Source organism: Lactuca sativa, chromosome 4 (assembly GCF_002870075.4).
Source record: "Lactuca sativa cultivar Salinas chromosome 4, Lsat_Salinas_v11, whole genome shotgun sequence".
Taxonomy (NCBI): domain Eukaryota; kingdom Viridiplantae; phylum Streptophyta; class Magnoliopsida; order Asterales; family Asteraceae; genus Lactuca; species Lactuca sativa.
Genome location: NC_056626.2, coordinates 117,227,048 through 117,299,136, shown reverse-complemented (window position 1 = coordinate 117,299,136; position 72,089 = coordinate 117,227,048). Strand labels below are relative to the sequence as shown.

The window sequence follows — 72,089 nt, the reverse complement described above, 5'->3', positions numbered from 1 at the left end:
TGTAAAGTGTGAACAAAGGGGAAGAAGATTCTCTGTTGTAACTTGTTTCTTGGAGGAGATTCTCTGTTGCTAACTTGTCTCTTTTTAGACTCTCCACCTTGTTCTCTTAAACCAAAATGAAGACTTCAATGAGGATTCACACAACATCCATTGATAGCAGCAAATCAGGAAGCACAATGGTTCAATCCCATTCAAGTTTCTTTGGACCTATCAGCAAGATAAGAATAAAAAATTCTTTTCATGATGGAAAGATTAAAAGCTAGTAAGATTTAAATCTTTGCATAATGGAAGAAAATGATGGGGGAAGAACAGGAGCAGGAGAAGGAGCCACATATAATACTAGCCCAAATAGGTTGATCATATGTTTGATGATCCTTTCTGTTTCACCTACAATAAAAAAAAAAACAATTTATAGACCCACATTTCACTTTGTTTCTCATAAAGTGGTAAAAAATTTTAAAAGAAAAAAGATATCGGGAATGGAAATAAGATTTGGACTTCCAACCATTGATCTAAGCCACATGATTTTACTCTTACCCTCTTTTCCTCCACTATAATTACAACGAACTGCATATAAATTTGTATGGAAAGCTTTCTCTTCAATTTCTAGCTTCTCTATTTTAGGAATTCCTGAAAAAAAAATCCAAGAAACCTGTTTATATATTAATTGAAATTACAAAGTAACAAAAATGATAGATAAGAAGAGAAATAAGGTCAAGTCTAGAAGACAAGACCAGGGGAAACAGGGCAGTTTCAGATATGCAGTTTCACTCGATCTTCCAAATGTATCTGTTACAATGAATTCACATCTGAAGAAATTACCAATGTTATCAAATCACAGCTTATATGGGCAAGAACATTATGATTGTAATGGCTTAAAGGATTTGTTCTCTTCTGAACAAATGTACCTATCTTTTTTATTTTTTAATACGGTATGATAAAATAAGTATTTAATATTTGAAAATATGAAACAAAGTAAGTTTTATAATGTAGAAGGATTAAAGTTCTTACCAGTAACCGCAAGCATCTCAATTCTTGTAATCTCTTAAATGTAACATAATATTTAACAAATTTGCATTTTAAGAAAAGTATATAAAATAAATCTTGAAAAATACAAAAGTAATACCTAGGAGAATTACATCAGTTGGCTCTGACAACTTCAGCTCACCAACAACCGAATCGCTACGAACAGGTGCATACCTTCAAAATATAGAAAAAAAGGTTTTTTTTATATAGATGTATATGTATAGATTAGTGAACTAAATAAAAAAAGGTAGAGATATTAATTACCCGAATAATAAAAAAGCAATTGAATACTCACTCGGGGCTTGCGAATCTCATTACATGTTCCATTATTAAGCATGTTAAAAGCTCTCGTGTAATGTATTGAACTAAAGGGCATTGAGCTTCACTGCATACCTGCATGCTAGCATGTCCAATGTCAATGAAGGCTACATTGAGCTGCTCATTTTCAGGTAAGTCAGTTTTGTATATTCCATAAGCTAAAGCAGTGGCTATTGTCTCATGCATCAACCGTAGAGGATGCAAACCGGCAATAGTAGCTGCATCCATTACAGCTATTCTTTGAAGATCAGTGAAGTAGATAGGTACCCAAATACAGCAATCCACAACTGCTGCATTCAAATTCTTTTCAGCTATTGTCTTCATGTTTGAGAAAACTATTCCCATAACTTGTGTTGGGGTGAATGACTTTGTTTCCCCAAGATACCTTGCATTGATCAATGGGAAACCATCGGGTCCCTCAGTAACTGAAAAAGGCAAAGCCTTGAGATCTTGTTGCAATTCAGGATCAGAAAAAGGACACCCTATTAACCGCTTAATTTGGGAAATGGTGTTTTTTGGGTTCATCATACTGGTTGCAGCACCAGCTGTTCCAAGAAAACGCTGTTTATCACCAAAACACACAAGAGCAGGAGTCTCACGTTTTGACTCATCATTAAGAACAACATCAATTCCCCTTTGTCTGGCAACTGCCACAACACAACTCTCATTCCCAAGATCAAATCCAACTACGCTCATCTTTGCTGAGTAAAGTAACTCGTTTAATTAATGAGAAGTTACTCTGCCTCACAGGAATCAATCTGCACAGATGAAAGGTAATTAGATTTATCAACAACTGTTCGATTACTCATAATATGCTTAACAAACCACAAGATAAGAACCATTAATGAAAGTATTCACAAAACATCAATGAAGATTGTGATAATCTTCATCAGAACTCTCATCTTACACCTTATATTCACTCTGGGCAGATATTAAGGATGGATGAAGCTCCTTTGAAGCCATGAGATGGTGTATCAATCTTTCATCTCTTTCTTTAGAAAATAATTTTAACATGACCTCCCTCCCAAGAACTCCGTCAGCCCAAGCGCCCAACCCACTCCAGTAAATTTGCTGGAATGCATATCCAACACGTTGCAATACCAAAAATAAAAAATAAAAAAAATTATGTAAGCAAAATAAGCATATCAAATAATATAAAAAATTAATTTTATTCTAATGTTATATCAAGAGGAAATATATTAGGAGCCATTCGTATGGCAAGTTTATACGATATAATTGAAACTTCTATGTAAAACCAGATAAACATAAAAGCAAAAAAAAAAAGGAACAATTTTGTTGTAAACTTAATTTCTATCTTTTTTTTTACATAATGAATCATCTGAAATTGAGAGAGAAAATACAAAGCTAAAACATTCATATTTTTTTATAAAATCAAACATTCATATAAATTGAGTTCATTCTTCTAAATTCTAACCCTTTCTAACATTATAATAGATCAACTCAAGAAGGCCCATCTTTCTCAATCCCAAAAGGTGCCTCTAAATGCCAAATCATTGATAAGGACTTTTCACAAACACTTAGCGTGCAAATTTAAAGGCCACATTTTGAAGCTGATCCATGAAACTAAAAATAGACATACATGTGTGGATTGTTAATGCTTCTGATGTTGAAACAGCTAGTTCCACTGCATCTATGATGTCAACTCTATGAGATTTGGGGTTTATCCCATTTTACCCTTTTAAAATTCCAAAATTGCCCCTTTCAAAATTAAAGTTAACCCAGCAGCCATGACAAGAATCAAACTCAACAGCAACATTTTCAAAAGGAAAAAAAATATATTTTGATCAACCGCAAACCAAACAAGAAGATTCCAGTATTGCCCTTTGTATATGACATAACAATGAACCCAATAGTCTTGACTAGGATCAAAATCAGCGAAGAACAAGAAACCCTTCCATAAATTTGTCAATCATGGACCAATAACAAAAAAAAACTTTTGATCAAGCAGCCCCTGCTTCTCAAACCAAGGAGATTAGAAGAAAAAAAATATCAAAGAAGAGGCTACTGCGATAAAAAGGAACAGGGGTGCACCCATTTTTTTCCCAGTAATACCGAATTCTATCAAAATTAACAAGCTGACCAAAATGCCCCTTAATAAGTAACCACTATTTTCGAAAGCAATACAATCCAGAATAGATGAGCAAAAATAAAATCAGATAGAAGGTGCGTGAGAGAGAGAGAGAGAGAGATGGTACCGTGTGCTTGAGATATGTGGCGGCTCTTCTGAATTTTCTACGGATCTGTAAGGAGGGTCAAGGGAAATCAAATTCAGGAATCAAGAACTTGGATTCCATAAATACGAAATCCTAAGTCATCAGTTAAAACTCTAAGTCATCAGTTAATAGAGAACAACATTACATGCTTCCTTCTGCGGACATTTACCCCAATTTCCTCTTTCGTCTCTCACTCTAGAAACCCTAATCCCTCCGCCACAATGAACACCATTACAGTTTCCACAGCGCCTTGAAAGCCCTAACCTGAATCTCTCGATCAGAAGCGTATCTAGAAGGAAGCAGGTCAAGGAATAGTGCAAGAAAACTATTGGCGAGTATTCTCAATAACAGCAGAGAGATGAAGAAGGTGAAATTACAGCAACGATGAAGTAGATGAATGGAAATCAGAAGCCCTTTTTCTTGATTGAGATGATGAAGTCGAGAGATGGAGATGAAATCGTAACCTTCGATCTTTGATTGAGAAGTTGCACAACAGTGTGAGGAGAATGAAAGATGCGTGATAATGCTTAGGGTAGGGAGGGTAGCGGGCTTTTCTAATTTTTTGGCTTTTCTTTTCCCGCTTGTAACTAAGGAACGCGCGTTCATTAAAATTATAAAGCGACACATATAGAGGGCGCGCATTTAAGGTACAGCGCCCTCCGTGTTTTTAATTTTTTTTCTTTTGACACTAATTTAAAGGCACGCAATAATGCGTGACCTAAATCCTTAAATTTTCTGAAGAGATGACACTCTTTTAATGTCACTCTCGTTTGCGTAACATAAATTAATGAGTATCGTAATTTGCGCGTCGTAAAAGGCCTTTTTTCTTGTAGTGTTTGGTGAATGGTTGTTTCCAAATTGGAGACATAAATGGTAACCCGAGGACACTAAGGTCATCCACAATGCATTGAACTATATAGAGTTCAATGGATTGACACATCATCATTTTACATTCCATATAACTCTATTGGTTTTTTCCTACAATGCATTAAACTCTGCAAAGGTCAATAGAATGTTACAAAATGTAACTTATAGTAAATATTTAAGAATTAAAAAATTTCTTTTTTCCCATTGAAGAGTTGAACTCCAAATCCATTGAATGCAAAGGTGGCATTTTACTAGGGTAGAGTTTCATCCATTAAAGGACGCATAGGTTTGCCACCTCATTCTAACTCTCTCATTAAACACACCATTGTGGATGCTCTAAGTAATAATGTAAAGATTGGTTGACAAATAATCTATATCTCCAAGATCCTACTTTGGTGGTGAAACCTCATTTTAAGGTGTTGCATCACTTTCATGAAAGACAAAAAAAAATTATTAGTTGGTTTTTTGGCCGAAGAAAACGTTTTGGAGTATTTAGGATTTTTTAGGCAGATTTATCTTCCTTTTGACCACAATCACATTTATCTTTTAGGTCAAATTGTAAATAAATCTCCATATATAATTGTAACTCTAAGTAGAAATCATAAGTAGAAAGTGTGTGTTTCACTGTTACCGTTGTTTAGTGATTAGGGTTTAAGCCCAAGCCCTTTAAGATTTAGATTAGGTATTTTATGTATCCCTATTTATATGTGGTTTAACTTCACTATTAATGAATGAAACATCTATATCTATGTATCTATATTTATATCTATCTATATCTATATCTCTTACAAAACTAGCATTTTTCCTTGAACCACATGCATTTGAAACTCCCATGCATTTTTCTTTTCACCACATTCATTTGAAACTCACATGACTTTTCAAATTCTTTCTAATAATAATTATAATTGGTTAATTCGGTTAAATAAATTTCAAACCTAAAGTGTAATCATATATAAACTAAATTTCAATATTAAAATAATATCTTTACTTCTACTTATAAAGTTATGTTTTTTAACTTGTAACATATTATACTTAATTTATTAGTATTAATATATTGTTGGATGTAAACGATTATAATTTTAAAGATACGATTTTGGAACAATTTGTATAAAATGCTTAAAATATTAATTTAAATATAAAATTACAGGGTCAGCTTAAATATAAATTTTAGTTTACCTTAAAAAACTTAAAAAATAGTTTGTAAATAGTTAAAAGTGATAAATTGTAATGTCTTTATAATAATGATTGTAAGTTGATTAATAAGGTTAAATAAATATCAAACCTAAAGTATAATTATAAATAAACTAAATTTTAATTTTAAAATAATATCTTTACTTCTACTTATAAAGTTATGTCTTTAACTTTTTTAATATATTATACGTAGTTTATTAGATTTCAAATGTTGTTGTATGTAAACCATTATCCGTTTAAAGCTACAACTTTTGAACAGTTTGGACAAAAATACTTAAATTGTTAATCTAACATTACAATATCAAATTAAATATAAATTTCATTTCCACTTAAAAAACCAAAGAATATTTTGTAAATAATTAAAAGTGATAAATACAAAAAGTAAATTGTAATCTCAATTTAACTAAAATATTTCCTAAAGATATTTTTATAATCGTTAAAAGTTTTCAAATAAGTAGCTTAAAAAACCTTACAGTAACAATAGTTAAAAATAGCTCTATATAAATGATTATATTGTTACATTAAAAATCAAAAAACAATGTTTGATTTTTAAATAATTATAATGATAGAAATTAAAACATTAAACAAATAACTTTTAAAAAATTAATTAACAATAATAACAACTATAAGTAACATTAAATCATATATTATATATAACTTTATTCACGTGTAATTCGCGGGTAGAAGTCATTCAAACTTGGGATGAGATTTAGAACCGAAAAACCGGACTGGAACCAGAATCGGACCGGAACCGGAACCGTTAGAACTGGAAACCGGGTCCGGTTCCGGGTTAAAAAATTGGCTTTATCCGAGTTCCGGGTAATCCGGGTTGGGGTCCATCGGGTCCGGGTAAACCGGGTCTAAAAATTGGAACCGGTTTTTGGAACCGGAACCACTTTTAAGGCCGGAACCGGTTTTTGTAAAACGTTTAAAAGATGCATATCTTATTCGTTTCAACTCCAATTGACATACTGTTTTTTCCAACATGTAGTTTAGAGTCTCTACATGATTTTAGACTATAAATTTGTCATTTTTAGTTTTATATTCATTGACTTACTGTCCTCCAAAGTCGAGATATCAAAGCTGGAAGTTTTTAGTTTTTCAGTTTTTTTATTTTCGGTGAATGTTTTAAAACATACATCTCTAATTCATTTGAAGTCGGATTGTCATGTGGTTTTTTCCAACTTCTAGTTTACAGTTTGTACATGTGTTTAGACTATAATTTTGTCATTTTTGGTTTAACATTCAATGATTTACAGTCCTCCAAAGTCGAGATATTAAAACTGAAAATTTTCAACTTTTCAGCTATTTGTTTTTGTACTTTATATTATCTTAAAATATTAAAACAAGCATATCTCATTCGTTTAAACTCGGATTGACATGCGGGTTTTTCCAGAGTGTATTTTAGAGTTTGTACATGATTTTAAACTCTAATTTTGTTAATTTTGGTTTCGTATTCAATGAGTTACAGTCCCCCAAAGTTGGGATATCAATATGAAAATTTTCAAAGTTCAACCCACTAAGTAGTAAGTAATTACCAAAAAATTCCGGTTTTTTCGGGTTTTCCAGTTCTAAACCCACTTTATCCGGTTCCAACCTATCCACTTTGATGTTTCCGGGTTTTCCGGTTCTAAACCCACTTTACCCGGAACCATACCCAGAACCGAACCGGAACCGGTTCCTATATACCGGTCTGGTTTCCGGTTCTATAAATCCCGTTAACCGGTTCTAGGTTTTCCGGGTCCTGGTCCATCCGGTCCGGATTTGGACCCACTTTCATACCTAAATCAAACTATTGAGATAATGCAGTTATAATAGATGTATATATATATATATATATATATATATATATATATATATATATATATATATATATATATATATATTATCATATAATTCAAAATAATCAATATATTATACCAATTTAGTATGCGAATTATGATATCAAATTTAACAACAACATTATTGTTATATTTAAAAAAACATATATTTGTAAAGACTTCAACTATATACATGTTTTCCGTGCAACGCGCGGGCATTCGCCTAGTTCTATTATATAACATGGTATATAATAGAAAGTGTGTATATAGAGAACTAGGTTAAAATCCCACTGCTGACCACAAACCGCTATCTCCGCCCTCTAACTTCGACGACCTTCTCTCATAGTCGTCGGAGCTGCCTTCATTATGCTTCATATTCCCTTCGTTTGTTTTTTTTTCCTCCTAAATTAGAAAACAGTCGCTCACACCAAACTAGAGCTTTTACATCGGCTTCGTCTATTGCCTCGATTGCTTATGTATCATCGTCTGATAGCTCTTGCCTCTAAGCTTTTTGCCTTCTCTTTAACCTGCCGCTTCTTCAGATCTATTTTCCGAGTTAATCAGAATACGCTCCGTCCAACACAGCTCAATCCCTCTTTTTTTCGTTGATTTTCTCTTGACTCCTCTACCGCCGACTCGATGATCATCGTTGCCGCCACTCCTCTCTTCTGATACAAAGGAACCGCCGCTCACCACCACTTCTTCTTTCTACTTCTCCAACAAGCAGTGTTGTTAGACTCATCGTTAGAGCTCTGCCACCGTCATTGCCGATGTGTTCATTTATGTTATGTTTTATGTTTTTATTTTTCTAGTTTAATCATCCTCTCCCAATCAAACTGCGGAGGGATGTTTGTCGTCCTCCACTCATTTTATGTTTTATGTTTGTCGTCCCCATAGGTTCAAAATCTTCTAGTGAATGTTAGTGATTATAGTTTAGGCCCAAACCATATAGGGTTTAGATTAGGTATTTTACATACACCTATTTATATGACATTTAACCTCACTATTTATCAATCAAACATTCTATTATATAATGGTAAATTGATAAACCTGACATGACTATGCTGCTTTATATTTGAAGAAATAGAAACCACCTGTTTCTATGAACTAAAATCTGCGAATACAATTTCAGTTTGTTATCTTTCCTCTGATTACAAACATGGTATAAATACTTGGAGTTTGGTGTTCAATATTAATGTGATCATGAATTAAGTTTGATTTTGTGGCCACGTATGCATCGTCTCCCTTCCTTCCATAATTACAGCTCATTTCATTATTCTATTCCCTATACTCCAGCATTCACATGCCTTAATTAATTACAACACGAGTGACATTAAATTGTTTCTTTCATTGCATGATCTGAGTTTTGATTTACCAAATTATCTAAATATAATACTCCGATACAAATCACAAGTAGCATCGCAATGTATCATCCCTAAATATTTCTATACACCCAATGCACGAGTGTTACTACATAAATAAATGACCTTTGGTGGATGGTAGAGTTGGGATTTGGGAGACATGGTAACCTGTGGACACTCTGTATAGATTTTTGTAAGAGAATCTAGATCTGCCTTGATTCATGTTTTGTGCTGACACCTAACTTAAGGTGTGCATCATTTTCAACGAAAAAAAAATAGCATTAAGCTGTTTTATGGGGCGAAAAAAAGGTAGCCTGACACAAGTGGTATCTGCATTATGCAATTATATAAATATAAGCAACGTTGAGTGATTACATAAATATATGACATTTGGTGAATAACGTTATAACCCTACTTGTGGGTTGGACAGAAGGTAACCTGTGAACATTTTGTGAATGACTATTTAGCAGAATTTAGATCCGCCAACATCCTAGTATTATTCTGAAACCTAATTTAAGGTGTTGCAAGGCATTCAAGGAAAAAATAATTGTTTTCTGGAGTAATTGCAGGTAGACACTACTACAATAGACACTGATTTGCTTCGGACACCCTGTGCCTCAATCCATCCGAGCATTCCTCCGGTATGTCTATGAATGCCAAGTTGCCTCTCCACCCATCAGGCCGGCTTTCAATCCCATGTTAATTGTATGGGCTCAGGTGAGTCCAATTCCTGATTTTAAAACCAGGCTGGACTGGCTTCAAAACCAAATCGTATACTAGTCAACTTTATTCGGGGCAAAATTGGACATAATAATTCTCAAATGTCAAATTGTATCCATACCGAAATAGGTAAAGCTAATAGTTTAAAAACCGGTTTGTTAGTTGAGCCGGTATCGTGTCTGGTTCCCGGTTCAACCGGTTTAACCTATTCGACCATAGGTTCAACGGGTTTTTTCCTACTTTCCTACACACATATACATCCACAAGTTTCAATATTAAAAATACATATAAATATAAATTGAAGATCAATCCAAATAAATTAAAAACACATAACCATAAGTTTTATATCAATCCACGTATAACAAAAATAAAATAAAGTATACTACAGAAACAAAACATAGTTTTAGATTAATACAAACGAATTAAAAACAACTTTATAACATTTACCATGTGTTTTTATTTTAAGAAATCAGAATAGATATAAAAAAATCAAAAGTTTGTTTTGAAAATAATTCATTTTCATGTTTTTTTATTTAATTTAACCGGTTCAATTGGATTTTCGTTAAAACTGGTCGGTTCATTCTGGTTTAGAAAATAATAATAAAATCAATTGTAGTTGAACCGCTCCCCTCTACAGTTTTCTGTCCAACCGGTTTGACCGTCCAGTTCAAACCGATTTTTAAACCACTACAAGAAATGTTTGCATTACCGACAACGTCTTTAGCGGCAACATGTTTATTCTTCTTCTGCACCTCTTCAGTTGCCTCAAATTCTTGCTCAACTATGATCTCTTCTTCCTCATCTTCTTCCTGATCTTGCCCTTTGTAGTTTTTACCACTTCCGAGAGTAATAACATAGACATTGTGCTTCGAGTTTTTCTCAGCGTGAGATGAGATTTTTCTCAACGTGAGATCTCAAAAGGAGTTTTGTTTTTTATAACCTTGGATAGAAGGCAATTAATCATATATGTTGCGGTTAGAATATATTCTCCCCAAAATCTTTTTGGGAGATTTGCACTGATTCTTAAGGCACGAGCGGTTTCCAGTAGGTGCTATGTTTCGTTTCAACAATGCCATTTTCTTGAGGAGTGGGGGGACATTTGGTGTCTAGTAAGATACCCTTTTCATTTTAAAATTCAAGCATATTCGTGGAGGTGAATTCACCAACATTTTCAGTCCTGACCCTTTTTATTTGTTTCTCAAATTGTACCTCAATCATTTTGTGAAAATTTTTAAGGCATTGGCTTGCCTCATTTTTTTGTTTGAGAAGAAAAATCCATACTGGTCCACTAAAATCATCAGATATTAGAAGAAAATAGTTGGCTTTTGCATATGAAAACACTTAATAACCTTCCCAAATATCATAATGAATTAATTCAAAAGGAGCACTAGTTTTAATAAAACGAGAAGGAAAAGGTAATCTGGTATGTTTTGCCTTAACACAAGAATCACGAAAATTACGCAAATTAGAAATATTAGTCTTGCGGAAATCCATTTTTGCAAGCTTTCCTTTTGACGCGTGTCCAAGTATTCTATGCCACATGTCAATGGTAGTAGCCATGACCTTTCTTTCCTGAAGTGTAACGTCCCAAAAATCATAAGGTAAAAATTTTAATTTTTAATTCAACCAAAACACCAATTATCTTTTATTCAAACAGTCAGAGTTTATCATAATAATACAATCAACATAGTACAATCCCAAAATCATCATAATGCGCAAACATGGGTAGATGCGTTGCGATCTAGTCGGGTCCTTCTTTTTCGAACAGGAAGTATCTGGAATCATAACCATAAGAACCGTAAGCACAAAGCTTAATGAGTTCCCCTAAAATAATTCATACCATACATACCATTAGACCTAGCCCGCATATTGGGCGCAACCCACCATAGTGGGCCTAGCCCTGCCAAAGTATCGGGCCTAACCCAAAATAAAAATGTAAGAGTCACAGAGACAGCTACCACCCTAAATAACATATAATTGGCCTAGCCTGATATAAAAATGGGACTAACCCATCATACAAATGGGCCTAGCCCAACATACCATGCAAGATTCACAAAGACTGTTGGATTAGTGTCTAAGTCCATAACTATTTTGGTATGTACTTGACCTGATGATGCATGGTCCTTTTGGGTTGCCTTCACCAAAGCAACTTGATAGGATGAATTATGGAGAGAAAGGATTAAATATGATTTATTAATATATTATGAGAATAATATATTAAAGGAGAAATCATATTGTTTAAATGATATTAGTCAAGAATTAAGTTTGTGGCTAAAAGAGATTAATTAAACTTAAGGGACTAGAATTATAATTATAAGATAATTGCAATTGGGCTATGGATTGCCTTATATTATAAGGTTGGACGAATTCTATGGGGAAACCCATTCGAAATCTTCCAAGGCCTTTAAGAAAAGGAGTTCATGGATTGCTTAGGGCTTAAGCATCCAAATTAGGGTTTCCTTGTTAGATAACCCTAATAGCCTCACTATATATAGAACCCTTATGCTCCAAAAACGTGGTGAACTAATGGTCTAGGGTTTCCACACGTTTTTAAGAGCCTCCTTCTCTTCTCTTCTTCATCCTCTTGCTCTTGGTGTTTGTGAACCATTAGAGGAGTGACATTTTTTGAATAGGAAAAAGAGTGGATCTGCAGGGTCCCAAATGAATTGGCTTATTCGAAAGTTGTGACTCTAAGCTTTCTAAAGTCAATACAAGAAAGATTTGGGATTGTTATTGCTACATAACAATCAAGGTATGATCTAAACCCTTATTTATCTGTTATCTTGATTATTATATGCTAGATCTAGGGTTTATAGTCTTGGATGAATTGCATGTACAATAGACAAACCTAGATCCAAGCATTAGGGTTTGTATGAGCACATAGGATGTTCTTATGGCCAAAACCCATCAGTGGTATTAGAGCCTTGATTGGTTTCTATTGTATTGATGCATTATGTAGCTGAAAATCGTATTCTGGCTTACTGTTCGACCTGACTCGGCAAGTCACTACTTGGACTCGGCGAGTCAGCCCTACTCGGCGAGTTCCAGAGTGTGACTCGGCGAGTCGAAGCGTCAGACAAAGGAAACTTGTTGCTGTTTTGCTTAGGGATTATTACCATATTCATTTTAAACCTATAAAATACGAATTTTATTGTTTCTTAATGAATACCCTTGCCAAAACACAAGATAATTACCAATTGATTAGATAATAGCTTCCTTATATGATAAAGATCGGATTATTTGTATTAATTGGGTAACTTATTTTGCAAGAAATTGAAAATTAAGTCAAATATAGATAATGATGAAATTAATTGTTTAATTTATATTACTTGTTATTTGATCCGTGTGATATGAAAAGTTTTAATTTTTCCCCTTTACGTTTTATAGTTTAAATTTAAACTCAAAAGTTTAATTTTGAAATTTAAATATTTGAAACCCTAATGTTTTGAAAAGGTTTCAAAACTTGCCCTCAAGTTTTGGAATTTAAATTTTGATTAAAAGTTTAATTTTGATGTATATTTAAATTCTAAACCTAAATGTTTTGAAATGTTTCAAAACTTGCCCTCAAGTTGGAATTTAAAAGTTGATTAAAAGGTTTAATTAAGAATGTTAAATTCTAAAACCCTAGTATTGTTTTGAAAAGTTCAAATCACACCCTTATGGTTTTATTAATTAATTAAGGTGTATAATTAAAAGAGGTTTAATGAATCCATAAAAGTTTAGGTTTACAATTTAATTGAATTAAAAGTATAATTGTTAAATTTGACCTCCTAGTCTTTTAAAAGTGTAAAATACACCCTATAATATATATAACATTAAAAGTCTAACATTATATATATGTATGAGTAAAAGTCAGTCTTACCGTTAGTAGGCCTCATTCACGAAGCTAGTCTATAAGGGGTGTTTAAGGAAATTGCGTATAAAATGGCGATTGAATGGGTATCCACTCTTACCCACCGCACTCTTGACTAGTGGAGGGTCATTAGCCGAACGGGTAGGATAGAAAAAAACCTTCCTTTATAAGTATAATGAAGTACAAAAGTAACTAAATGTTATACAAATTCCCAATCTTAGTTACTTTAGCAAAAGTGAATTGATGCAATTCCATGAAATTACACATTGTGCCCTTGCGAAGACGCTAGTGGAGCGTGTGTGGTTAACCGGCACACTAAATGGTTCTAAGCAAAGGTAGCAAAGGGTGGCTCAATGTTTGTCATAGTTCGGTGGAGCGTGTGTGGTTTACCGGCACATCGAATAGGTGATTGTAACATGTGAGGGCACCATGTAAGTTTGCATGGTTATTCACACCCGCTTTGTGATCCTCGGCATCCCAGTCACAAACTAGAGGGGCATATCGAGATTTAAACATGCCATTGAAATGTTCAATGAATCTCAAAGGATCTAGGAGTTTTCATAGATTTAAAACTTAAATTTTTTTTGCGTTTTTCATGGTGGAAATTAGTGAATCGTCATTCACTTACCTTCAAATATTCTGCAACTAGATTACGGCATCCCTTTTCTAGGTTGTAGCGTATTGTGTTGGGTCTTAGCCTTAGTATCTCATTTGGGTGATTTACTAAGGACTCAATCAATCAACTAACTTGAATTCGTTTTCTCCCGTTTTGTAGATGTCAAAGTTCGACAACTATGGTCTTCCCAAATCCCGTGGAACAAGCATTCCACATGAAGATGATATTCCACGATTCGATCGAGGAACAAGAAATCATACTTCACTTCCTCCACCTCCTTCAATTATTCTCCCTAACCCACTAGTTCGAAGGCTTGAAAAGTTCAAGCTCACTCCAGCCCTTTTGGCAAGTAAACATAAAGAAGGAAAGTCGGTGTGTGCACACGTCCTAGAGATGAAGTCACACATTGATAGGTTAAGAATGTTGGGATCCGTTGTCTGTAAGGAGATGGTTGTTGACTGGGTTCTTCAGTCACTTCCTAATTCATATAGTGAGTTCGTAAGAGAGTACTATATGATGAACTGCGACATGACCCTTATAGATCTCACCTATATGCTTATTGCTGCTGAATTAGCAATGGTTTGGCGCAATAGAAAAGCAAAGTTGATTGGTGAATCTGCCTTCAAGAGTTCTGTGGAGATAGACAATGGCAACGAAAGACATGCTATGATCGAAAAGTTTGATCATAAGAGAAAGGCAATATCTGAAGTAGTTCCATGTTCTGTTCCAAAAGATTCAATTTGGTTTTATTGCCAAGAGAAGGGGCATTGGAGACGAAGCTACCCTATTTACCTAAGAAATCTAAGATATGGGAGAGTCAAAACATATGGCTATGCTTTAGGTAAAATCCATTGACTAACTCTTTAAGCTTCTATTCTAGATTCTTAATACATAATGTGATAACATTACAATCGATGTTTTGTAGGATCGAAGAAAAGAAAGGAAGCTTAAGGGAAGAAATGAGCAGAATCTAACCATGAAGAAATGGATTTCGATTGCATTACTTGAAGATTAGATTCTTGAGCTACTACTTAGAGTTAGAATTAGAAATATGTATTAGCATAGTTTTTCAATGAATTGCATGGTAAGGACAAATTTTTTTCCGCAATAAAATAAATTTTGATTTTATATTATTTATTTATCCTTGCAATGGCATGCATGGTCCTTTTGGGTTGCCTTCACCAAAGCAAGTTGATAGGATGAATTATGGAGAGAAAGGATTAAATATGATTTATTAATATATTATGAGAATAATATATTAAAGGAGAAATCATATTGTTTAAATGATATTAGTCAAGAATTAAGTTTGTGGCTAAAAGAGATTAATTAAACTTAAGGGACTAGAATTATAATTATAAGATAATTGCAATTGGGCTATGGATTGCCTTATATTATAAGGTTGGACGAATTTTATGGGGAAACCCATTAGAAATCATCCAAGGCCTTTAAGGAAAGGAGTCCATGGGTTGCTTAGGGCTTAAGCATCCAAATTAGGGTTTCCTTATTAGATAACCCTAATAGCCTCACTATATATAGAACCCTTATGCTCCAAAAACGTGGTGAACTAATGGTCTAGGGTTTCCACACGTTTTTGAGAGCCTCATTCTCTTCTCTTCTTCATCCTCTTGATCTTGGTGTTTGTGAACCATTAGAGGAGTGACATTTGTGACTCTAAGCTTTCTAAAGTCAATACAAGAAAGATTTGGGATTGTTATTGCTACATAACAATCAAGGTATGATCTAAACCCTTATTTATATGTTATCTTGATTATCATATGCTAGATCTAGGGTTTATAGTCTTGGATGAATTGCATGTACAATAGAGAAACCTAGATCCAAGCATTAGGGTTTGTATGAGCACATAGGATGTTCTTATGGACAAAACCCATCAAAGACTACTAGTGTAACAGATCCTAAAGGGCCGACATTGGTGCCTTTGACCACACCTACACTGAGGAGACTCACCTTAATCAGAATATAGCAAATCCCACGCCTAAACCTACTGCACAACTACTCCTCACACTGAACACAATCAATACCAATCCTTATTACATTCTTAAGGTCAAACTCATAAGACATGAGGCCTAATAACGAACCAAGCCCAAACTAGGCCCACTAATGGCCCAATCCAATTAGAGAGTCCTAAGGCCCAAATAATAATCGATCTTCCTAAAAGGTAAAAGACCATTTTACCCTTACAATAACTTGTCCAACGTCTCAAAGTCCACATCCCAAAAGGATCAAGGCCCAAAAAATCCCAAAATGAACATACTAGGGAGTACGCCCCGCGTACCAGAAACGTATGCCCCGCGTACTCACCCTCTAAGCGCAATGAACAAGCTAACGATGCATGAACCACACATTACGCTGAACGTACTCCTACATATCCCCGACATACTTATCAAAGACCCAAAAGCCATAACAAACTCTTATTGGGTTAGGTCTAGAACGTCCAAACATATATCTAACCCTTAATGGCTGTCTTAAATCATAAAGTTCTTGAGTTATGACTTTGCATGGCTAAATGGAGACCAAACCATAATCTAAGCTTCCTAATATTCATAAAAGGCCACTATTACTTGCATTAACGAGTAAAACCCCTACAAAATGACATTTTTATGCACCCATAACCTCGGAAATGCTAAAATCCAACATTCTAAGCTCTTGGAGTAGCTCATACTCACAAGTATGACTCAACGGACCAAAATGAACCCAAAACATACCCTATAGTAGATTTAGCACATACAGTAATTGATTTAGAAACTTTATACCTCTTTTAAGTTCATGAAGTTGATTAGAGCTTGGATCCACAAGCTCCAAGCCAAGCAATGCTCCCAACAAGATCTCCTTCTTCTCTAAGGCACACCAAAATCACACCAAAAAACTCAAGAATACTCAAATGAAGGCTAAGGTTCCGAATCGAGGGTTTAAAGAGATTGAGGCTGAGGATAAGAGGGTTTGGAGTTGAGTTAGTTACGGTCATTAAACCTCCAAACTTCCGAAAGTCGTCGTTTGCTTCTAGATGGAGTACGCCTAGCATACTCCCAGTATGCCCAACGTACTCCATAAGGTAACCACGATTGTCTTCCCTAGTACTTGGCTTAGGCCTTAAACCTCCAAACTTCTGAAAGCCATAACTTCTTCGTTCTAAGTCTGATTTCAACGATCCTTATATCCACATGATGGTAATGAGACGCTCCACACTATTATCAACTCACTTTTACTTAAAACTTTCTAAACATAAATCCAAAATCAATAAAAGGCCCGAACTATTACTTTTCCGATATACTTGTAGGCTCAAATCACAAACCGAACACTCATACCATCCAACATACATCTTCCACACCTAAAGGGGTATAATTCTCTCTTTTCCAATGGCCCTAAACTTTATGATAACCGATCTTTGGGTCATAACCCCGAATTAGGAAATTATACGGAAGAGGGTGTTACAAATTTCCCCCACTTAAATTAGATTTCGTCCTCGAAATCATTCCTTACCACCCTCCTAGAAACAAAACGCTCTGACCAAAACCTACTAATGAAGAACAAATCATTGTTTCGTTAACTAACGAACCCACATCTTACCGCTATAATTTCGAAGCCCCATAACTTGCTTGACCTCCATGTCAGTAGAACCATTTTGAAATACAATCACGAGGACCTTTTACTACAATATGCATTGAGAAACAACCTTTTGATCCTGAACCATCCAACTGATATCGTTGGCATTTAGATTCCTTAACCGTTAGTTGATGATAAAAGGTCGCCCTATATATATATATATATATATATATATATATATATATATATATATATATATATATATATATATATATATATATATATATACAAGGTTCTAAAAGGCGTGAGGCATGGCGTGGCGGCAAGGCCAAGCCTCAAGCTTAACGAGTTATGGCGAGCCATGGCGTTTTTCAAGGCGTGATGTAAGACGGCAATTTTGTATTAATTTATAATTATACTACCGCATAAATATAAATTTATATCAAATATACCAGGTTTTTAGAAGTGTTATATCAACAACTAATAACAGAAAGTTAATAAAAAACACAATACTTGTATGTTCGATTAGAAAATGTATAAAAAAGAGCAAAAAAAAACGTGTCTCAAACGAAAAACACGCGCCATAACATGCCATAACGCGCCATGGCACGCCATATCACGCCTTGTCACGCGTCACGCCTAACAGGAACGTTATGAAGCTTTTCGTAACGGCGACACCGCGCCTCACGCCATGGCGCGCCTTTTAGAACACTATATATATATATATATATATATATATATATATATATATATATATATATATATATATATATATATATATATATATATATATATATAACGACTCCCACTGCGATTCTCACCCCAATGCCAACCTCGTACATAACCCATATCCTGAGATCCAAAGATTTCACTTGTATTTCATCCGAAATTTTCTGATTCCGTGGCAAGCTTCGACAAAATTGTGATACAAAATCCTTAATCCACCGCTGAGACTGACAGCCTCATTCCTGGTTCAAGCAACGAGTTCCTACTGAGAGTCAATCTGATAATGGCTACCCTAGCCTAGGGATCACATGCACGCCAGTCACTGGTCATAGAGTCATCCCACTTTAACCGTAATCCAATACCTTGATCCAGCCAATCTCTATTGGGTCTCACCTATACTATCATAATCATACGTGCCTCGCCCATGAGTCTGAACCAGTTTGTACAAACGAATAGGCCCTGGCGACGGGTCTCACCCAATCAAGTGCTACACAGGCCTAACCTTACCTCAGACCCCAATGGTTCTCCTCCCATAAAATGGATAGATTATCTGACAATATTTCCTGGCTCATTCCTACACATGTGTTGATCCCCTTTCAGCCAAACGACCACTCCTACCATGGCCTACCTCAATGTGGTGAATGTTGTGACTACATCATAGAATTATAACACTTCCTTCATAGCCCAGCATCCTTTTGTATGCTACGGTACCCCGTAGTATTACAAAACTCCCATATTGCCACAGATCCAACCCATGGTTTACCCTTCATCTACCATACTAATAATAGTCATCAGGTGTTCGGGTGATGTTTCGAACCCCAAAGCGTTCATCAAACAAGAACATGAAGAGAATCTCTAACACGACCCTCAACATGGATCTAATTACTCATTTTCCATGCATCACAATGAATGTGCCAACTAGATGTTGGAAATTTCCTGAACTCCCAACCTTACACATCCTCTAACCGGACTGCCACTAAAGTTGTCTTTCCTACCAACGGATGGGGTACTTTTCTTGGTTTTCAACTGATCTAAATTCCTTGAAATCTGAACGATTCTCCCCCACTTGGATTCAACCGCGTTTTGCCAATCCACAAAATTTGATGGATTTCCATCCCATCTCACATCCTTATAATTCAAACTGTCAGCCACTTGAGCTTACAGTAACCAACGCTCCGATACTTGCAAATCTTAACGATCATACACACATACCAAATCCATAGCAATATTTCGTGAAATCTCAGCAAGTTCAATAATCTTAAGCACTTCCCATGATACAACTCTAATTCTTTATGTCACTATAGCTCGACAAGAACTATAGCCCTTGACCGGAACGAATGAATCACCGATCCAGCTACCCACACTGAAGAATCTCTTCATTCTAACTATCTCCAACCAATACAGTTTCAGAATTTCCTTTAAAATTCCAATGGTTCAACAAGATCAGGCGACCGCCGTCATCATCCTCTTGCCACTGTTCCTTTCCTATAAACAGTAGCGATTTGACCCAAAAGTCCTTCCATAAACGATCTTCGTCCCTATTCCAAGGCACAACACATCTAAGATCCGAATTCATTGCTGAACCAATCATGTTAATTCGTCTGCTGATCTTCCAAGTGATATCTATGAATTTTTTCCACCAATGACCCAAAGCAACATTTGAACAAACTACACCCTGCTCAACAAGATGTGCCCCACTCATAACTCTCAACATACAAAAATGGCATATAACGATCCTTGATAACATAAACCAGACAATAATGGAGAAGAAACTATAGAAAATACTTATACATACCAACACACGATTCCAAGAGACAATATATGAATACTGATGATAAGGCATGAAAAATACAAAATATGTCATACCCACGATAACATCTGATGAAACTCTGACCTCCCCTGACTGGCATTGCTCATTGTTGGGGTGCTAGCCCCACCCTCAGGACCATAATTGATCTTCAAAGTAACTGGAGTAGGTGCACTCACTGCTCCACCCCTCAACATCGTACAATCGGCCCTCTTGTGGCCCACCTGATTGCAGCGAAAACACATCGATATCGATCCAGGGGAAATCCCTACTATAATGACCCATTTAACCACAACTAAAACTTCCTCGCCTTATCTCCCGATATCCTCCCTCATGGGTCCTCCCACACTTGTCACAACATTCCCCACCCTTATGGCCTCCCAAATGTGAATCTTGAGTCTTGGGCCTCTTCGCCTGGCCCACTGCGATCTGAGTCTGCTTTGACTTCCTCTTCCTGAGGTGCTTCAAATCTATCTCCCTCTCTAGGGATTTGGTGATCATATAATTTACGGTCTCACACCCTGAAAAACTCACAAACTCCCTAATGTCATCCCTCAGCATGTCATGATACATTACCTTCTTCATCTCCTCGTTCGCTGTATACTGCGGAATCAACAAAGCCCTCTCTCGGAACTTGGCAGTGATCTATGTCATAGTCTCAGTCATCTGGAGAAGGTCCTAAAACTCCCTCACCAACTGCTACACCTCAATAGCTAGTGCAAACTCGGGCCTAAACCAGGTCACAAAATCATCCCATGTCATCCTCTCTAGGGCTTTGCCTCCCAAAGTGAAGTCTACATCCTCCCACCAATCTCGAATTCTATCTTTCAGAAGACAGAAAGCAAATCTAACTTTCAAACCCTTGGGTCAGAAACTCATCCGAAAGGTGTTCACCATATCCGGTAACCATCTCCTACTAGAAATGGTGTCCTTCTCCCCAAAGAACTCAGGAGCGGGTAATCTCCGACGAGATGAACTCCCGCATCCGCTCATCAATCGGATCAATACCTACACATGAGCCAGAACCAGAACCTAAACGTCCTCCATGTGTGCTCATCACCATTCTAAAAAACTCTCCTGGATTATCCAAAACTCTCCTCGATTCAAGTATAGATCATGTGCTTTCAGTAGTACGAGCCCAATACTATCTTCCACACCTATCCATACTTTCCCCAAGAATCATTCTGAATACTCCAGGTCACCTTCTCCAAATGGTTATCCAAGTACTTGCTAAAAAGCGCAAATAATCCCACTGAAGCACTTCCTATGCTTTCCTAGGTTTCCAACCTCACCTTGTCATCAGCTGCTAAAAACTCCCACTAATACTAGTTAATTACCACATGAATATAATCACATGCCATAGAGCTTAGATAATCCTTCGAGTAACAGACTCAACCCTACATTGGTTAGACTCAAATGAGAGCTGCACAATAGAGTCAAACCCATCACTTTGAGATTATTTAACCTTTGCAACATGTGACTTGAGGTATACACTTAATGTTTAACTCATATCACTAAGATTTCCATAAAGCACAAAGCAACCTGAGTTCAAGTAGTAACACCCCAAGCGATAGAATAACCAAAGAACATCCAAGCTCACTTACTACTATCCATGCTAGGAACCTCCACTCTCACTAACGGTTGCCTTATGCACGAAAGTTATACACAATACATACTCAAATAGATTGTCGAATAAAAGACTCTACCCTAGGACTACAACCAAACGAGGAACATGAAATAATGTCAAATCAATCATTCTAGGGCTATGTGATCCTAACCGTATACAACTTTTAAAGCGTACACTTAGAAATTATTGATACCAATACATATTCCCAATCATAAGATACAATGCTTCCTAGGCTACAAGGAATCACATATCAGGACAATCTATCATGCATTTCTTGAAAGTATCCCTAGCCTTATCCTAGCATGTAAACGTTAATATCATATAACATATCAACATGTATGGGTATTCTAGGAATCACTTACTTGAGCTCGACCGATTGCACACATCACACCCCTTTCTTCTTTGCAAAAATCTTTTTAGAATATCGTTTTCTTTGAAAATATTATCAATTCCTAGGTTTGAGTTTAGTCACATTTGAGAGTGCTCCAGAATCCCTCAAACCAAGGCTTTGATATCAACTTGTAACGTCCAAAAAATTATAAAGTAAAAGTTTCAATTTTCAATTCAACCAAAACACCAATTATCTTTTATTAAAACAGTCAAAGTGTATCATAATAAAACAATCATCAAAGTACAATCCCAAAATCATCAAAATGCATAAACATGGGCGAAAGCGCTATAATCAAGTTGGGCCCTTCCCTTTCGAACCGGAAGTACATGAAATCATAACCATAAAAACCTTAAGCACAAAGCTTACTGAGTTCCCCCAAAATACCACATACCATACATACCATTGGTCTTAACTCTCACATTGGGCACAACCTGCATATTTGGCCCAACCCACCATAATGGGCCTAGCCCGAAATACAAATACAAGAGTCACAGAGACAGCTAGCACCCTAAATAACATGCAATGGCCCTAGCCCTTCCTCATCCATGTGCCTAGCCCGATATACAAATGGGCCTATCCCATCATAGAAATGGACCTCGCCTAACATACCATGCAAGAGTCACAAAGACAACTAGCATAACAAATCCTAAAGGGTCGACATTTGTGCCTTCGACCCACGGATACAGCGAGGAGACTCACGTCATTCAAAAGATAGCAAATCCCATGCCTAAACTTGTTGCACAACAGCTCCTCACATTAAACACAATCAATACCAATCCTTATTACATTCTTAAGCTCAAAGTCAAAAGACATGAGGCCCAATAATGGCCCAAGCCCAAACTAGGCCTACTAATGGCCCAACCCAATTTGAGAGCCCTAAGGCTCATACAATAATCTATCTTCCTAAAGGGTAAAAGAACATTTTACCCTTCCCAGACCTAGTCTAACATCTCAAAGTTCACATCCCAAAAGGCTCAAGGCCCCAAAGCCCAAAATGAACCTTCTGAGGAGTACGCCCCATGTACCATAAATGTACGATGCGCGTACTTGCCCTTAAAGCACAACGTACAAGCTACCGATGCATGAACCACATATTACGTTGAGCATACTGCTACGTATGCTCAACGTACTCATCAGAGACCCAAAATCCATAATAAGCTTTTATTAGGTTAATTCTATAACATCCAAACATAGATCTGACACTTAAGGGGTGTCATCAGTCATAAAGTTCTCGAGTTTATGACTTTGCATGGCTAAATGGAGACGAAAGCATAATCTAAGCTTCTTAATCTTCATAAAAGGCCACTATTACTGGCATGAAGGAGTAAAACCCTTACAAAATGAAATTTTTATGCACCCATAACCTCAAAAATGCTAAGATCCAACATTTTAAGCTCTTGGAGTAGCTCATACTCAGAAGGATGACTCTAAGGACCAAAATGAAACCAAAAGATACCCTAGACTAGATATAGCACATAAAGTAATCAATTTAGAAACTTTATACCTCTTGGAAGTTGATGAAGATGATTAGAGCTTCGATCCACAAGCTCTAAGCCAAGCAATGCTTCCAAAAGGATCTCCTTCTTCTCCAAGGCACACGAAAATCACACCAAAAATCTCAAGAATGCTCAAATGAAGGTTAGGGCTTCGAATCTAGGGTTTAAAAAGATGGAGACTGAGGATAAGATAGTTTGGAGTGGAGTTTAGGTCATTAAATAGGGACCAAGACCCTAAATTAGGGTTTTTGGTTGGAGTACACCCAACTTACTCCCACTATGCCCAACGTACTCTATAAGGCAACCGCGATGATAATGCCTATTACGCGCAACGTACTCCTATGTACGCCTATCGTATTAGGCTTAGACCTTAAACGTCTAACCTTCCGAAAGCCATAACTCCTTCGTTATAAGTCCGATTTCGACGATCTTTATATCCACAGAAAGGTAATGAGAATCTCCACACTATTATCAGCTCACTCTTGCCTTAAAACTTTATGAATTTAAATCCAAAATCCATAAAAGGTCGAAATTGTTACTTTACCGATATACCCTTGGGCTTAAAATACAACCCGAACTCCCGGATCATCCAACCTACATTTTCCATACCCAAAGGGATCTAATTCTCTCAGTCCCGATGACCCTAAGCCGTATGATAACCGATTTTCGGGTCACGACCCTGATTTAGGAAACGATTCGGAATAGGGTGTTACATCAAGCGTCTTCATTCGGTACAGTCCGCCTTCGCGTCTCCCCGCACAAATCAAGTTGATCTTCTGTAGACCCTGCATGATACAGAAATCAGGAAAAAAATATATGGAATATTGAAGATCGCGACTTAGCCGAATAACAGAAAGAAGATTGCATTTGAAATCTTGAACATAAAGGACTCCATTCACTTTTGTTCCTCCTGGAAGGACATAGTCCCATTTCCTTTAAACTGGGATAGAATCCCCATTGTGAATAACAAAATGAGTCTCGTAGTGTGTGTGTTCTTAGTTAACAAGAATGTTGGAAAGATAAGTAATGTATTTGGTGCATTCTGAATCAAGAGTCCACTCACCGTCTTTGTTTTCTTTATGTACCATATTAGCAACGGGTTTTATATCCTTGCTATTACCTGTTCCAGAAAAATGCTTCAAGAAGTTTTGGGAGTGTTCGTTTGTCAAAACTAGAATCGGACTCGTTTCTTTCTCGACACACGATGCCTTCCTTTTGGTATTTTTTCCTTTCTTTCCAGACCGCCACTACGGTTAGTCGATCAACTTGAAGCAACCCTCACGCTTATGAACATCTCTGTTGCATTTAGTGTTGCATTCAGTGCAGTGTTTAATCCCTTCTTTCACAGCCTTAGTTCCACTCCTTTCTTTGATCAAACCAAAAGATCCATTATGTCTTTAAAAGGCCTTAAATGCAGCTGATTCCTGTGCATTTATATTTTCATTCGAGATGTCTCTTTTCTTTTCATCCTCAGCTACCATGTGATACCATGTTCCGAGTGAAGGAACTGGTTTTGTTGCCAAGATTTGGGTTCTAATAACCGTGAATTCAACATCTAACCCCATCAAAAATTCATAAAGACGTTCATTTTCTTGATGTTTAAGGATCCTTTTGCCAACATCACATTCACACTTGCTACAAGAACATCTGTGCAAGGGATATATGGATTGAGCTTCATCCCATATGGATCGCAATTGGGTAAAGTATGTTGATATAGAGGCACCACCTTGTTGAGTGGCAACGATCTTTTGTTTTAATTCATACACCCTAGGAGCACTTTCCTTCCTAAAACGCTCATTCAGATCTGACCACATCTCCAATATTGTACCTGCATATTTGACGTTGTTTCGTATATTCTTCTCCATAGCGATTGTCAACCAACCCATTATCATAGCATCAAACGCGTCCATGTCATGTAGTCCTTGGAAGTTTTCTTGGGTGTATTGATCGTCCCATCAACGAACTCAATCATATTTTTGGCAAAAAAAAATTAGTCATCTCTTGGCTCCAATCATCAAAGTTGCTGTCGCTAAGAACCTCGTGCACGCGTAGTTGTTTACGGTAGTCTGATGGATGAAGGTAGTATGGTGAGTCGTATGTGATCCCACCGCTAGAACTTTCTCCATCTTTGTTTTTGTTTTGATTCTCGCCTCCTGCCATGCTTCTGATTTTAGATCGAGAGCTAGTCTCTACAAACCCACTCTGATACCATACTGAGTTTTAGAGATGAAGAAACAATGTTTCGTATATTGATTATGGTGCAGAAGCAAGAAAAACAAAGGAATAAATAAGGAGGCTATAAACTTCATCCCGTAAATATATAGATCCTCTAAATATGGAGAGGATAACAATCAATAATAATAATAAAATATGAGATCCTGTATGTACATCACTAAATAATGGTGTCATCAATTTTTTCTAACAACTAAGGATATTTAGAATTGACATTCTTGTTTTGATCAAGTGTTTGAAAATGCATTCTACTTGTTCACTGAGATCTAGGAGACTAAATTCCATTTCTGCTAACCCTTCTTGTATATGTTCTAAAACTAAGCTGTCTGATTTTGTTTTCTTGTTGGTGAGCAGGGCATGTAGCTCACGATCCACCTTCTTAACTTCAGTTTCTTCTAGTGTTTGATGACAATGTGCATGCTCCCCGCCCATCATCTTCAACACCAAAAACCAGCCTTTTGGCTTTGACTGTGTGTTTGATCCATGAACGAAAGTCAACAACGACTCAAACACTTCCATTGTGTTTAGTCTCATTTCATTCAATATATTGATGTTTGATTTTGTTCTCTGGCCTTCCTTGACCGAAGAGGACCAATGCTTCTGCAAACCAGATAATGTTTTACAAATGGCCTTCTTTACTTTTTTCCTGAGTGATAGATAGGCCTCGAATGAGGATGTCATCCCGTGATTGTTTCCTTTCTTGCGTCGAATCACCGACTGGAGTTCTTTGGCATAATCCAGCGATATCAACAAGGCATCCTTGGTGGTGCTACACAGATCCAAAAGCCCAATATGTTCATCTAAATACTTGTTTAGCTGTTCTTTGTGGCACCCTTGGGCTAAAGATTGTTTGGTTGACGGCAATGAAAGGAATGGCTGGATGGATTGATACATATCATTCAGACGATTTAGTTTATTGCCTACGAATGATGATGATGAACAAGATGAGGTGGGTTCTTGAGAAGCTTGAAATCTGTACAACTCATTGATTACGGATTGCTGGTCTGATGTAGATGGTAAGCTGATGGACCTGACATGACTATGGGGTTTTATGTTTGAAGAAATAGAAGCCATTTGTTTCTAAGAACTAAAAGCTGAGAATAAGATTTCAGTGTATTGTCTTACCTCTGGTTACAAACATGGTATAAATAGTTGGAGTTTTGTGGTGAATATTAATGTGATCATGAATTACGTTTGATTACGTGGCCACGTATGCATTGTCTCCCTTCCTTCCATAATTACAGCTCACTTTACATTATTCTATTCCATATACTCCAGCCTTCTCATGCCTTAATTAGTATTACAATTTACAGCACGAATGAAATCAAATTGTTGCTTTCATTGCATGATCTCAGTTTTGATTTGCTGAATTAATTTAAATATAATACTCTAATACATGTCACAAGTGGCATTGTATAAATATCTATATATACACAATGCACGAGTGATAAGATGAATAAATAACCTTTGGTGGATGGTAGAGTGGGGAAACATTAACTTGAGGACACTCTGTATAGATTCTTTGAAAGAGAATCTAGATCTTCTGCGATTATTATTTTATGCTGAAACCTAACTTAAGGTGTTGCGTCATTTTCAACGAAAAAAATAGCATAAGCTTGTTTTATGCTCGAAGAAAAAGTCTTGGAGTAATGGAAGCTGGGTAGATTCATGTGCCATATCCACAGTTCATTTCTCGTTATTCTTTGTCCCACTACAGTTTTTTTTCTACATTTCTCAATAGGAGATATTAACTTCTTTCGTTGAATGTATGATTAGGTTTCAATTACTTTGTTGAATTATAAAATAAAATCACTACAAGAATCCACCCCTATCGTGACGACTACGACATGTCGTCTGGAAAGTCTAAACTGGAGACAAGTTGTCTAGAAATGGTCGTTGGTACAGCCTCGTCGGTAGAAGTGGAAAAAGTCATCGGTATAGTGCCCCCTATGCCGACGGCCGTGTTGTTTGGAAAGAGTCGTCAGAAGTTATTTTCAAGAGAAAAAAAAAGTTTTATTATTTACTTTTATAGACCACTTATCGTCGAGAAAGATGCACTCTATACCGACGACGTGTCGTCGGCACACATTTACCTATTACACCCACATGTCGTTGGGACACATTGACCTATTGCGACGACATGTCGTCGGGAAAAGTAGGTAATGATTTTTTCCATTTGAGTTATAGCGATGATTTGTCATCAGTAGGACAAAATCATTTTTACAGTTAGAACTTATGTCGACGACATGTCATCGGTAGACGATTTTTTCTAACATTCTTCATAGATTCAGTCATATATACAAAACCTATTTTTTAAAACAAATCTAAACAATATGCGGCTAGCGTAATGTAAAAAACTAAATAAGCATAACAAACCATCATAATTCAAATTCAAAACTTAAAGTCTACAACATACCAAAAAATAAATAAAAAAATAAATAAAAAAAAGTATTCAACAAACATTGTTCAAAGTAACATAAAAAGATCTATCACCACAATCTTCATCAGTATCCTTGGTCTCGTAGGTTGGTTCACAGGTATAATGTGGAAACATGATGCGATTGAATTTAAATTGTGACATTGATAGTGGCTGGAAATTCTGAATTATGGCCACCAATAAGTTATTATACACTTGTTGCATTTGTTGTATGTATTGTTGAATTTGTTGCGTTTGTTTGGTTAATGCAATAATTTGGCTATTATCTGTACTTTGAGATTGGAATTTGGAAGATACGGAAGGAGGTTTATTTGGAATTAAATGATTGTTGGTTCCTGGATTCCTTCTAACTCCGTGAATATGTGTGCTTCTGTTACCGAGGGCACGAGTAAGAAAATAAGACTCATTTAGATGTTTGCCCTCCCTGGCCTTTTCTTGCGTCTTCCTATGCTTCGGTTGAATCTTTTCCTAAAATGAAGAAAACAATACATATACATTAATTAAAACAAATAACTAAATGTAAACACTAAAATAATAATAATATACCTTAAAAACTATAATAATAATAATAATAATAATAATAATAATAATAATAATAATAATAACAACAACAACAACAATATATTTAACAACGTATTATCTTCGCTTACTACCTATCCAATCTTGTTCCATTTGCGCTATACACCAACCCCGACCTTCCTTGAAGCGCATCCATCTCCAACCATAAATTTGTTGTGGGCTTAATCATTATTCAACCTTTGTATGGCGTCTTCTAACATATGACCTACTAGCATGAAGAGTTATATGTGGTAGTTTGGTCCTATAGTCTTTACCTTTTTCCGACTAATTCATGATAACCTAGTTCAAAAAAAGCTCATCAATCAACTAATTCCAAGGTTCTTCGTCTACATCTTCCGGTGGATTATTTCTTGTTGTTTCCACATCCTCATATCCGCAGACTTTGAGTAAATGACATTTCGCGATATGTTTGTGTTCTTTATATGCTCTTTGGTCACCGGCATTTACAGCCGACCGAACGCCTTCCTATTAAGGTTTACACCGATAGCTATTAAGATCAAAATATATCTACAATAAAAAAGCAAATTTAATTAGTAAATAAATATTTAAAAATTATAAAAAGTATTATCTACTTACTTCCATCTCAGGATACATAGCTTCTTTGTATTCGACTGTGCACATTGCCAATACCTATAATGGAGTGGTACATTTGATTCCACCAAATTTGAGTACAACAAACCATTATTCAAATTCAATAGGTCCTCCTGTTGTTATCAATCCGTGTGGGTAAAGGATTCTCATCATTCTCCCTATACACTCCATACATATTCATACTTCTTCATTTCCACGTACTATCTTCGGGTTTCCTACATTGACACAGAATTGGAAATTTATAAAATTTCGAACTTCAAAAATATCAGATACTTAAGAATTTCATGTAACTTATAAGATGCACAATCCGTTGGTATCGTGTGTGTGCCCCCGTCTCAAGCTCTTTTCCCGCCATCTTCTCCATGTCCCATCACGACATGTGTTGCCATCTGTTTAAGAAATATTATACACATTCAAAAGAAATATAAATAAATATATAAATAAATATTACTCGAGGAGCAAGGAGAAACTGACAACCAAATTTTTCTTAAACAAATAATCATGCAACACACATTCACATCATAAATGAGATAAATTATTCAAAAAGCAGTCACAAAAATGGGTCAACCCAAAATTATTTTCTAATAAATTATGGGTGGGTATTTTTTTTTGGCTCTTGATGATTATTAAGAAGAGACTTAAACAAAAAAACAATGATTCAACAGGTTTTAATACTTTTGTTAATTATAGCATCATACTTTTGTTTACTTTCTATTATAGCATCATACTTCTAATAGCAACTTACTTTTATTAGTGTGTTTAATAAAACATTCTATTTTCACTTCTTTTTTGTTATTGCTTTTTTTTATAATAACATTGTACTTTCAATAATTAAGTTATTAGGCGTTATACATAATAACATTAAACTTTACATATTTTTTTTGTTTTCTATTATAAATACAAAAAGATATGAAAATAGAATGCTTTAATAAACAAACTAATAAAAGTAGGTTGCTATTAACAACCTTTGTAGTTAGGTTTTCGTTAATTGAACCATACTTTTATTACTTTGTTTATTAAAGCATTTTATTTCCAATTCTTTTTCATATTTATAGTATTTATACCATCTTATATTTGTTTTTTTAATTATAGCAATGTACTTTAAATGTTTTTTTTTTGTTACTTCAATTTACTTTTGTTTTTTTCAATTATAACATTGTTAATTAAACAATCATACTACCTAAAAAAGCTAAAGTCATAATGATTACAATTAACTCATTCAAAATATTAAGAAAATTAAGCACTTACCTATTAATCACTTTACAATACAAACCATTAGCAATTATTCATTAAGCATTCACTTGCAAACCAAATTAAGCACTTATCATGAAGATAGAAACACATTAAGCACTTTATCAAGTTAACATTTTTTTTTATTTAATCACCAAGCACTTATCATGCAATTAAATACAAACACTTCAGACACTTATCAGTTAAGCACTTTATCACTTCATCTTATATGTACACAAAGTAGTAAACCTAAACAACTAACTCAATCGTATAACATATTATACGTTTTAAACATCCAAAATAACCATTCATCATCAATAATTACCTAATCAAAGATTCTAAATGCATACAAACATCAACATCAATAAATAACTAATTAAAGATTCTAAATGCATAACACAATAACCTAATCAAAGACAAAAATAAACAAAAACTAGAAACCTTACTTGCTTTCCTACTAGCTGCTCTTCTGATGTGGTGGTTATAGAAAGTGGTCCTCTAGTGGTGGCTGGTGGTCACTGAAAAACACACTAAATTAGAAAAAAAAGTGAGAACACAAAAAACCTTACCTGCAACTCCTACTATGGTGGCTAGAATGAGGTGGTTGTTGGAACTCGATGTTGTCGTCGGTGGTCCTCCAGTGGCTACCTTAGTGGGAGAAAAATTGACCTTGATGAGCTTTAATAATTAAGCGATGAAGGAACCTCAAACACTAGCACTCAACCCGAGGAGGAAACTCCGGTTGAACCAATTGAAAAGTCTGTACCTCCGAGGCATTCCAGTAGAGTTAGTGTTCCACCTGTGTTATATGGTTTCCATATAACAGTTGTGGGTGATACATTTATCAGTGATAGCATACTGATAAATTTGGATGAACCTAACAACTACAAGGAAGCCATGGCAGGCCCTGAGTCTGCTAAATGGAAAGAGGCTATGGACAGCGAGATTCAGTCCATGTATGATAATCAAGTTTGGAACTTGGTTGATAATGTACCAGGTCATAAGACAGTCGGGTGCAAATGGATTTTCAAAAAGAAGACCGACAAGGATGGGAATGTACACACATATAAGGCATGACTGGTTACGAAGGACTTTACTCAAACTACGGGAGTTGACTATGATGAGACATTCTCACCAGTAGCGAAGATCAAATCTATAAGGGTTATGTTGGCTGTTGTTGCATTTAATGACTATGAAATATGGCAAATGGATGTCAAAACCCCTTTCCTTAATGGAAAGTTGGCTGATGATTTTTACATGAGTCAGCCAGAGGGTTTTTTCAACGCAAAGTATCCAAATAGAGTGTGTAAGCTTAAGAAATCCATATATGGATTGAAATAAGCATCTCGCAGATGGAATCTTTGTTTGGATGAGAAATTCAAAGAGTTCAGTTTTTTGAGAAGCGAGAATGAGTATGTGTGTATGTCAAAGCTAGTGGGAGCATAGTCAGTTTTCTAGTGTTGTATGTGGATGACATACTACTCATAGGAAATGATATCCCAACTTTGCAGGAAATCAAGTCCTGGCTTGGGAAGTGTTTCACTATGAAGGACCTTAGAGCAGCTGCCTATATCATGGGGATAAGGATATTGAGAAACATATGTAAAAGACTAATAGGACTTAGTCAAAGTACTTACTTGGACAAGGTGTTGAAACTTTTCAGCATGGAGAACTCCAAGAAAGGTGACTTACCTATCCAAGGCAATACCAAGCTGAGTAAGACTAAGAGTCCGAGTACAGAGACTGAGATAGCAGAAATGAGTCATATACCATATGCTTCTGCAGTTGGTTCAATCATGTATGTTATGACTTGTACTCGTCCCGATGTAGCCTTTGCTTTGAGCATGGTCAGCAGATATCAAGGGAACCTTGGTAAAGTTCATTGGACTGCGGTTAAGAACATTCTTAAGTACCTACGGAGGACGAAGGACTGGGTCCTTACCCTCGGTGGGAGCGATGACTTCAGAGTAACGGGATACGGCGATGCGAGATTTCAAACCGACAAAGATAATTTCCACTCTCAGTCGGGATGGATATTTACCCTGAATGGAAGAGAAGTGAGATGGAAAAGTTCCAAGCAAGAGACTGTAGATGATTCAACGTGTGAATCAGAGTACATATCAGCAAGAGAAGCAGCGAAGGAGACCATATGGTTGAAAAACTTCATCGGAGACCTTGGAGTCATTCCATCCATAAAGGAGCCTATGGAAATTTTATGCGATAATGAAGGGGTGGTTGCCTTAACCAAGGAACAGAGAGATCATGGAAGATCCAGACATATCGACAGAAAGCACCACTTCATAAGACATCAAGTAGAAGAAGGGCACCTCGTGTTGAAGAGGAAATCGTCAGAGGACAACCCAGCAGACTCCCTCATAAAGGGACTGACTAGGGTTAAGCACTTGCAGCGTGCAAGGAGCATTGGGCTAAAGGACGATATTAGTTTTAGTGATTAGATAAACTGAAACTTGTAATAGCTAAATTGTAATTGACATTTCATGATGACCAAAAGGAGCTTTATTTATAAGTAAAGTTATTGTCTTGTGTCAATTATTTTCTATTGTTTCACTTTGCATGTTTTGACTTCCAGAATAATAAGAATTATGATTATTTTTATTATTCAAATTATCATCAATTGATCATACTTTGGAAGTAGGTATGAAAGAAGACTGTCATGAGTTGGCTTGCAGGATTGTCTAAGGAGTTAGGCATAGCACCACGTTTGCTACACCATTCATGAGTACTTCTGAATTACGATTTGAGTATTGGATCAACCTGCGCTCACTTGAATCACTTCATGGAATTTATCACGAGTGATCGTGAGATTGTAATATCATATATATATATATATATATATATATATATATATATATATATATATATATGTCTTCAAACCAAGATATATGAGTTGTTGACGATGAGTTAGTCATGCATTGATGGCACGAAAATGCATCAGTAACTTGATGTTATAAAATGTATCGTTGTGCATGATTTAATGAGTAGTTAGTACAAGCATATAATGTCGATGTTCATCTTTTCCTTTTATCCGAAGAGGATTAAAAGAGATATCTTGGGACCCTCGATGATTCTGTTTTGACTTATGTGTCGGGCCCGGTCAGAACTAAATTGATGTGTTCAGTTATGTTCTATGTCAGAGCAATCGGAAATCGGGAAACAAATTGCTGGACAATAAGTATAAAATTATTCCATGTATTTGTCCAGCTGATATCTTGAGAACAGAGGAGTATATGATCCCATATCTAAAGGATGCATCGCTGACTGGGTCAGAGTTGACAACGGTTTTTGGAAGCTTACGATTGCTAAGTAGGATCCTGAAGTCACATAGGCAGCTATAGTTATTAGACTTATCGAAGTGGAAGACTGTTGGATTTGGTGTCTAAGCCCATAACTATATTTGGTATGTACTTGACCCGATAGTAGCATGGTCCTTTTGGGTTGCCTCCACCAGTGCAATTTGATAGGATGGTTTTTTGAGAATAACGTTATTCACGGTTTATTAATATATTAAAAGTATAATATATTAATATGGTTATTTAATTAGTATTTTCCAAGAATTAATTTGGAATTAATTTTTTGGTCAAAAGAGAATAATTAAATAAGGAGGGATTGATTATGTAAATCAATGATTCTTATAGTATGGGCTAGTGATCCATGATTATGTAGATGGGCTAAACCAATAAGTTAACCCATGGATAGTCCATGGAGGTTAAAACTCATGGAGCATAGGAATGTGGAAAGTCATGGATCATTAGGGTTTACAAAGTGTCCCTAACACTTGCCGCAACTATAAATAGACCCCTCCATACACCAAAAATCGGTTGCACCTACATTTGAGATAAGTAACTTATTCTGTTAGAGCCACCTTTTGCATATTGGTGTTTATGAAACATTAAAGGCATCACACTTGAGGTACTCAAGATCCAAAGGTCAAGAACTCTACCCTACTCAAGAGGTAAGCATCCAAACTATGTTTTTATTATATAGCTTCAATTGTATGCTAGCTAGGGTAAATGCTTTGGAAAAAGAAAAAGCATGTATAATTAGAGAAAACATAGATCCAAAGCATTTAGGGTTGCATGTGCACTTAGGAAGTGTTATAGCGCTCAAAACCCAACATGTTTTTCTTAAGACTAAAATCAAAAACACCGCAGACCTTCTTCATCAAGGAAATTGTATTACAAATCAAGATTCTATAAGAAGAATCCTAAGTGACAACGGAACTGAAGTTACAAATCAATTGCTTAATGACTTCCTAGTGTCAAAAGGCATTAATCACAACTTCTCAACTCCTCACACACCGCATCATAATGGTGTGGTAGAAAGAAGAAATAGAACTCTAGTAGAAGCTGCCAGGTCAATGCTCAACTTTGCAAATCTACCTCTACTTTTGGGTAGAAGCAATCTTAACAGAATGCTTTGTACTAAACTGGAGCATCATCAACAAACGACTTAACAAGACTCTATATGAAGGTTTGAAAAATCATAAACCAAATGTTCATTTCTTTCATATTTTTGGTTCTAGGTGTTTTGTAGTCAACAACAAAGAACAACTAAGCAAATTTGCACCCAAATCGGAGGAAGGAATAGGGATATTCAACAAACAAAGTAGCATACAGAGTTCTAATTCGAAGAAAAAAAGCATATGAGAATGATTTGACGTGAAATTTGATGATTTTTATGTCTGAAAAACCACTCCTCATAAAGAAACAAAGTTTATCCAGGATAATGACAAAAGCAATTGAATCCAGACCTCTCAAAATCATAGAAGTCAATTATGAGACACTATTCAATCCTCCAAAAACTACAAGACTTTCCGAAGTCCTAATCTCTCCTTCTATGCAATTACAACATACCGAAGACTCTGGTCCTTCAGTATCTGAAGAGTCTTCAAACATGACTTCCACCTCTCTAGTAGAGGGAAAGCAATCCCTGCAATCCCTCAATTCCTATAACTATCCCAATCATCGAGGTTCCACTCATAAATAAAGCAGCAATGCCAGTTGTCAACAGCAATAATTCAAGGAGTTTTGAAGAATCCAAAGACTCAGAAGAAAATATTGAAGAGATAGTGGCTGATGAAATTCCATTCACTAATAATGCTTCAGCCTAGGGGGAACAATCAAATTCCCAAGGAGAACCTTTACCTTTAACAGAGCAAATCATTCAAGATCAATCCGTAGGATGTTCTCAGACTGAAGAGGAAAAAGTTCAGGACATTCAAAGAGAAACTCCTCCTGAAGTTGAAGACATTCCATCAAATGCAAACGATGATCATTATTCACGTCTACACATCCGGACAAGAATTCATCCCCCCGACCAGATAATAGGGAGTCCTTCTGCAGGTATACACACTCTCTCTTCTGATGATTTAACTGAACGTTCTCATTATGCCACTTTCATTTCCTCTACGGAACCCAAAATCATCAAAGATGCTCTTCTATACCAAGACTAGAATTTCGCAATGCAAGAAGAGCTTGCTGAATTTAAAAGAAACAAGGTTTGGAATCTAGTCCCCAAACCAAAAAGGCATACTGTAGTTGGAACTTGCTGGGTTTTTCACAACAAATTGTATGACTCAGTTGTGGTTATCAGAAACAAAGTCCGACTTGTAGCAAAGGGTTATATCCAAGTGGAAGGAATTGACTATGACGAAACATATGCTCTGGTTGTTAGGCTAGAGGCCATACACATCTTCCTAGCGTATGCGGCACAGAAAAATGTCAAAGTACATCGAATGGATCTAAAACGTGCATTCCTCAATGGTGAACTGAAAGAAGAGGTATACTTATAGTGACCTCCAGTTTTTTTAGAATCTTGATATTCCTCATCACTGCTACAAATTAGAGAACGTTATGTATGGATTGAAGCAGGCACCAAGAGCTTGGTATGAAACTCTTTTTAAGTTTCTTATCAAATCTGGATACAAGCATGGGGTCATTGATCCTAACGACTTTCGACGTTTAAGTAAAAAGCATTTAATGCTTCCACAAATCTACGTGGATGACATTATTTTTAGTTCAATTGATCAAGTTATGATAGACGACTTCGCCAAGCTCATGACTAGTAAAATTCAAATGAGCATGAACAGAGAAATTAACTTCTTTCTTTGTCTTCAAATCAAGCAAGTCCCTCAAGGAATCTTCATTCATCAACAAAACTATACTGAAGAGTCGTTAAAGAAATATTCAATGGATAACTACTCATAGGTAAAGGTTCCTATGGCCTTCGGCTTTAAGATTGCCAGACTCCACCGTAGAGTCAGTTGATCCAAAAGTATACCGAGGACTGACTGGTTAACTATTGTACCTGACCACAAGTAGACCGAACATAGTCTTTGCAACAGGTTTACATGCCAAATTTCAAGCTGATCCAAATATCTCACATCTGAATGCAGTCAAATAGATTTTTAGATACCTCAAAGGATGCAAAGCTTTAGGTCTCTGGTACCCATCGGGAAACGACTTCAGTCTGCAAGACTTTACAGACTCAGACCTTGCAGGTTGTCGATTAGACAGCAAAAGAACTTCTGGAGCATGTCAATTCCTTGGTGGAAGACTGTGAGTTGGTCTTCAAGAAAACAAAATTATGTCTCACTCTCCACCGTAGAGGAAGAATATTTTGCCACAGCAAGTTGTCATTCACAGGTCCTCTAGATGAAAACTCAACTCCTGGATTATGGTTATCGAATGTTACAAATACCAATTTATTGTGATTCATAGAGTGCAATTGCTATATCACACAATCCAATTCAACATTCAAAGACAAAGCACATTGAACTACGGTATAATTTTCTCAAAGATCATATTTTAAAAGGTAACATCGAACTTATTTTTGTTCCATCCAATGAAGAACGTGCAGATTTTTTTACATAAGCATTCGATTCCACTAAACTTAATGGTTTCTTAGAAATGCTAGGAATGATGAATCCTGATCCACGGTTCTTCTTAAAAGGATAAGACATGAAGACCTTCTTCGCATCTAACAAATAGATTTGCATCATTCACCTCATTATATGGTCTTTGAAGCACTTTCCCATGATAAATTTTTTTGTTTCCATTTAAGATTAACACCTGAGAACAGATCTCATAAATGACTCCTCGGTATCCTCTCGTTACTGAAGAGTATTTATGATTTATATACTCTCTGGATCACTTTCTTATTCTTATATCTAACCTCGTGATCAAGTCTCTCTGTAGTGCTCAAGATACCGTAGTCTTAATCAATCAATTTCATTGTAGTTCTATCCTTTCAAGAACAGGAAGTTTGTTTTTCCTCTTTAGCAATAAATAATGTTTTTAAGCGTGTTATTTAATGAAGTGGGACGTTTAATCTTTACAAATCAATGTTTTTATTCCATTCATTAAATATGTTTGTCACACTTAATGGTAACATTTCAAAAACCTTTCCATTTTCCTTTTAAATCAAAATAAAAAGAGATTTTATGTTTTCAGTAAAAGATTTTCCAAAACCCAAATTGAGGTGATTGTTCAAATCCTTACCGCCAAGAGACACTTTTCAAAACTTTTTTTACCCACGTCTCTGATAGTTACCTATACACCTCTATCCATGATTACCCATTTCATCCGTTTAATGCGCCCATTTTGTATTAAATATAGGTATCTTTCGATTTCCTTTTAAAAATTAACTATTTTCAAAACCGGATAAAAACCCTTTACCTTCCCGGTTATAGCTATAAAAACAAAGAGTTTACCCAATTGAATATATTTTCAAATCCGAATGTATAAATCCCTTCTTGTTCTTCACAAGAAAGGTTTTATGTTTATTGATCTTTCTCTCTATCCTCTTGCACAAAAAACTTTCCTACAAGTTCTTCAAAACTTTTTTCAATCAGCAATGGTGAAATCAGGCGTTTCCAAGAAACAAGCAAAACCAACCGGTTCAACATCCACTCTGAAAACCCTAGGACTGACGATTTCTCCGAGCAATTATCGAGGAATCTTTCAAGATCATGACTTTAATGAAAAAACGATCAAGATCATTAACAGATACATGGAGAAACACTTTCTCTCCAACGTATTTAACTCAGTGGCTTACATCGTTCCTTTACCTTTGTTGTTCAAATATGTTTCTCTACCTACCGACCAATCGATGACTCTGAAATCATCAACTTCATTCTTTTTGATGATTCGACATCGACGCTCACCAAGGCCAAATTCCTTGACTCGATCAATCTCAGGGTACCCCCAAACACCATCTTCAAGAGCCCTTCAAATGAAGAAGTGTTCAAAGCCCTATATTGGATGGGCTATAAGTCAAAATTGAAAGGGGTTGCCGATTTCAAAAAGGCAAAACTCCCAGCTGTGTGGCAATTTGTGTGTCACTATCTAATTCGATGCCTTTCCGGCAGAACAGATAGCACAAACACCATGGGAAAGCAATTTTTTTAGATATTCTATGGAGCATCTTCACCAACGAACCTGTGGATTTTGGGTCAATCTTATGGGACGAATTCTTGACTTATGTTGGAAGGAATACACCAAGACAGGGCCTCACCGAATTCACCACAACCCACTTTTGGTCTTTTTGCATCAGAGACCTTCATTTCCCAACCAACATCAGTCTAGGCGCAGACATCAACTTCTTTGTCTTCCGTGAACTTAAAAGGTACTCTCTTCCCAAAGATCAAATTGTGTTCGGTCTAATTAGACAACTTCCCTTACACATCTTGATCAAAGTAGGACTAATCACCCAATTGGTCTCTGACCATATGGAGGCTACGAATGATGTACCACCTTATCGTTCCACCCTGCCTTCTCCCCCTCCTAAAACCATTGATGCAGTCACTTCACCCAAAAGGAAAACAAAACAAATAGATTGCAAGGAAGAAAACATCTAAATCTGTTGCAATCACAAGATCTAAGAGAAAGAGTTTTGCGGTTACTAAACCATCTATTGAGGTTCTCCCTACATCAGAACCTCAACATACTACAGACCCTTTAAACGTAGAAGAGCCTGAAGATTCTCAACCTTTGTTAAGGAAGCGAAGAGCTTCTGCTACCTCTTCTAGTGGCCAAAAGCGTCATAAGGCCCATACCAAAGACTCTCAAAAGTCACTGGTAGCCATTGGACTCAACGTTGAGTCGCCTTAAAAGACCCCATCCATCCTCTCCAGTTTATCAAGTGAATCGTTTTCAGAACGTTCGATTGGTGACAGAGCCCAGTTAGGATCCAAAGTGGATCCTGGTGTAAATCAACCTCCCAATGTCTCCGGGAGTAAACAAAAGCATATCTTTACCCTACAGGAGATGAAATCCATTTTTTCTTCACATACACATACACTTCAAACGCAAACTGCATTGTAGGGTCCTTTTTTAGTGACCCTTTCCAAAACAAATATGAGGCCAGACTTGGTTTTAGACCAAAGAGACTAAGGAAGATCTAGAAATCCTATATAGCATACATTACTTACAAGCGGAATCGGAACGGGGAGCCTCATTAGACAAGGAACCGTAAACCTGGGGGACACCTTAGTGGTAACTTGTACCAACCTCTAAATGTTTAAAGCTCATAAACAAGAAATCAGAGCAAAAAAAGGTGCAATAGATGTTGATCCAACAGAAGAGAGAAGAATCCAATCGTCAAGTTGTAACACCGAGAATTTCAAAATAATTTTTCGCAATATAAAAAAAAACATTCTTCATTTAATTTCATAAAAACATTAAGTTTCAAATTCCAATCTATATCATACAAATCCCAAGATCACATAAATATATCAAAGTCCTCTGCGTGTGTACAGATCAAGCCGGCGCCCTCCTATGGTCATCGCTAGTACCTGAAACAACAACACTAACACTGTAAGCACGAAGCTTAGTGAGTTCCCCAAAATACCACATAAAACACATATTAGCCACTCGAGGCTATAATCCTATGGGTCCGTGCACCCAACTCTGTGAACCCTCAGGTTCTAACTCTAGGAACCTTCCGGTTCCAACTCTGTAAACACACACAGCATAAATCACATAGAAATAATGCAGTACAACACATGGCATACACATAACATACATACACTAACACATAGCTCTGATTACCTACTCAAGGTAAAGTATAGTGAGAAGACTCACCTCGCGTGTCTCGGTATCTCACGAACCCTGGAAATCCCTCGTGCTCGATCCTCCGAGCTCTAATCCTCTTATAACATCATATGACTCTAATTAACACTTTTTATCTCTAAGGTTGACTATCCCTAAGAAGTCAACACAGGTCAACGGTTAACGGTCAACTTTGACCGGACTCGGCGAGTGCACACGGCAACTCGGCGAGTCTAGACGTTCTCACCAACTCTCTAGGATTCCCTTTCTACACGTCGAGTACTCCCCCTGACTCGACGAGTTTCACCTGGCAGAAATCGCGGGGCCACCCCGACTCAACTCGCCGAGTCTCAAGAACGACTCGGCGAGTCCCAGCTCGACTCAGTCCACTTGACAACCCTCTCTAACTCGCCCTGACTCACTAAGTCAACCCCTGACTCGACTGGACCACTCACTGGCCGGTCCAAGGCAATCTTCAAGCTACTCGCCGAGTCTGCTCATCGGACTCGGCGAGTCCATGCCATGCAATTACTCAAACTTGCTTCTAAGGTCAGATCTACTCCAACAATTCATAAATCTGGCCCTCCTAGACTGATTCACCACGTAAAGCCCCAGACTTGGTGCATAAACAACCTCTATATGACCATATATGAAGAATTATCAACAAATCTCACTACTCAAGGTCATAACCTCCATTGTTCTCTATAAAGCTTGATGAATGAGGCTCTCTGGACCTCTATGGATCCAAATCCGAAGTCTCATCACTAGCAAGGGACTATTTGGCCATCCAATCAATTCAACAAGGTCACAAGAAACCCTAAAATCAATTATACTTCACAAGACAAGAGATGAGCCGAAATCATACCTTTAGATTGAAGGGCTAAGCTTCAAATCCACCGAATAGCAGTCTCCTTTGCCTCCTCTTGGCTAGAACCTCCCTCCTCTTTGCTAAACAACACACAAATGTCAAGAAATGCTTCCTTTCTCTCTCAAATCGCTAAAGCACTCTAGGGTTTCTCTCTATGGACTGTTGGGTGCAAATGACGGCCATAAGGCCCCTTTAAATAGGTCCCAAACCCGAGAAATTAGGGTTTCATTAAACAGCGTGGACTCGCCGAGTCCATATCCTGGACTCGCCGAGTCCAGACGAATCCCGCGTCCGGAATCGCGACCCTACTCGGCGAGTCTGAGCTCCAACTCGCCGAGTCCCCTCTCAAATCACAAAAAAAACAAAATAATAAAATACCTAGAAATCCGGGCTGTTACAACTCTCCCCCACTAGAACTAGACTTCGCCCTCGAAGTCTCGCTCTGAAAATAGCTCCGGATGCTGCTCCCGCATCTCGCACTCCGGCTCCTAGGTCATCTCTGATCCCTTCCGGTGTTGCCACTGAACCAACACCAGAGGTACCTCCTTGTTCCTCAGAACCTTGATCTTCTGATCTCTGATGGCTACAGGTCTCTCGGCATAATTCAGGCTCGCATCCACCTGAATATCCTCTAGTGGAACTACTGCCGACTCATCGGCAATACATTTCCTCAATTGCGACACATGAAAAGTGTCGTGGATTTGCCCCAACTCTGCTAGCAATTCCAAACGATAGGCTACCCGGCCTACCCTCGCAATCACGCGAAATGGCCCAATATACCGGGGCCCCAACTTGCCCCTCTTCCTGAATCGAATCACTCCTTTCCAAGGAGAGACCTTCAGGAGAACGAAGTCGCCGACCTGAAACTCAAGCTCGGACCGGCGTCTGTCTGCATAACTCTTCTGTCGGCTCTAGGCGGTCAATAACCTCTGTCTGACCTGCTGAATCTGCTCTGTCGTCTGAAGCACGATCTCTGTACTGCCCATCACTCTCTGCCCAACCTCTCCCCAGCAAATGGGGGTCCGACACCTCCTACCATACAACAGCTCAAAGGGTGGCATACCAATGCTCGAATGATGGCTGTTGTTGTAGGAAAACTCTGCCAAGGGTAAATACGCATCCCAGCTACCCCTGAAATCCAACACACATGCTCGAAGCATGTCCTCAAGCGTCTGAATCGTCTGCTCACTCTGACCGTCTGTCTGGGGATGATATGCGGTACTAAAATGCAACCTAGTACCCAACTCCTCATGAAATTTCTTCCAGAATCTGGAAGTAAAGCGCACATCACGGTCTGAAACAATCGAGATCGGCACCCCATGCCGAGATACCACTTCTCTCACATATAACTCTGCCAACTTCTCTGCTGAAGAACTCTCACTGATGGCAAGGAAGTGAGCGCTCTTCGTCAACCTATCCACAATCACCCAAATTGCATCAACTCCTCTGGCAGTTCTCGGCAATTTGGTGATGAAATCCATAGTGATTTGTTCCCACTTCCATTCGGGAACCTCCAATGGCTGCAACTTGCCATGCGGTCTCTGGTGCTCGGCCTTAACCCTACGGCAGGTCAAGCACCTCTCAACGAACCATGCGACGTCCCTCTTCATACAGGGCCACCAATACTCTTTCCTCAAATCCAAATACATCTTCGTAGCCCCCGGATGGATCAAAAATTTCGACCGATGAGCCTCCTCCATCAAGGAAGTGCGCGTACCACCCACAAACGGTACCCAAATCCGACCCTGAAAAGTCATAAGCCCTCGACCATCCGTAACGAACTCTGAAACCAAACCAACGACCCGTTCCCTCTTCTGCATCTCCGGCTGTACAGCCTCGGCCTGTGCCCCACGAATGGCATCCAATACCGGAGCTATCATGGTCAATCTCAAACATACATTTCGCAATGGAGTGCTCTCCGCCCTGCGGCTCAATGCATCGGCCACCACGTTGGCCTTGCCCGGGTGGTACAGGATCTCACAATCATAATCCTTGACCACATCTAACCACCTCCTCTGACGCATATTTAGATTAGGCTGATCCATCAAGTACTTCAAGCTCTTATGGTCCGTGTATATCGTACACCGAACCCCATATAAGTAGTGACGCCAAATCCTGTGGGCGAACACTACTGCCCCCAACTCTAGATCATGCGTGGGATATCTCGTCTCATGAGGCTTCAGCTGCCTCGATGCATATGCTATCACATGACCCCTCTGCATCAATACCGCACCCAACCCCAAAATCGATGCATCACAATATACTACAAAATCCTCCATCCCTTCCGGGAGAGCTAATACAGGGGCTTCGCATAACCTCTGGCGAAGTGTCTCAAAGGAGGTCTGCTACTCGGGACCCCATGAGAATGCGACACCCTTCCGGGTCAATCTGGTGAGCGGCACTGCGATCTTGGAGAAATCCTTGATAAATCTCCAATAATACCCTGCTAATCCAAGGAAACTCCTAATCTCAGAGGGTGACTTTGGCACCTCCCAACTCATCACCGCCTCAACCTTGGCCGGATCGACCAAAATCCCTTCCTGGTTAACGAGATGTCCTAGGAACTGGACCTCCCGTAACCAGAAATCACACTTGGAGAACTTTGCATAAAGTTTCTCCGATCTCAGTACCCCAAGGACCTCCCTCAAATGCTCCTCATGCTGCTCTCTAGATCTCGAATACACCAGAATATCATCGATAAATACAATCACCGACCGATCCAACATCGGCCTGCATACCCTGTTCATGAGATCCATGAACACCACCGGGGCATTGGTGAGCCCAAAAGGCATCACCACAAACTCATAATGCCCATATTGCGTCCTGAATGCTGTCTTCTGGACGTCCTCATCCCGCACCCTCACCTGATGATATCCCGACCTCAAGTCGATCTTGGAAAACCAAGATGCTCCCTGCAACTGATCAAATAAATCGTCGATCCTCGGCAACGGGTAACGGTTCTTGACCGTCAGCTTGTTCAACTCCCAGTAATCAATACACATCCGGTGTGAACCATCCTTCTTCTTAACGAACAGAATAGGTGCTCCCCACGGCGAGCTGCTCGGCCGAATGAATCCCTTCCCCAGCAACTCCTGAAGCTGCGAGGATATCTCTTGCATCTCTGGAGGTGCAAGGCGGTAAGGCACCTTAGCTATAGGCGCGGCCCCCAGAACCAAATCAATACCAAACTCCACTTGCCTCACAGGAGGTACTCCCGGCAGCTCCTCGGGAAAGACATCTGGAAACTCACGCACCACCGGTACCTCCTCAACTGAACTCGGTCTCTCGGAAGTCGCCCGCGTATCCAACACATACGCCACAAAACCCTTACAGCCCTGCTGTAGACACTGCCTCGCCCTAGCGGCCGAACAAAAGGCTGATCCCGAACGGGTACCCTCGCCGTACACCGAAAGAACTCCCCCACTAGGGTCTCGTACAGTCACCAGCTGACGCTCACAGTCGATAACCACGCCGAATCGGCTCAACCAGTCCATGCCCACAATGACACAAACATCACCCATCGCAATAGGAATCAGATCAATCGGAAACTCAACCCCGAAAATCTCTAACACACATCCCCGGAAAACCTCCGTGGCACTAATCACTCTATCATCAGCTATAGAAACTCTTAGAGGCCGACTCAATGCCTCACGACTAACACCGATATGCTGACTAATGGCCAAAGATACAAAAGACCGACTCGCACCCGAGTCAAATAACACTAAAACAGGTACGGAATTCACAAGAAAGGTACCTACGCATAACATAATATAAGCATAACATCTCAATATCAAAATAAATACACGAAAAGAAACATACCAGCCACAACATCGGGCGCAGCGCAGACCTCCTCCGCAGTCAGCTGGAAGGCTCTCCCTCGAGCTCTCGGCGTCTCGGCCTTCACAGGCCGACTCTCTGTAGCTCTGATGGCGGCAGGAGCAGACCCCTGAGATGCTCCGCGCAACTGCGGACACTCGGCCTTCCGGTGTCCGGTCTGGTTGCAGTGAAAACACACTGCAAACCCCTTGGGGCAGTCCTTGGCCATGTGCCCCTCCTTGCCACATTTGTAGCAAGACCCCGCTCGGCAAACCCCGTCATGACCCTTTCCGCACTTTCCGCAAGTGCGGCCCTTCTGGATCCCTGGCCTGGGATCAGCAGGCTTGGCCCGCTTGGCGGCCGGCTGCGACTGTGCCGGTCGCCGATCCCTCCCCTGAGACTCTGCCTCCTCCCTGGCCTGAGTCTCAAGCTCAATCTCCCTCTTCCGGGCATTTGCCTGGAGCTCGGCAAATGTCCGGTACGAGGAGTTCGCAGCGAACTCCCGAATATCCCGCCTCAAGATGCTCAAGTAGCGGCTCATACGTGCCTGCTCAGTGGACACGTGCTCAGGGCAGAACATCGCCCTCTCGTGGAACATCCTCGTGATCGTTGTGAGAGACTCAGTACCCTGCTTGAGGGTCAGAAACTCCTATGCTAAACGCTCCCTCTCCACCTGGGGAACGTACTCATCCCGAAACATGGTGGTGAACCTCTCCCAGGTCACCGCAGAAAGCTCAGCAGGCGTATAATGCGCCATCATAAACTTCCACCAGTCCTTCGCTCCCAAGCGAAGCTGGTTCAGCGCGAACCGAACCTTCAAATGCTCAGGAGACGAGCAAGTGAAGAAACACCCCTCAATATCAGATATCCACCTCATAGCTGCCACCGGATCCTGAGTACCATCAAACTCTGGTGGTTTTGTGTTGCTGAACTCACGGAACAGCAACGCATCCCCACCTTGCGGCCTCGCAGCAGCAATCGTTGCGGTAGCCGCTGCAGCAGTAGCCTCAGAAAGAGCGGCATAACGCTCATCAAACGTCTCAATCAATGTGGTCTTTATAGACCCAAACATCTCCGGTATCTCTGCCCTGATGGCCGCAGCCACCTCCTCCTGAATGATCCGGCGGATCTCCTCCTCACTGGTACCATTGCTCTCGGGCATCAAACGTGTCCTCACCATGATCTACCTCTGAAATACAACATACGATAGATTAGAATCCACACGAGTATGCTCACACTCGTCAACCCTTTCCTCCTTGATTCTTGGCATTCCAAAGATTCTGACTTGGCCTGCACACCGCTCCGGTGCTTCCAGTAGTACGGGCCCAATACTACTGTCCACACCGCACCAGAATACACTCCAAGTCCTCCTCTTTGGATCCCAGGTCTCAAGTACTCTATCATGCATAGACCACTCTCTAATAGATCTCTCATAAGCCCCTCGCTGCTACCTACTCACTCTCAAGCATCTCATTAGACAAGGAACCGTAAACCCGAGGGACACCTTAGTGGTAACTTGTACGGATTCTCATGTTTTAGATGACAGTTGCACGAATTACAGACCAACCTCTAAATGTTTAAAGCTCATAAACAAGCAATTAGAGCAAAAAAAGGTGCAATAGATTTTGATCCAACACAAGAGAGAAGAATCCAATCGTCAAGTTGTAACACCGAGAATTTCAAAATAATTTTTCGCAATATAAAAAAAACATTCTTCATTTAATTTCATAAAAACATTAAGTTTCAAATTCCAATCTATATCATACAAATCCCAAGATCACATAAATATATCAAAGTCCTCTGCGTGTGTACAGATCAAGCCGGCGCCCTCCCATGGTCATCGCTAGTACCTGAAACAACAACACTAACACTGTAAGCACGAAGCTTAGTGAGTTCCCCAAAATACCACATAAAACACATATTAGCCACTCGAGGCTATAACCCTATGGGTCCGTGCACCCAACTCTGTGAACCCTCAGGTTCTAACTCTAGGAACCTTCCGATTCCAACTCTGTAAACATGCACATCATAAATCACATAGAAATAATGTAGTACAACACATGGCATACACATAACATACATACACTAACACATAGCTCTGATTACCTACTCAAGGTAAAGTATAGTGAGAAGACTCACCTCGCGTGTCTCGGTATCTCACGAACCCTGGAAATCCCTCGTGCTCGATCCTCCGAGCTCTAATCCTCCTATAACATCACATGACTCTAATTAACACTTTTTATCTCTAAGGTTGACTATCCCTAAGAAGTCAACACAGGTCAACGGTCAACGGTCAACTTTGACCGGACTCGGCGAGTGCACACGGCAACTCGGCGAGTCTAGACGTTCTCACCAACTCTCTAGGATTACCTTTCTACATGTCGAGTACTCCCCCTGACTCGACGAGTTTCACCTGGCAGAAATCGCGGGGCCACCCCGACTCAACTCGCCGAGTCTCAAGAACGACTCGGCGAGTCCCAGCTCGACTCAGTCCACTTGACAACCCTCTCTAACTCGCCCTGACTCACTGAGTCAACCCCTGACTCGACTGGACCACTCACTGGCCGGTCCAAGGCAATTTTCAAGCTACTCGCCGAGTCTGCTCATCGGACTCGGCGAGTCCATGCCATGCAATCACTCAAACTTGCTTCTAAGGTCAGATCTACTCCAACAATTCATAGATCTGGCCCTCCTAGACTGATTCACCACGTAATGCCCCAGACTTGGTGCATAGACAACCTCTATATGACCATATATGAAGAATTATCAACAAATGTCACTACTCAAGGTCATAACCTCCATTGTTCTCTATAAAGCTTGATGAATGAGGCTCTCTGGACCTCTATGGATCCAAATCCGAAGTCTCATCACTAGCAAGGGACTATTTGGCCATCCAATCAACTCAACAAGGTCACAAGAAACCCTAAAATCAATTATACTTCACAAGACAGGAGATGAGCCGAAATCATACCTTTAGATTGAAGGGCTAAGCTTCAAATCCACCGAATAGCAGTCTCCTTTGCCTCCTCTTGGCTAGAACCTCCCTCCTCTTTGCTAAACAACACACAAATGTCAAGAAATGCTTCCTTTCTCTCTCAAATCGCTAAACACTCTAGGGTTTCTCTCTATGGACTGTTGGGTGCAAATGACGGCCATAAGGCCCCTTTAAATAGGTCCCAAACCCGAGAAATTAGGGTTTCATTAAACAGCGTGGACTCGCCGAGTCCAGACGAATCCCGCGTCCGGAATCGCGACCCTACTCGGCGAGTCTGAGCTCCAACTCGCCGAGTCCCTTCTCAAATCACAAAAAAAACAAAATAATAAAATACCTGGAAATTCGGGCTGTTACACAAGTGGCCTCATACTTAGCTTCTATTATCGTCAACATGAAGAAAGCTCATGATCTGGCCCAAACAAGAGCTTGGATGACGATGATGGAAGAAATTGTATGTAAATCTCACACCAGAGAAGGTGCTCAAATAAGAGGTGCCCAACCTTCTTCTCCTCCTCCATCATCTTCATCAAAACCAAAGAAATCATTCCAAGGGAGTATCGCAGTACGACTCGGCACCGATCCACTTCTCGATCAAGACGAAGACAATTTTAGCGGGTTAACAAGGAACCAGTGGCCCAAGATTCCCTATCTTCATTAACCTCGAAGAATCTAGTGGATCCCAACTCTCTACCTCCATACTCAAAGAGAAGAAGAATAAAAAGAAGCACACCATAACAAGGAAAGAATTTAATGATCTCCAAAGCAAATTAGATCAAATAATTTCTATAGTTTAATCATCCTAACAACAACATCCCAAATAAACAACTCCACCACCGCAAACTCCACCTCCTTCACTGCTTTAATCTCTTGAAGAACGAATTCTTCAAATTGAGGTTCATGAAAATCTTAGCGCCCAACAACTAATTCTGAAGATTGAACAATGGCTTCAAGCTCTTGATGAACAAAGGATAAGGGATCATGAACAATTTTTGCAAAAGGAATAAGAGTTCATCACCGAAGTCAAAGCTTTCAAAGAACATATCCAAAAGGTGACCACGGAGCAACATTATAAGACCACTCAGTTGATTAACGCAACGTATGATGCCTATGAAGCATGATACGCAGAGCTTCAAGAAACAATCAGAGCTCCTCAGCGTCCAGTCACATCAAAGGAAACAATGAGTGAAACTCTCACCGTTTGCAAAGATCTCTCTGAGTACATCAAGAATCCATCCCTGATGACAACAAATGAAGTTAACGGGAAACAAATGTTCCAATTTCCAAGGGTCCTCTCCCAAATAGATAAACTGAAAAAGTTGTTTGAGGTAAAGGCGAAGCCTTCTTCCTCAAATGGGGGAAAATTAAAGATAGTGGAAATCACCTCTACCGAAGAAATCTCTAAATTCCCCTAACCCCGAAGACACAAATCCCTAATTCAATATACTTCATAATCTCCAGCTCAATCTCCTCCAAAATCCCCTGAAAAGCCAACTGAACAGGAGATTATGTCCTCAGATCACTCCAATGACTCTCCAGCCACAAGCCAAAAGAAACGAAATTGGATATTAGCCAAAATAGCTAAAGAAATTTTTCATGCTCATGGAGTCGATACAGCCTTGATGAAACTCTAATCAACTCATGGATAAATCCATGTCGCAGACTTCTGGATGAAGACTATGTTCCTCATCTCACCTACTCTCCCCCAAGCAAAAACATGTTTAAAGATTTTCATATGTGGATTCCCGAATACAACATATTACCCATGGAGTTCGAGAGATTAACACTTTTCCACAACAAGCACGGGAAAGCACCTGTGAACTAGAACTGGTCTAATGTCACATCGTAGGCTGTCACCAACTACAAGCCAAGATCATTTCTCAAATCTCAATTATTCTAATATATTCTCTTGCGCTTTGGCAAAGAGTATTACAGAACATAGTCTGACTTTCCGAAGATGAATCCTAAAGAGTTGTTCTTAATTGCAAAAGTATTCAGTCAAAAAGTTGAAAACATCATAAAATGAAGATTCATTACCTAAAGGTTTGCACCTATCTTCAATCCCTGCTTTGTGACTTTACCACTACGATGCCGAGATTCATTCGGTGTTACAGGAAAAACTGGAACTTCCACCTCTCGAACCCCCACACTTCATCGCCGAAGGCATACAAGAACTGAGTTTAGGAGTCACCAACAATCCATACCTCGGCATTATTTTTCGCACAACCAAGGAAACTCCAAAGAACTTTCTCCCTGTTCAATTGTTCCATCATTTTAGCAAGAAATAGCTAGAAGACATCCTTCTGCTAACCGAAAAAATCCAAATATACAACTGAGGAGGTCAAGCATGAAATTCAACGAAGAATCAACTGGATATTTCAAGTTAGAGTTTTTTGGTGGATCCTAAACAAGCTCTTTAAAACTAACAAGTAGATGGTGAAAGTTGAAAGGTTACTTTGGGTGAATTTTTAAGACATAAAGTGACCCTCGAAAAAACTCTTAAACCATTAAGTTCACATGTAGCCTAGAAAGGAATTTTTAAGACATAAGAAAACCCTCGAATAATAGATGCTAATGTTTGTATAATTGGATTTATGGCTTTTGGGTCTATTAAAGTCTTAAACTATTCTTGTCCATGAAAAGCTTTTTTTCTTTAATTGTTTTAATTACATCAAACTCCAACAGTGTGAGGCATTAAGCCAGGGATGGAACTACCTGGTAGCCAGGGGTTGCCTGGGCTATCCCTCAACTTCTCCTGATCGATGTAAAAAAAATCACATTTTTCTATATAGATTTGTAACCTTTTAAAAAAGAAATTATATATCCCTGGTTTTAAGGTTCAATTTGATTCATGTTATTATTTTCTTAAGAATTCGTGGGAAGTAGCTATGTCAAGGATAGTTAACGATGTCAGTGAATTAGGGTATTAGGGCTTCTTCAACAGATATGCCACTTAAGTCTTCATTATCTGGATCTGCATCCGATTTCTCATTCTTCTCCTACGATTTCAGCAATACTGATTTTTCCTTCTTCTTGCTTTGATTTCTTCTTTTCTATCGTATTTTTTATGCTTTGTTACTATGTTTTTCTTATGTGATTTTACTATGTTTTTAATCTATTCAAGGCCCTCAAAGTGGGTTTTTATGTTTGTTAATGGCTTAATTCCTCTTTCAAATTGATAGCTAGTGTGTTATTTACTTGTTTAGGATTTTCATTCAATTGTACAAAGAAATACTTAGGCCTGGAGCTGAAGGAACTATGGGAACAAAACAGATTTGTCTTCAAGTTTATGTTAGGTTTATCTATATAGTTATGTTAATGTAGAAGAATTATCATTATAGATTCTCACAATGTTGTTTTTTGTTGTTGATGTTGGAATAGTGTCTAAGGCTGCAACTATATTAGGCAAGTATTTGACCCGGTTGTGCATGGTCCTTTTAGGTTGCCTTCACAATAGCAACTTGACAGGATGATTTATTATGAGAGAAGAAATATTATTAATATATTATGAGAATAATATAAGGAATAATAATATTATTATTTGATTAATATATGTCATAAATTAATTAGGAATTAATTTGGTGACTTAAAGAGATTAATTGAATAAAGGGGCATAAACTATCAATTGTGTGATAGTTATACTTTGGGCTATAAATCCCTTATGGATAAAGGGTGGCCAGTTTTAAGGACATTGGATAGGCCTTAAAATCGTCCAAGGCTTATCATGGAAGGGATTAGGATTGCTTAGGGTTTAAGTTATCCAATTAGGGTTTAAGGGTGAAACCCTAGGAGCCTTACAAGTATAAAAGGACCCCAAGGGTTAAGGAAATCGGCACTTGTGCTTTAGAAAGAAACCCTGGCCGATTTCTATTCCCTCTCCTCTCTCTCAAATCATCCTCTTGCCAGTTGGTGTTTGTAAGCCATTAGAGGAGTGACAATTGTGACTCTAAAGCTCCAAGGACAAGAAGATCAAGCAAGTAATTCAAGGTACACTTCTAATCTCTGATTTCATATTTTTATTATAGTATATTATCCATTAGAAGTCTTGGATTCAATGTATGTTCAATTAGAGAAACCTAGATCCAAGCATTAGGGTTTGCATGTGCACATAGGAATGTTCATATGGCCAAAAACCCATCAGTGGTATCAGAGCCTAGATTGGTTTCTATTGAATTGATTCATTGATTGCTTGTTTGTTGCTTGAAAAATCGTTTTTCTATCCTCTGCCTGATGAACTTGGCGAGTCCCATGGTGGTACTCGGCGAGTTCGAGCGTCAGAAAGAGGAAACTTCGGGATTTCTTGATGTTTATCTTTGAGATACTTGCCTTAATCATATTAGATAAATATAAATCTGATTTTATGATATATATGAGTATATTCTTGACCTAATTGAAGATATTTATCAATTCATAAAATATTTATTTCCTTATGTGATAATTGATTAATTATTTTAATTTAATTGGTAAATTGTTTTGCAAGAAATCATTAAATAAATCAAATATGGATAATTATGTGATTAATTGTTAGTTTAGATTATTTTTTATTTGATCCCCTATGTTTTAAAAAGTTTAAAACTTGCCCTCAAGTTTTGAAATTTATGTTTTGTGATTAAAAGTTTTAATTTAGACAATTTAAATTTCAAACCCTAGAATTTTACAAGTTTAAAATTCAACCCTATACTAATATAATATTACAAGATTAATATATATATATATATATATATATATATATATATATATATATATATATATATATATATATGATTAAAATGCTAGTCTTACCATTAGTAGGTCTCATTCACGAAGCCGGTCTATAAGGTGGGTATAAGGTTGCTGCCTATAAAATGGCGCTTAATGGGTGTACACTCACACCCACCGTTTGCTTGATCGGTGGAGGGTCGTTAGCCGAACGGGTAGGATAGGGCAACCTCATCTCTTCATTAAAAGTATAATATGAAATACAAAGTAACTACATTTTTTAAAAAAAAAATTCCCAATCTTAGTTACTTTAGGAAAAGTGAATTGATGCAATCCCATGAAATTACACTTTGCACCCTTGCTAAGAAGTTAGTGGAGCGTGTGTAGTTTACCGGCACACTAATCGGTTCTAAGCAAAGGTGGAAAAGGGTGATTCATTGTTTATCATAGTTCGATGGAGCGTGTGTGGTTTACCGGCACATCGAATAGGTGATTGTTACAATGAAGGCACCATGTGAATTTGCATGGTAATTCACACCCTCTTTGTGATCCTCGGTATCCCATTTACAAACGAGAGGGGCATATCGAGATTTAAACATGCCATTGAAAAGTTTCAATGAATCTCATCCAAACCTAGGAATTCTCAATACATTTAGAACTTAAAGTTATGCTTTCGTGATGGAGAATTAGTGAATCGTCATTCACTTACCTTCAAATTGTTTGCATGTTAGATTACGGTATCCCTTTTCTAATAGGTAAATATTATTGTTGGATCCTATCCTTAATTTTTCTTATTGGGTGATAATTAGAGATTCAAATTCTAATCTATCTTTGTCCTTTCTATTTGTAGATGTTGAACGCAAACAACGCTGCTGCTAGCTCGTTCACATTGATGAGCCTTTGTCAAAAGGTGACTTTTGATGGAACAAACTTTAGCGAATGGATAAGATACATTCGCACAATTGCTCGCTACGAGGACAAGGAGTATGTCCTCGATGAGAAGCTCGAGAAGATCAACCCAGAAATCGCTACTCCGGCTGAAATGACTGCTTTTGAAACTCACGAGCGTGATGCAACGAAGGTACATTGCATCATGATAGCCACCATGAATGCTGAATTCCAAAAGTCCTATGAGGACATGTATGCGTACGAAATGCACCAAGACTTGTTGGAGAGATACCACCAAAAAGCAAGGCAAGAGCGTTATGAGATTTTCACTAACATGATTTCCGCCAAAATGGGTCATGGAGAATCTCTTACCGTGCACCTGCAAAAGATGCAAAGGTATGTCAATCGTCTTCGCAAGTTGAATGTTGACTTTGGGGAAGACTTCACGATCGACATGGTGCTTCACTCTTTGCCTCCGTGTTACAATCAATTTAGGATGACCTACCACATGAATAATGAAGAGGTCACCCTAAGTAAGCTCCAAGGTCTCCTTAGGGTTGCTGAAAGCAACCTCAAGGACAAGTCTGTTGCACCCAATCCCAATCCACCCGTTGCTCCTGTTTTGGCCATTGGGCAAGGAAGAGGCAAGAAGAGGAAGGCTCCGTCTAAGAGCCACTGCAAGGGAAAGTCCCGAGATGGTTCCTCTTCTAGTGGGACCAAAGTTGATCCCGCTAAGCCTAACCCTAACCCAAAAGAGGCAGATTGCCATCATTGCCATAAAATAGGGCATTGGAAGAGAAGTTGTCCAGACTACCTGCAAGCCATCAGAGAAGGAAAGATCAAGCCGTCTTTCGCAGGTATATGCACAATTAAATCTAATGATTCATCTCATGCTATTTCTTGGGTCCTTGATACCGGTTGTGGTTACCACATTTGTTCTGAATTGAAGGGACTAAGAAGAAATAGGGATGTGGAGCATGGAAGAATAAATCTAATCATGGGGAACAGAAGATCGTCGCATGTGACCAAGATTGGAGTGTATTCTTTAGTGCTTAGGAATGGTTTATGTTTAGATTTGAACAAGTGTTGCTATTCGCCAGAAATGGAAAGAAACATCATTTCATTTCACGGTTTGTTTAGACAAGGTTTTAGATTTTCTTTTAATAATGAGAATGGTTCTATTCTTGCTTATCTAAATGGTGTCTTATATTTTAAAGCAATGCCGTGTAATGGAATTTATGAAACTGTTATGATTGTAGATAACTTAGGAAATGATGTTTTATGCATGGATTCTTCCAATGGTATGGATAGAGCATCCTTGTGGCATTGTCATCTTGGACATGTCAACAAGAAGCGCATAGCCCAACTACAAAAGGATGGAGTGTTGGAGTCATTCGACCTTAGGGAAGATGACACATGCGAATCTTGTTTGCTTGGAAATATGACTAAGTCACCCTTCACTAGTACATGTGAAAGGGGTGAGGGTCTATTGGACCTAATACATACCGATGTATGTGGACCGTTTAGATCAACCACGAAGGATGGGAACCGCTTCTATGTGACTTTTACCGATGACTATAGTAGATATAGGTATATCTACTTAATCAAGGTAAAGTCAGAAACGTTTGAAAAGTTCAAAGAGTTCAAAAATGAAGTGGAGAATCAAATGGGTAGGAAAATCAAGATGCTTCGATCCGATCGAGGAGGAGAGTACCTAAGTCTTGAATTCCACGACTATCTCAAGGAGTGTGGAATAGTTTCACAATTGATGCCACCTAGGACACCGCAGTTGAATGGTGTGGCAGAAAGGCGTAATCGAACCTTGTTGGACATAGTTCGCTCTATGATGAGTCGTGCTTCACTACCTATCTCTTTTTGGGGGTATGCCTTAGAGACTGCCGCCCATATCCTTAACCGAGTCCCTACTAAGAAGGTTGCCAAAACACCTCACGAGATGTGGACAGGGAAAGCTCCCTCGTTAGCAAATATCAAGGTTTGGGGTTGCGAGGCTTTCGTAAGACGAGATGCTCACGACAAGCTCAAACCTCGTAGTAAGCGATGTATTTTCATCGGCTACCCTCAGAAATCCTTTGGATATCTCTTCTATAGACCGAAGGACAATGTTGTCTTCGTTGCGAGGAGAGGAGTTTTTCGGGAGCGAGAACTCATAAGCCAAGGAGACAGTGGGAGGCAAATCGAGCTTGAAGAGATTCAAGAGTCGATAGATGAAGGAACCTCTACCGCTGGCACTCAACCCGAGGAGGAAACTCCGGTTGAACCAATTGACGAGTCATTACCTCTTAGACGTTCCGAAAGATTTAGAGTTCAACCCCAGTTTTATGGTTTTCATATTACTACCGAAGGGGACACGTATATTAGTGATGGTACACTAATAAACCTTGATGAACCTAATAGCTATAAGGAAGCCATGGCAGGCCCGGAGTCTGCGAAATGGAAAGAGGCAATGGACAGCGAGATCCAGTCCATGTATGACAACCAAGTTTGGAATTTGGTTGATAATGTGCCCGGACGTAAGACCGTTGGGTGCAAATGGATCTTCAATAAGAAGACTGACGTGGATGGAAACGTACACACATATATAGCGCGATTGGTTGCGAAGGGCTTTACTCAAACTCCTAGAGTTGACTATAATGAGACCTTCTCACCAGTTGCGAAGATAAAGTCTATTAGAGTGATGCTAGCTATTGCCTCATTTCATGATTATGAGATTTGGCAAATGGATGTCAAAACCGCTTTCCTTAATGGGAAGTTGGCTGAGGATGTTTACATGGCTCAGCCAGAGGGTTTTGTCGATCTAAAGCATCCTAATAGAGTGTGTAAGCTTGAGAAGTCCATTTATGGACTTAAGCAAGCATCTCGCAGATGGAATCTTTGCTTCGATGAGAAAGTCAAAGAGTTTGGATTTGTACGAAGCGAAGATGAATCATGTGTATATGTCAAAGCCAGTGGGAGTATAGTACGCTTCCTCGTTCTGTATGTCGATGACATACTACTCATAAGCAACGACGTCCAGACTCTGCAGGAGGTTAAGTCCTAGCTCGGGAAGTGCTTCGCTATGAAGGACCTCGAAGAGGCTTCCTATATTTTGGGGATAAGGATAGTGAGAGAGCGAAGTAAGAGACTAATAGGACTTAGTCAGAATACTTATTTGGATAAGGTACTAAAATGTTTTAGTATGGAAAACTCGAAGAAGGGAGAATTACCGATACAAAGTAATGCCAAATTGAGTAAGACTCAAAGTCCGAGTACCAAAGACGAAATAGCATAAATGAGCCGAGTACCATACACTTCCGCAGTTGGCTCAATCATGTATGCTATGACTTGTACTCCCCCTGATGTAGCCTTTGCTTTGAGCATGGTTAGTAGATATCAAGGGAACCCTGGCAGAGCCCATTGGATTGCAGTCAAGAATATCCTTAAGTACCTTCGGAGGACAAAGGAATGGTTTTTAGTCCTCGGAGGGAGTGATGACTTGAAGGTGCGAGGGTATAGTGACGCCAGTTTTCAGACCGACAGGGACAACTACCATTCGCAGCCGGGCTGGGTCTTTACCCTGAATGGAGGAGCACTAACTTGGAAAAGTTCCAAGCAAGAAACCGTAGCTGATTCAACGTGCGAATCAGGGTACATTGCAGCGAGCGAAGCATCGAAGGAGGCAATATGGTTGAAGAACTTCATCGGTGATCTTGGAGTTGTACCTGCCATAAAGGAGCCCATGGTGATTTTCTGTGATAATGAAGGAGCGGTTGCCTTGACCAAGGAACCGAGGGATCATGGTAGATCTCGACATATCGACAGAAAATATCACTTTATTAGACATCGTGTACAAGAAGGACAACTCATAGTGAAGATGATATCATCAGAAGATAACCCAGCAGATCCGTTTACGAAGGGACTGAGTAGGGTTAAGCACTTGCAGCATGCTAGGAGTATTGGGCTGAAGGATGATATTAGTATAGATTAGATAGTATTGGAAACGTGTAATAGATAAATGTAATTAACATTTGATGATTAAATAAAAGAGTATTATTTATGAGTAATGTTATTGTCTTGTGTTAATTGTTTAACTATTGTTTCATTTTTGCATGTTTTGACTTCCAGAATAATTGATTTTATTAAGAATAATCGAATTATTCAAATTGTCCATAACCATTCATATGTTGGAAGTAGGTATCAATGAAGATTGTCATGAATTGGTGTGTAGACTGTCTAAATGGTATTAGACATAGCAAAAGGTTGATGCAACGTTCATGAGTGCTTATGAGCTGGTTTTGAGCATTGGAATAAACCCGCGCTTGCTGGAATCACCTTATGGAATGTGATAAAAAGGGTGATCGCAAGACGATAATATCATATAGTCTTAAAACCTAGATATATGGTTTGTTATTTGTTAATTGGTTGCACATTGATAATGCGAAACCGCATCAGTAACTTGATGTTATAAAACGCATTGTTGTGTATGATTGATTAATGAATAAGTAAATGCATATAAGTCGAAGTTTATCTATTACTTTTATCCTAAGAGAGTAAAAGTGATATCCCGTCCGCTCGATGATTTGATTTGACTTATGTGTCGGGCCCGGTCAGAACTGAATTGATGTGTTCGATTAAGTTCTATGTCAAATGAATCGGAGATCGAGAAACCAAATGCTAGACAAATTGTTTCATAGAATTGTCAGCATGATATCTAAACAGAGGACTGTACGATCCCTTATCTAAAGGACAGGACTGATAAGATCAAAGTTTGACAGCGTCTTTGAGAGCTACGATTGCTAATTGGATTATACTTATAGTTACTAGAATTATCCAAGTGGGAAACTGTTGGAATAGTGTCTAAGGCTGCAACTATATTAGGCAAGTATTTGACCCGGTTCTGCATGGTCCTTTTGGGTTGCCTTCACCATAGCAACTTGACATGATGATTTATTATGAGAGAAGAAATATTATTAATATATTATGAGAATAATATAAGGAATAATAATATTATTATTTGATTAATATATGTCATAAATTAATTAGGAATTAATTTGGCGACTTAAAGAGATTAATTGAATAAAGGGGCATAAACTGTCAATTGTGCGATAGTTATACTTTGGGCTATAAATCCCTTATGGATAAAGGGTGGCCGGTTTTAAGGACATTGGATAGGCCTTAAAATCGTCCAAGGCTTATCATGGAAGGGATTAGGATTGCTTAGGGATTAAGTTATCCAATTAGGGTTTAAGGGTGAAACCCTAGGAGCCTTACAAGTATAAGAGGACCCCAAGGGTTAAGGAAATCGGCACTTGTGCTTTAGAAAGAAACCCTGGCCGATTTCTATTCCCTTTCCTCTCTCTCTCTCTCAAATCATCCTCTTGCCAGTTGGTGTTTGTAAGCCATTAGAGGAGTGACAATTGTGACTCTAAAGCTCCAATGACAAGAAGATCAACCAAGTAATTCAAGGTACACTTCTAATCTCTGATTTCATATTGTTATTATAGTCTATTAGCCATTAGAAGTCTTGGATTCAATGTATGTTCAATTAGAGAAACCTAGATCCAAGCATTAGGGTTTGCATGTGCACATAGGAATGTTCATATGGCCAAAAACCCATCAGTTGAGATCATTGAAACAAATATGAAGAGAATGTGTTTCATAAAATGCTCAAATGAAAAAAGAAAAAAAAACATTCTATAGTGGTATTGAACTACACTTTCCAAATTTGAAATGCCTTGGTATATTTGGAACTAAAATCAAGTTAGCAAAGAATTTAGAACTTGTATGATTTCTTAACTTCATACACTTTAATATGATTTTAAGATTTTATTCCATGATGATTCATACTAGACAATTTGATTTTTGATGTCAAGTTTCTCTAAAAGACTAAATCCTCTTTAAACTTGCACTTCGTGATAATTTTTAATGTATTGTGTGTAGCTTCTAATGTATGATAATGATTAGATGTTGAATAAGTTGATGGGTTCAAGCCAAAAAAAACATCATTTGTGCTCATGCAAACCCTAATGCTTGGATCTAGATTTCTTTATTATACATGTTGTTGGATTTTGAGCATTCTAACACTCCTAAGTGTACATGCAACCCTAAATACCTTGGATTTATGTTTTCTCTATTATACATGCAAATAAGAACTTCCAAGGTATTATCCTAATCTAGCATACAAAACAATGAGTGTAACAAGATAGAATACATACCTCTTTGATGTAGAAAGTCTTCATGATGCTTGAGTGCCTAGTGCTCCAAGTGTGACACCTCAAATGGTTCACACAACACCAAATACACTTGGAATAACTTGAGAGAAATCCACAACTCATGAAATCGGGTAGCCCTTATTTTTACACACACTAGTGGTCGATTTTTGTCAAGAATAAGATGCTTATATAGTTAGGGTTACACCATGTAAACCCTAATTGACATGGCCTTTCATTTCCATGATCCATGGGTACAAATACACCATGGAGCATCCATGAAGCATCATATGGGTTTTAGCCCAAATAGATAATCCATGGAGCAATAACCCACTATATAAGTATGGATGATTTACACAATCAACCCATATATTTAATTAGTCTTCTTTTGATTACTTAATTAATCCTAGATTAATTCTTGATCAATACTAATTAAATAATCTTATTATTCTTATTATTAATATACTAGAACTTATAATATATTAATAACCATAAGTGTCTTATTTCTCTCATTTAGTCTATCCAAGTGCATGATGCCATGAAACCCAAATGGACCATGTCGGGTCGAGTCAAGTCTTACCAATTATAGTTATGGACTTAGATATTAATCCAACACATGCAATTCATCCAAGACTTTACAAACCCTAGATCTAGCATACATGATTCGAAATTGACATAAGAAATCAGATCTAGATGATTACCTCTTCTTTAAAGGCTTCAATCTTCTTGTCCTTGGAGCTTAGAGTTACAAGTGTCACTCCTCTAATGGCTTACAAACACCACACAAGAAGGAGGATGATAATGGAGAGAGGGGAGAGGCACAATTTTGGCTATGATCTTTCTAGGGTATCAAGTGACCGAAAATTGCAAGCCTTAGGGTCCTATTTATATTGGTGTTGCTAGGGTTTCAGTCTAAACCCTAATGGACAGCTTAGGCCTTAAGCAATCCAAGGAAGCTTCTGGAATAAGGCCCTTATGGCCGAAATTATGGATAGACACATCCTAATTTTGTCCATGCCTAGTCCAAGAGGCTCCTCAGCCCAATACTCAACTATCACACATTTGACAGTTTAAGTCCTTGATATTAAATTAATGTCTTTTAGCCACAGAATTAATTTCTAAATTAATTCTTGTCTAATATTAATTTAATTATATCATTTCTCATTTAATATATTATTCATAGATTAATAAACCATATTAACCTCTCTATTCATAAATCACCCTATCAAGTTGCTTTGGTGAAGGCAACCCAAAAGGACCATGCACAACCGGGTCAAATACATACCAAATATAGTTACGGGCTTACACACTAATCCAATAGTCTCCCACTTGGATAAGTCTAGTAACTACAAATGTAAGTACAATCCGATTAGCAATCGTTGCTCTCAAAGACGTTGTCTAACTTTTATCTTATCAGTAACCTGTCCTTTAGATAAGGGATCGTATAGTCCTCTGTTCTAGATATTGTGCGGATAATTACATGGAACAAACTCATACTTATCGTCTAGCAGTTTGTTTCTCGATCTCATATTCGTTTGACATAGAACTTAATTGAACACATCAATTCAGTCCTGACTTGGCCCGGCATGTAACGCCCCAATTATCAGGTATTGATTTAATATAAAAGTTTCTTGATTTCAAGGGCTACTCAACGAGTTGGTTTCCCTAATCGTCGAGTAGCAGCGGGCTGGTCCACGTGTTTTAGTGACCTACTCGCCGAGTCCAAGAAGGGACTCGACGAGTAGGAGCTGCAGATAAAACCCTAAATCTCGGGGTTTTGCACCCTATTTAAAGGATCATTGGCCTCCCTTAGCCTCCCCTTTACTGCTTCTTGTCCCTCTCAAACCCTAATCGAGTGTGTGTATTCTATTTGTGTATTTTGAGCTTGGAAGAGGATTTTCTTGGAGAAAAGATCTTGGAGGTCAAGTATCCAGAAGCAAGGAGCTTGTGGGATCCGAAATCCATCTTATTTGGCATCTTCCGGAAGGTATCAAATCGCTATCCTGACCTCACCTCACTCCTAGATCCCTTTTGTGAAAAAATTTAGGGCTTCCCTAGTATGTTTGGAAGCTTCTCTTGTGAATGAGCTAAGATCTGAAGTTGTAACTTCAGAACTGAACTCTCTTCAGTTTCTAAGTCCATAAAGCTTCCAGCTCTTGCATGGATGAGACTCTCCTAAGGTGTAAAACCCCATTATAACCTTAGATTTGTCATTTAGAGCCCTTAGAGCCTTGCATACACGTAAAGTTTGCAACTTTACATGATAAACATGCCTTGGGAAGCTGGATCTACAATATGGAGCCTTCGCATGGCTTAAAAAGAATCTATTTGGATAAACGATTGAAGGGACTTGGCGAGTCGCATGGTCAACTCGGCGAGTCATATGAAGATGGGCATGAACACAACGAGTTGATGAACAACTCGGCGACTCCGTTAAAGACTGCCATGGACTCGGTGAGTCAGTCGAAGACTCGACGATTCGGTTAGGGTTCTCTTAACCTTTGGACACGTATGAACTCGACGAGTTATAAGGGAACTCGACGAGTCAACCTAGGATTTCACGACTTCTCGACTTCAGTAAGAACTCGATGAGTCGGTGAGCTGCACTCGACGAGTTGGGTCAACATGGACAGTTGACCTTGACTGTTGACTTTAACCTTGACCCAGTGTTGACCAGTTGACCTCTGGGGGTATTTTGGTAATTTGGAGATTTATGGAAAAGGGTTTTATGATAACTATAGGTGGTGGAGTTCGTGTTGGTGACTCGAGAGTTTGAGCCTATCATTTTCAATGCGACATTGTGAGGTGAGATATCCTCACTATATCAATAGGGTCTAAAGCACCAAGGTCGGCCCTTTATGGATTTGTATCCAGATTATTACATGATATGTTTATTGATTTGCATCTTGGTAGTTAGGATGATGACATTCTTATGCTTAGTGACTTGGTTTGGTCGGTATCCTGGTTATAGAATTATGCTATGTTAATGACCTGGATAGTTCGGTGTGTTAGGTTATAGGATGTTGCTATGCTTTTTGATCTACTAGAGTGGTTGATTGTTAATATGATAGCATATTATATGTATGTGCACATGTTTGTTTGATTGGGGGTTGGGTTGAGGCGGTCATGCTTTGTGTTGAAGGCCAACATACCCAGGGCGGTCCGGATATACTACAGACCCAGGAGGGTATGCTAGTCGGACCGAAGGCTCGGCGAGCGGTCCTGATAGGTTGTAGGCCCTACGAGGCGGTCCAGACGTGCCGAAGGCTCAGAGAGCGGTTCAGATAGATTAAAGGCCTGCGAGGCGGTCCAGTCAAACTAAAGGCTCATTATATATGTTGTTTTTTTATATGATTATATGATATGGTTATTAGGTTGGTATTTTGGGGTAGCTCACTAAGCTTTCGGGCTTACAGTTTCAGTTGTTGTTTTAGGTACCTCTAGTGATCACGGGAATGGGAAGGCATGATCGTACCGCTCCTCCTACTGTTATGATTTTTATGACTTGATATTGGGATACTCTGATAATTAGTAATTTGAAAACAAACTATGTAATATTAAATGGTTTAAGTGTTTCGGAAAATTTTAAATTTGGCTTGAATTTTTGGGTGTTACAAGTTGGTATTAGAGCCTTGGTTTGAGTGAATTGGAGGAACATGCGTGTAACTCCAGTCTCAAATCAAGGAAAGGATTTTATAAATGATTTTTCAAAAGGTTTTCAAAATAAGTAAAGGAGGATGCAGGATGTACGATCAGTCGGAGCCAGTAAGTTGACCCCAAAATACCATACAGTTACTTGATTATGTGATACGTTAGAACAGCATGCTAATGCTAGGCTAGGGATCTCTAGGAATTGCATGATAGCATTGTCTGATTATATGATGCCTGCTAGCCTAGGGATCCTCTATATGAAATTGACATCATTACTATAGTCGTTGCTTAGTGTATGCATCACAGTTGTACATAATTAAGATCTTATAGCCTGAGAATGTTTGGTTTGGCCTTATTTCCTGTTCTTGTATGATGAAAGGCTTAGGGTGGGATCAGGTATTTGAAAGTCTATAGGGTACAGCGTTATGTATGGCTAGCATACACTAGTGCTGCAGGGTTGGTGGAAGTTTCATGGATTGTGTGAGGCCAGGAGGCCAGTTATGAGATATTTAGCATTCCTCTAGGAGTGAGGATTGAGCGCTCGATATATTATGTATATTTTTAGGGTGTTGTGGTGACAATTGAGACAAATATGGGTAGGTGTCGAAGGTAGTATGGGCCCGTAATACTGAAAGCATAAGACCCATATACATAGCAAGGAAGTCACAACCCTTTGGGCTAATTGGGAGTTGGCTCCAAGTCCTTCATATGGATTATCTGATACCTCGTGTTATGTTTCAGAATGGTGATGATCAGGCGTTTGTTGACTGGATCTGGTTCGGGATCAGGATCAGGACAGGGAGCGGGCGGACAGGGGGCGCCGACAGCACCCGAGACCATCGACCAGATGGGGCCAGGCGAGATGGATGATAGGATCCGGGAGATGCTGCATGATGAGGTTGCTGCTTTGTTTCGGGCCGAGTTGCCGGAGATGTACGGGTCTATTATGACCGCCATGGTGGAGTATTTCAATGATCGTTACGCAACCCTCATTGAGGCGGCTTCTGCAGTAGCTTCAGCAGCTGTATCAGCAGCAGGGTTGGGATCCGGTCGGGCTTTTCAGTATCAGGACTTCGACAACACGAAGCCCCCTACTTTTGATGGGACTCAGGACCCCATCAAAGCCATGAGGTGGCTGTCTGACATGGAGGGGTGTTTCTTTACATGCTTAAGTCTTGTTGACCAGAAGGTACGATGTGCCCTGAACTTGTTGAGGTCTGGGGCAAAGGATTGGTGGAAGTTGATGACTGGGTCATATTCGGACAAACAAAGGGCTGTTGTTACTTGGGAGTAGTTCAGGGACATGTTTCGCACTCACTACATTCCTCGAGTCGAGCGAGAACATTTAGCTCAGGAGTTTTTGGATTACAGACAGGATCGGGAATCAGTGACGGAGATCACTCGTATGTTCACTGAGTGGGCGATGTTGTAACACCCGTAGATCCGGGCTAGTCAATTTAGAGACGATAAGCATCAAAAAATGACTTTTTGATGGAAGATTATTTAGAAAGATTAATCTTAACTAAGTTTTATTATATGTTACAAGGATTTCGTACATATAAAGAACGCCGAAATCCAAGTTATAACGAAGAAGTTATGACCTGACGAAGTTTTGCGAAAAAACCGGCACGACACAGCGCGATGTAAATAGTGAATTTCCGTTAGAGCGATATTTGGCCTTAGCGATCTAAATAAAAGTCGTAGAATACATTAAACCGAGAGCGTGTATAAAAAGAACGTCTAAATCTGACTTCGGATGAGGAAGTTATGATTTTTCGAAGTTTCAGCGTTAGCAGTATGCAGCCCGAAACTCGAGATTGAGATCGAGTGATATTTAGCCAAAACTTTCTAAATGAGAATCGAAGATCTCATCAATAGTATTCCAACGACAAAAAGACAGGTGAAAACGGAGTTCAGATGAAGGAGTTATGAATTTTGAACGGAGTTTTCCTGTCCCGGCCTACTAAAAATAATATATAAGTAATATATTTATAATATTTTAAAAATGAAGTCAAAATTAGCCAACAGAGTCTAAACTAAGTTGTAGAGCATAATCTCACCTTCGCGTCGATATAAAGAACGTCAAAAACTGAGTTCGTATGCGAAAGTTATGAATTTCTGAAGTTCGGGGCGCGAACCCCAAAGTTGTGTCAGAGACCACGACGTGGCAAGCAGTGCCACGACCTGGCAGGTCTTCTGACACCTCCGGGAGTCCCCCAGACGCAACTTGCGGTGACGCATGCAGTGACGATCAAGCCCACGACGTGGAAAAAGGTGCCACGACGTGGCAAGGGTAGATTTTGCCCTATAAATAGATTTGAAGGGCCATCCGTTTAGGGTTGCTATTTTCTCTCCTCTCTCTCCCGTTTTACCTCGATTTACGTGCAAGAAATATCTCGAAGCCCCGGTATCATCCCGAGACCCAAAGCGAGTCCCGATGCCCGAAGATCCCGAGAAGAAAAGAGTTTCCGAGCCGAAGCTCTGCTCGCGAGGAGTCCGGTTTTTGTGAAGATCTTCCAGATCTACCGAAGAATACTACTTCTAGAAGTCGTAGTGCTATCTGATCATCTTCTGATCAAGTGAGTGTATATTCCCTTTCGTAAACACGATTTTAATACAAGTATTGTTTGAATGTATTAAGTATATGTTTGGTGTAAGTGTGTAGTTAATTTCTTCTAACACATAGATATCAAGTATCTCTATAAAATACGTTGTATGTGTTATATGTATATTATCTCGTTATTTGGAATGGGTAAGTGTGTGTGGTTGCTTTCTGTTAACACACATATATAGATTATACTCTATAAAATACGTCCTATATGAATATATACTATTTCTCATGTGATATGAGTGTCGAAAGAATTTGTTATATAGGTTTTATGTTGTATACAAACAAATATATTTTATCTACAAATATGTGGGTAGAACATGGGTAGATAGTGATGTGTGATGAAATAAAAATGTTGAGAGGCCTCGATGTCATTATGATCCAGTCATCTAGCGGAATTTAGATGACGACCACGGACTCTCTCTAGACAGTCCCGTGGAACACCAGCAGGCTCATAACCTATAGGTGTTAATGAACTTGGGTGTTCATTCGCTGTATTCCATCCCCCTCATGGTTGCCTTATTTGACTTATATTACTGAGGAACCCCCGAAGCATGTGTTGTCGCCCCGATGAAATATTCTTAGACTAGGTCCCTTGTGTTAGTTGTCTTAGAGACGTAAAGTGAGAATAACGGGAATGGGTAATTGGGTTATTATTGGTTGCTAAAATTAAATTAATTATTTATTGTGGGTTGAAAACCCTATATGCTCACCAGGCTCCTAAGCCTGACCCACTCAGTTTTCTTTGCATTACAGGTAATGGCACAAGAGTATAAGTTGGTGGACTTGACGAGAGGTTTTGGATTATAGATCAGTAGTTATAAATAACTGTTGTAAGGTCTATTTTGTTCTGTTTATGCTTTTGGTCTGTATTGAACATGACATCCCAAGATTTTTTTATATAATGAAAATACATTTCTTTAAAGAAATGCTTTGATAAACTTTTATCGTATTTTGTTTTTGGAACAAATTCCGCAACCGTTTTCTTTAAACGATCACTCTGATTTATAAAACAAAGCATAAACAAATCGGTCTTTTCTGGCCGTGAAATTGGGGATGTCACAGTTGGTATCAGAGCATTAGTTTAAGCGAACTAGGAATTTGTAGGAAATTTCTAGACTTAAACTTAGGATGCTAAGCAATGATTGTGAATTGAGTGTGTCTTTTATATTTTAGGTAATACACCTAAATCGACACGAGCACTAGTATGCTTTAGAAAAGATGCCTAAAATGTTTTTATATGCTAAATGCTATATGTTTTCCATATATGATATTGTTTGTTCGGATCTATGGTCTGTTGCCGACCGGATCTGGAAACCTTATGTGTTTAGGATTCCGTACGAATACGGTATTAGAACTAGCATGTAAACGTTTCGGAGTGAAAAGGATGATTTGAACGTCTATCGAAATACAGATCTAAATTCACCTAATTTGGTGTATAGATTGAAATGGAAAACACACAAAATGGATTGGGAAACGATAACCTGCAGCCTGAGCCACACGTGATTGGGAGTGCACTAGAGCTATCAGCTGCACCTGAGCCAATCACGATGGTGGGAGTATACGCAATGGTGTGAATGATGTTGGATCATCAGATGGAGGAAACAAGGCGTTTACTTCAACAAAGTAAGGATGAACATACTGTGCCAGTATGCCAGGAACCTACTCTTGAGACAACTATCAGGGTTGCTAAGTCAGTCGAAGAAGTGATCAATGGTTGTATCGCCAACAAGGTTGAAGTTGGAAAGAAGAGGAAATTTGAGGGGTCTTCAAAGTATGACAAGAGCAACATGTTCTCGAAGTCTAGAAAAAGAGGAGATAAAGAAAAATGGTGCAGGAAATGCAAAAAGAAAAACTCGAGAAAAAGTGGCGAGGAGGTGACATGTTTTAAGTGTAGAAAGCATGGGCATTATGCCAATGAATGTACATTCAACGAAAAGGTATGTTATGGATGTAATGAGGAAGGGCACTTCAAACAGGACTTCCCAAAGAGGGAAGAAGCTACAAAGCCAAATATTCCACTGAAACATTTTGAGAGATGCGACGAAGAGGTGACTTGTTACAAGTGTGGAAAGACAGGCCATTATGCTAACAAGTGTGTATCCAAAAAGAGGGTGTGTTATGAATGCCGAGGAGAAGGGAATTTATCTTAGGACTGCCCAAAGAAGAATGAGGGAGCAAAACCAAATACACTGCCACAGCCAAAGGCAGAAGCATTTTAAATGATCCTTGACAAAGCAGATGATAAAGTGAGGAATCAAGGATGAAGACTTCGTATCAAGGTATAGCTAGTATCAGGAAGTGTAGCCTATTAGGGGCATAGTATAGGGTGAACTTGAACTTTTGTGTAATAGTTTCAAGAATTAATATAAACCCTGGTTTTGTTATCTGATGTGTTGAATGACACCTATCGAAGGATATCGTAAGAGTGGTATCTTGCCTTCAGAATACTTCTGATAAAATAACGGAACGTTAAGAGGAGTGCGATACGTCTAAAGTACACCTGCGATTGGCAAGATGATGGAACGATTGGTGTAATTCTTGAAGTTATCCCATCGTCTGGAATTTCCATCACCAAACGAGTTGAAGTAGAATTAATGATTGAAGATATGCATGGAAGAAGTCCTAGTAGAGTCTAGGAGAATTTTTATGATTAATTGGACAAATTAGTATGTGTTAAATTGTTTTGTGATTTTAGGACTTAGGGAATGCGAATCAATACTTGGGACGAGTATGAGTAGGTGTGAATAGTAGTAGAGATCTATACCACCGGAAGCACAGGACTCACGCTTGGATCAGGGAAAGTCGCAAGGTTACCAAGAAACTAGTAATTGATTCTATTTTATTCATGTATGTCATTACCATTGTTTCGGTAATGACTAGTAAGAGGGTTGTTATTCTGACCGTAGCGGTCATGACAAATTGAGTACGACTGCGATGAGTTTGTTACGTGGTTCCGAGAACCGAGTTTGATGTAGCATCTGACTTAAGTCAGAAGATTGAAATCAATGCGATCGATAGCATCGCACTCGTTGTTAAAGAAGTTAGTAGCTAGAAATGCTACATGCTAAAATGTGATTATATCACATTAGAATATGAAGGAAGGTATAATCCATTCTGGAATTTGACTCTAAGAGACTTGAGTCTAAGCGTTGCATCATACGATGAGAGGTCATTAAAACATGACCCATCGGTCTGTTACAATAGATAAAGGAAAGAACTTATCCTAAGAAGAAGAAGGGGTCACAATAAGGATTTATTTTGTAACTCGAAGGTTACAATTGAAAGTACAACATAGTACGAAGAGCAGATGCAGGATTGAGCACTACCTGCTATCAAGAAGTCCAAGAGTTAGATACTCTTTCGAGGAAATATAGAACTTACAATTATTACTTAGGATGGAGAGATAACGTATGGAGTCAGTATACAAATCATGTTTCGTTGATGATTCTATGTAATCATCCTAAGGGGGAGATAATTGTAACGCCCGTAGATCTGGGCTAGTCAATTTAGAGACGATAAGCATCAAAAAATGACTTTTTGATGGAAGATTATTTAGAAGTATTAATCTTAACTAAGTTTTATATATGTTACAAGGATTTCGTACATATAAAGAACGCCGAAATCTGATTTATAACGAAGAAGTTATGACCTGTCGAAGTTTCGCGAAAGAACCGGCACGACACAGCGCGATGTAAATAGTGAATTTAAGTTAGAGCGATATTTGGCCTTAGAGATCTAAATAAAAGTCGTAGAATACATTAAACCGAGAGCGTGCATAAAAAGAACGTCTAAATCTGACTTCGGATGAGGAAGTTATGATTTTTCGAAGTTTCAGCATTAGCAGTATGCAGCCCGAAACTCGAGATTGAGATCGAGTGATATTTAGCCAAAACTTTCTAAATGAGAATTGAAGATCTCATCAATATTACTCCAACGACAAAAAGACAGGCGAAAATGGAGTTCAGATGAAGGAGTTATGAATTTTGAACGGAGTTTTCCTGTCCCGGCCTACTAAAAATAATATATAAGTAATATATTTATAATATTTTAAAAATGAAGTCAAAATTATCCAACAAAGTCTAAACTAAGTTGTAGAGCATAATCTTACCTTCGCGTCGATATAAAGAACGTCGAAAACGGAGTTCGTATGCGAAAGTTATGAATTTCTGAAGTTCGGGGCGCGAACCCCAAAGTTGTGTCAGAGACCACGACGTGGCAAGCAGTGCCACGACATGGCAGTTCTTCTGACACCTACGGGAGCCCCCCAGATGCAACTTAGGATGACGCATGCAATGACGATCAAGCCCACGACGTGGCAAGGGCAGATTTTACCCTATAAATAGATTTGAAGGGCCAGCCGTTTAGGGTTGCTATTTTATTTCCTCTCTCTCCCTTTTTACCTCGATTTACATGTAAGAAATATCCCAAAGCCCCGGTATCATCCTGAGACCCGAAGCGAGTCCCGAAGCGCGAAGATCCCGAAAAGAAAAGAGTTTCCGAGTCGAAGTTCTGCCTTATCTTCTGATCAAGTGAGTGTATAGTCCCTTTCATAAACACGATTTTAATACAAGTAATGTTTGAATGTATTAAGTATATGTTTGATGTGCATGTGTGGTTAATTTCTTCTAACACATAGATATGAAGTATCTCTATAAAATACGTGCTATGTGTTATATGTATATTATCTCGTTATTTGGAATGGGTAAGTGTGTGTGGTTGCTTTCTGTTAATACACATATATAGATTATACTCTATAAAATACGTGTTATGTAAATATATACTATTTCTCATGTGATATGAGTGTCGAAAGAAGTTGTTATATAGGTTTTATGTTGTATATAAACAAATATATTTTATCTACAAATATATGGGTAGAACATGGGTAGATAGTGATCTGTGATGAAATAAAAATGTTGAGAGGCCTCGATGTCATTGTGATCCAGTCATCTAGCGGAATTTAGATGACGACCACGGACTCTTTCTAGACAGTCCCGTGGAACACCAGCAGGCTCATAACCTATAGGTGTTAATGAACTTGGGTGTTCATTCGCTGTATTCCATCCCCCTCATGGTTGCCTTATTTGACTTATATTACTGAGGAACCCCCGAAGCATGTGTTGTCGCCCCGATGAAATATTCTTAGACTAGGTCCCTTGTGTTAGTTGTCTTAGAGACGTAAAGTGAGAATAACGGGAATGGGTAATTGGGTTATTATTGGTTGCTGAAATTAAATTAATTATTTATTGTGGGTTGAAAACCCTATATGCTCACCAGGCTCCCAAGCCTGACCCACTCAGTTTTCTTTGCATTACAGGTAAAGGCACAAGAGTATAAGTTGGTGGACTTGACGAGAGGTTTTGGATTATAGATCAGTAGTTATAAATAACTGTTGTAAGGTCTATTTTGTTCTGTTTATGCTTTTGGTCTGTATTGAACATGACATTCCGAGATTTTGTTATATAATGAAAATACATTTCTTTAAAGAAATGATTTGATAAACTCTTATCATATTTTGTTTTGGGAACAAATTCCGCAACCGTTTTCTTTAAACGATCACTCTGATTTATAAAACAAAGCATAAACAAATCGGTCTTTTCTAGCCGTGA

The 72,089-nt window shown here is 38.5% G+C and overlaps 3 protein-coding genes across 3 annotated transcripts in view; all 3 read right to left on the bottom strand.

The window, feature by feature from the left end:
* Positions 1 to 2,040, bottom strand: part of LOC111899715 (heat shock 70 kDa protein 15-like) — a 2,199-nt gene extending 159 nt beyond the window's left edge. The window contains exons 1-5 of the mRNA XM_023895568.2: positions 1,322 to 2,040; positions 1,127 to 1,200; positions 1,012 to 1,044; positions 538 to 630; positions 311 to 387 (exon numbers count right to left, since the gene is read on the bottom strand). Coding sequence (XP_023751336.2) covers positions 311 to 387; positions 538 to 630; positions 1,012 to 1,044; positions 1,127 to 1,200; positions 1,322 to 2,040 — 996 coding nt within the window. The remainder of the gene's footprint in view (positions 1 to 310; positions 388 to 537; positions 631 to 1,011; positions 1,045 to 1,126; positions 1,201 to 1,321) is intronic.
* Positions 2,041 to 25,011: 22,971 nt separating this feature from the next.
* Positions 25,012 to 25,524, bottom strand: LOC111899716 (uncharacterized). Its single transcript, XM_023895569.1, has one exon. The coding sequence runs from the start codon at positions 25,522 to 25,524 to the stop codon at positions 25,012 to 25,014; it is 513 nt and encodes a 170-aa protein (XP_023751337.1).
* Positions 25,525 to 26,032: 508 nt separating this feature from the next.
* On the bottom strand, positions 26,033 to 26,920 carry LOC111899717 (uncharacterized). The gene has a single exon (XM_023895570.1). It carries the CDS (start codon positions 26,918 to 26,920, stop codon positions 26,033 to 26,035), a length of 888 nt encoding a protein of 295 aa, XP_023751338.1.
* Positions 26,921 to 72,089: the final 45,169 nt, after the last annotated feature.

Bases quoted from the DNA above. Each gene is read 5' to 3' on its own strand.
- LOC111899716 (XM_023895569.1), bottom strand. From the start codon at position 25,524: ATGGACGCGTTTGATGCTATGATAATGGGTTGGTTGACAATCGCTATG.
- LOC111899717 (XM_023895570.1), bottom strand. From the start codon at position 26,920: ATGGCTTCTATTTCTTCAAACATAAAACCCCATAGTCATGTCAGGTCC.